The following is a 60,948-nucleotide window of genomic DNA, read 5'->3' on the forward strand; positions in this document are numbered from 1 at the left end:
GGAGAGACTAACGTGTACAATGTTCTGATGATGTGCGGCGATTCCCATCTTCTTCTGACCCATGACCCTAGTACCCATCATCTTCACCATGAAGGCTATCAGAACATCTCGGAGATGGATACCTTCATCCTAAAGAAGGCTACCATCAAGCAGACATCCCATGGTATGCACCGCTGCCTCACCCACCTTTGTAGTTTCCAGGACAAACTTCATCTACCCCTGAGCTACCACCCCCAGAAAATCTCCCTCACAACTGCTCCACCCCCCCCCCTCCCTCTGCATTGCTACCTCCTAGAATAAATGCCACCTGTATGTAACTTTGCCATACTCTCACATAGGAGGATAATTTGAATGTACATATTTTACAGTTGTTATTTTTTTCTTTGTCTTATTAACTTGACTGTAGAATACAAAAGGAAAAAGAGACCTGGAAAGCTGTTAATGTCCAGCAAATCCAGAGGCACAAACTGATACAATACGAAAATATAGCTTTCTTTAGAATATGACAAGTGATACATAAAAAGAAAAGAAAAGGGGAACTGGAAAAACAAAACGAATCTGCACAGCTTGGCACTCTTACGTTGAAGATATTGGTAGTGATCATGTACTTGTTTTTGATATTTGTGTTTAAATTTCATCTTGCAAAAGAATTTAGAGGTTAAAAAAAGTAAATCTGATCATCTGTAAACTTCAAGATATTCATAAACACAACGGCATCATCAGTTTAGCTAGTTTTAGATTTCTGAATACATTTCTAGTCGAAATATGTAAAACTGGCTGCCATGTTTTCTTCTTTTCTATTAATTTTTTGTTTTCAGTTAATATTTCTATACAAAAATTGAAAAAGCTTTCATATTTCTTATATCTCCCTGATATAGAATATGAGTGGGCAACTGAATTTCAAACAGAAAAAAATGATTGTTTAGCACGTAGCATCAAGTGTTACGAAGCTTGTCTGGATGATAAGGTGAAGAAGGAGGAAGCATTCAAGAGGAGTGTCCTTGTGAAGCACGGCAATGCTTGCAGTGAGCTTGGTGTCTTCTTGATGAACAGTGCTGAAAATCCTGCTTCTGTCAAAGGTGAGAAATACAGCCTCGCAGACATACATGGTTTGCAAGTCCAGCGACACCTGTGTATAAAGACCGCTCAATCGAGATAATAAAAGTTGTCTTTATAGGCCAGTGGCCTTTATGTACAGGTTTCCTTTAGAACAGATTTCATTGAGAAACCACATTCAAGGGAAACGAAGAATGTGGTCTTTGTGGACAGGTGCTCTTATTATAGGGATGGTCACTAAAGCAGGTTTCATTGTGTGGGAAACAGTTGTTTCACTACCCGTATTTAGATTCCCTGTGAAGAGTAAAATTATTAATAAGGTAATGTATGAGAGAAGCTTCATTTGTGACCAAATAAGCAAATTTTCTGTGCTCTCATGCAGATTTAATATGTAACAAACATGCCTGGACGATACTGTTTCACTTGGCAGAGAATGGAATGGAATTGTGGAATTATGTGTGAACAAAAGGGATATATTTTTCTATCTCTCTTAAATTCAACTTTATTTCATTCTCCAATGGAAATTTGCTTTGCTCACATTTTACATACAACTATTCATAACATAATATACATCAATACATGGTATAAATAGTAGGTTAAGAAAACATATTTACTTCATAAAGCATTATAACATTTGTATAGAATAGTGTGAAATTAGATTGGTGTGTAAGCAAGCATGCAAATTATGTATACTCCTGTTCAGATTCGAGGAACAGAACGTTTGAGCAGCTGTGGAAGGAGAGTTACCATTGGTTTGAAACCGGTGTGAAGTCCTTTGAGAAGGTTTCTGATACCACCAACATGGCTCTTCTCAATTGTAACAAGGGTCGTCTGATGAGGCTCTTGGCCCAGAGCTATGCTTCTGGGGGTAGTATGGGACCAGATGCAAAGTTCAGTACCAAGGAGAAAAATTATTTTCTAATGGTTTGTCATGTTTCCCTCACACTTTATTCCAATTTCTATAATATGTACTACTCCACCTCTCATGTTAATTGATGAATTTGAGATGATCAATTTGAGGGGTGGGGTTAAGTTAAAAAAACAATTTGGTGGTTTATACATGCACCTGATGATGTAATTTACTAATGCCTCGTTCACACCAACGCCGAATGTCGCGCTTTAAATCGGCGATCAATTCGGCGTCATTTTTTCAAAAAATCTCACGATCTCCTGACTCCTGAGATATGTTATGCTAAGTTCACACCGACGCCGAATTGATGGCGCATTAAATCGGCGAGCAAAGCGGCGGCAAAGCATAACAAAGTTTAATTAAAGCGTAAAGACCGTAATAGAGCGTGAGAAAGCTTTGAGCAATTCGGGACATTCGGCAAGAGCGCCAAAAATTTAAACTCTGTTAAGCTTTCCTACGCTTTGAGCAAAACTTTGATAAGCTTTGTGACGCTTTGATAAGCTTTAATACGCTCTCCCCGCTTTACGCAATTCGTGACAGATCGCCTCAAATTTTTAAACAGTTTTAAAAAAATTGGGGCTCTTGCTGAATGTCCCGAATTGCTCAAAGCTTTCTCCATACCATTGAGTGTTGGGAATTAATCCTTTTAGGTCAGGATTTATTTTTAGGGCTAAATTTACCACATTATTTTCTTCAAATTGGCAACAATAATATTTTTCTTTTGTTTGTACATTGTTTAAATCAAATTTATTAATTATACATACGAGCCTCTTTCTCATAGAGTAAATTTGTGTGTTTGATTACCTTTCTTTGATTGATTTCAATATTGTTAGCATCTACCATTACCCCCGATGGAGAATCAGCGTGCAATATCACTACAATATTGCATGCTGAGCATGATTTCTTACGCTGAGCACAATTATAATAGCGTGCATTTAATATGACGCGTATATTGCGCATAATTTGTTATTGACCATGTGACATCACAATGCTTATCAGTTAGTATTTTGCCTTAAAGTCAACTTGCTTAAGTAAAATGCTAAGATATGATCTGAATAAGGGTCAACTTAGCCAAGTAAAATTCTAATTAAAATACTAACTTAATCCGCTTACTGAATTGAATACGGCCGCAGTATATCATGTAAAATGCTTTGTGGGTATTGTGTTAAAACACCAATCTACACTGTATATTCAAATCTTGCTGTAAGATTATTTAAGACAAAGATGGATTGATAAATTGATCTTTTCAATCCTTTAAATTTCACTGTAGTTAGATTTTGTATACATAATAATAATGATATTGGTTTCTTTCAGGGTATCAGTTATATTGCATTCATGATGCAGGATGAATATTGCACGAGTCGAAATATTGGCAAGCTAAATGTAATATATCTGATATACCACTTAAGGGCAGCCAGTATCACATAAATGTTGTGATAACAATATATACATGTATGTTAAATTATGTTGTTGAAAAGTTGAGGAAAAAATCACAAATTTTGATCGGAAAAGAATGATTCTGAATCTCTCAACACGTTGCCAATTTAAGGTTGTTTTCTTTTTTAAAATTCTTGACATCAAATGCATTATAGTGATGAAAGAATTATGTATATGCAATGTGTGCAGAAATTTTTCCCCTTTCTACTCATGCATCTGGTATATTTTTTAGGGCTCTGAATCGAAGGTTATTGAGCCAAACCACAAAATATGGAATGGTTGTCTCGAAAGAGTTAAAGCCAGTTCAAGATTTACTTTGTTGTATACAGCACTTCACTCGTAGCATCATTGATATCATAGAGATGTACCAGTACATGGTTTAATTTATATTGAATTTAGTATAAAGATTTCTGTCATGTACATCCAACCCTTGCAGGCGGCTGAGTGTTACGAGAGGGGTCTCCAAATCCTGGGCAACAAGAGCGGCCTTGTTGAATTGTGGGATTCCATCACGTGGAACCTGTGCTCGACATATTTCAACATGGCGTGTCAGATGCAGGATCGACCTCCGGTATCCCGCAATCTTGCAGAGGTAATGTGGAGGAGTTGAGCTGCGTTCACATATGGCTTGGTTTATTGCCATGGTTTACCATTGCAATTTTTATGCCTCCGCTACAAAGTAGTGGGAGGCATTATGTTTTCTGGTTGTCCGTACGTACGTCTGAACGTCCTATTCTCTTCATCACTTTATCTCAAGAACCGATTGATGAATTCTTGCCAGACTTAAGCCATGTATGTATCTTGCAGAGCCAATGAACTGATTAGATTTTGGGGGTCATGAGGTCAAAGGTTAAAGGTCACAGGGCTCATTTTGTATTTTAAAAGAGCTTGTGATCGCATTATCATGAGAACCAATAGACAGATTACCATCAAACTCAAGACATGTATATGTATCTTGCAGAGCCAATGAACTGATTAGATTTTAGGGTCATGAGGTCATGGGGCTCATTATGTATGCCTATAAATAGCTTGTGAACGCATTATCATTAAAACCGACAGATGGATTACAATCAAAGTTAAATTTTAAAAATTGCTTCCGCTTTTGTTTGTAAAATTGCTCTATGGCGGTTCCATCTAGTTCCATCTAGTTTTCCAGCGCTGTAGAGTATGTGTAAATTGATCTTTCCGGTAATCATTATTATTTTTTAAGCAAAGAGCTCTGCACATTTTTGTGTCTCAAACATGCAGATAAAGGAGTAGCCTTTGATGCATACAAACGCTCTTTTTGTTTAAGTTTGAAAAAATAAATGTAGCGGATTATAACGTCATATGTGAGCGAGACTTTATTAGTTAGAAAAGGGAGACTGCGGGTTTCATTGGAAGCTACGTTAGAAATGCTCTTAACTTAATTTCTGTGGTTATGAAAGTATATTATATTTTGCTCTAAATGTTCCTTGTAATATATGACTTGGTTAACAGATTGCTGTTATCCATTGGAGTTTAGTACTTCCATCTTTGATAGCTTAATTTTGCGACAACATTTAAAAAAACATGAGAATAAGAAAAGCAAAGAAAAAATGTTGTTAATTCTAAGTACTTACCATTTTTACACTCTTAAAATTCATAACTTCACATCCCACATCCCCCACACTCTAGTGAAGTCCCTGGCTACATGATTTGAGTCTTGTCATATACAAGCAATGATGGTTATAGTAATTGACATTATTTCCTACTTTTTATTTTAGATTGAGAAGGATGTGCTGAAATTCATGAGCAAAGCAATGGCTCTTTGTGACACAAAGGAGACATCATCCAGCAGACAGCCCCTCTATCAGGATAGGGCAGCTACTATCCATCTTCGACTGGCATCCATGAATCTCAACTCAATGAGAAATCAGGTTAGTTGAGATGGTCCTTTCTTCTTTGTTTCTGCTATTTCTTTTGTCTTAAATTCATGTATATTGTAACTTTTTATTTGTGACAGTAATGAATGTTGACAGGACAACGACCTTTGCTACTCCCTTGCATCCACTTCAGCACAGTGTATGCATCTTTTGTCATTATATCATTTGTCTATTTTAGTACAAAGTGGTTCTTAAAATGTTCATATCTGCATAATTTTTATTTTTTAAGACATGTGAAATAAATGAATTTGAATAATTTGAATTCAAAGAGTGCAGCGAGGCTATTATCGCATAGTAATTTTGAATGCGGTATGTATACCTGCCAACCCTTCCAAATAATTACCGTATTTGCCGGCGTAAAGGCCGCACCCCCGCATAGGCCGCACCCCCGATTTTGACATTTAAAAAAAAAAAAAAAAAAAAAAAAAAAAAAAACGTTTTGTTTTTTTGTTGTTGTTGTTTTGCTGCCGAAAACCCACGCGTGGAAGGACCTTCATTTAACATCGAGGTGCAGTTAAAGGCGCTGATTTGTGCTTGTAAACTTGTCACAAATAATAGTAACAATGTCATTTTTAGAAGAATGTGTAAGATCATTAATGTGAATTAAAAACAATAAAGTACCTATGGTACCAGTGGTACACCATTTGTTATAGAAAAAAATTTGAGGAACTATTATTATAAACTACATATTGAGATCTACTAGAAAGATTACTTTCAAACCAAGATGACAGTCAAATTTTAGTGTTGTTGTAGTTTCCGAGTGGTGAGTCAACACACTGATAACTGAGCTGGGAGACATTGCCAGGCATAGCGCCATAAATTGGAAAAAAAAAAAAAAAAAAAAAACTTTTTTTACTCTTTCGCCGCATAGGCCGCACCCCGACTTTTTGATATTTTCTCTTCCAAAAATACTGCGGCCTATACGCCGGCAAATACGGTAAGTAATATTGACTGACCTTCAGGGCAATACAACATATATATGAATTAGGCAGTCAATATTACTATTATTAACCACATCAGACATCTAGAGCAAACAAGAAACTCTTACTATCTTATGCTCTTAAATTATGTTAAACACAGTTAACCTATACTGCACAGGGTTTCCTAGCATGAAAAGTTGCAAAAACATCGTCAAACCAGCACTGTGCATCCAGTGCTTGACAAATTTTTCGATACACTACAAACAGTGTGCCCTATGTGTGATTATTACGTCACAATAGAGTGCGCGCAAAGTGCGCATTTTCTCATACGCGTAATAGATGCGCAATGAAAATTATAATTGGCTCTATAGTATTGCCCACTAGTTTAACACACATTTTGCCATTGACTTTTCAGATCGGGCAATAATATTTGTTAATTGGTTTACTGTATAATATTATTGACGGGCAAATTAAACACAAAATCCCATTGACTTTTCTGAGCGGGGTCAATAATATTTTTTATCGCCTGTAGTTTTATTGGCTTATCCATTAAACCTTGAGGGCAATAACATTTAAAAATTGCCCTGCTCAGATGTCTCATATGGTAAATAATCCGGAATATTCTGATATTCTGGATTTTTAGGACCTACAAATTCGGAATATTCTGATTTTTCAAAATTTCAATTCCCAGAGTCTTCATAATTTCTGCTTTGATTACATTGAAGAAGAATGTGCAAGTTTTGTTAATGTTTCTATGGAACAACATACCTTCACTTTTCAGGGCCAACTATAACACTGTTGAAAGAATAAATGGTGTAAATGCAAACCTTGCTCAAATCTATCATCACTATGCAAGCCTTCAAAATTATATATATTTTCATTTAAGTTACATTCTAAATATGTTTCAACTGAGTTCTTTGCTCACAATCATTATGTACAGATGGTTCTACACAGGACTCCACTTTGTTTTTTAGACAATGATGTTACTCTGTCTCTCTGTATCTCTCTCTCTCTCTCTCTCATTCCTTCAACACGAAGAACACTAAAACTATGGCTAAGCTCCACTACAACAAGGCTATTAAACTCTTCGAGGAAATGGATAGCCCTGGGGAACTACTTAGAAAAGAGCTGGATAGAGTGGCATTGCTACTAGAGCATCAGGTTGAAAGTAAGAGTCTCTTCTTTTAGTCAACAATTTTGTTTAAAAAAATTAAAAGGCATATATATATATATTCCCAACTTTTGAACATTCATGATTACTTTTTGATGCCTCTGCAATGAAGTAGCCGGAAGCATTATGTTTTCAGGTTGTCCGTCTGTACGTCCGTCCAACTGTTGTGAAAAAATCGTAGTTGTTACAAAATAACGAAAACCCCTTCTATTATTACAAATTTCCTAAAGTGTGTGTGTGCCATTTTCAACGGCAAAATGCTCATTCTGTCCTGTAAAGTATCCTACAAGCATCTCACATTGGTAATTTTGGGATGTTCATTGGTTCATCGAACACACCAGTCATGACGAAATCATGCATATTCAACCAATGATCCATAACAAATTCTTCCTGTATGTAGGAACTGTAAGAGGCATCGATCCGTGTTTTTTTTTGTAATACAATTTTTGTCAGTAAAATACAACTTTTTTGATTAAAGAATACGTTTTTTGAACTCCAGAGGTTGGCAGGTCTGACATAGATGTGCGATTTGCGCACATGATATTCAGTTACTAATATCATTAAATGTTAAATGTTACTAATTGAAAATTGCAAATGTTTGCAGCAGCTATGTGTATGTCCCGTTCGCGTGATCACGTTATCTCAAGAACCGATAAATGGATTACCATCATACTCAGGACACGTAATGTATCTTGCAGAGCCAATGAACTGATTAGATTGTGGGATCATGAGGTCAAAGATCACAGGGTTCATTATATATGCAAAAATAACTTGTGATCGCATTATCATTAGAACCAATGGACAGATTACCATCAAACTCAAGAGTCAAGACATGTATGTATCTTGCAGAGCCAATGAACTGATTAGATTTTAGTGCGAGAACAGTGACACACATATGGACATTATGAATTTGTTTAAAGTTTTGGTCACCAAATGCATGAAAATTTCAAATTTGTAAAACAATCATGTGATTTTGATGAATAAAACAATATTGCGATGTGGTGAATAGTAACCCTTTATGTATCAAAAGAAAACTTACAAAACTTGACATGCTGTCCTAGTTGTACTTTTGAAGGAGAGTGCAAATAAACTAAGTTTGCTGCCTCTGTTAAGGGTAGTACATGTATAAGCCAGTTTCAAATTATCACAAATTACCCCAGATTTCTATAGAATTTCTCAACAGTGCATTTTAGAAATACAGCAATTTTTTTTTTTTTTGCCGAAACAAAAACGCTATTGGTGTAGTTTGTGTAATTGGTGACAAACAGTCCCCAAGAGGGTGACATGCATTGATAAAAAATATATTCATTTCACCAGCAGGTTAATATAACACTGGAAAGTGACCGGCCAGGAAAATATAACAATATGGATCCTCGCAATTGATATCACGTGACGAGCTCTGGACCAATCGCATCTCGGTGTCTGTCTAAGCTATCTAATATAGAATAATAAATGAAGAGAAAACTGGCAAGTAAACAAAAGAACAACAGATGGAAAAACACTAAAATAACAGAAATAACAAAAGTTATGTAAAAATTAGATCTTTTATAGCAATATGAAAACATTGGGAAATATTGCATGTGGCAGTATGGCGGATGCAAGAAAAAATATTAAACATATGAACATTGACCAATCTAACGCAGGGAATGAATTTGAAATAATCATTCAAATTACTGGTCAGTGCTATAAATTAGGAAATGCTTGCCTTCATTAAGTGAAATTTAAAGGATTTAAAGGCCAAGTTCACTCCAAAAATAACTTACTTTCAATACAAGCAGAAAATCAGACAAATTAATCAAAGAAAGTTTGAACAAAATCTCAAACCTTTGAGCAACTTTTTCTGATCGATTCCACAACATTTCTTTCACAATGCAATCGCATGACCTTAACTGGTCTTTACCTTTAATACAGGTCTGAATAGCAAGCAAGAAGAGGTTTCACAAGAAATGAAAGGAAAGAAGATCAAGGAAATGTGTGATGGAGGACAAGCGCCGGGACAGGCTTCCAGTTCCTCAGGAGCCATTACTAACCTTGGTCTACAGCCAGACCAGGGTCTATCAGTTGCAGGAGCCACCCATGGAACACATGGGACACTGTCAGGTACATGTATGTCGAAATCAGTGAATATATAAGATAATATACATGTTAGTCAGTTTGGACAATTCCTATACTCACAAATTATTCATTACACATTAAACAAGCACAGGCTGCTTGCTGCTTGAAGTAAAAACAGAAAAAGAAAAGAAATGGCATCTGGCCATTTTTTTCTTTATGTGTTCATCATAAATCTTTTACAGAAATGCATAGGTGAAAGTGTGAGAACAACTGAATGACACAAATAAGGACATTATAAATGTTTGAAAGTTTTGGTCACCAAATGCATGAAAATTTCAAATTTGTAAAATGGTCATGTGATTTTGATGAATACAAAAATATTGTGATGTGGTGAATAGTAGCCCTATATGTTTCGTAAGAAAACTTACGAAACTTGACATGCAGGCCTAGTTTTACTTTTGAAGGAGAGTGCAAATAAACTAAGTTTGCTGCCTCTGTTAAGGGTAGTACATGTATAAAGCCAGTTTCAAATTATCACAAATTACCCCAGATTTCTATAGAATTTCTCAACAGTGCATTTTAGAAATAAAGCAATTTTTTTTTTCTTGCCGAAACAAAAACGCACGCGGGGAAGGACTTTCATTTAATATCGAGGTGCAGTTGAAGGCGCCGATTTGTGCTTGTGAACTTGTCACAAATAAAAGTAACAATGTCATTTTTAGAAGAATGTGTAAGATCATTAATGTAAATTAAAAACAATAGAGTACCTAGGATAAAACCTTGTGGTACGCCGAAGCAAAATTGGAGAAATTATTATTATAAACTACATATTGAGATCTATTAGAAAGATTACTTTCAAACCAAGATGACAGACAAATTTGAGTGTTGTTCTAGTTTCCGAGTGGTGAGTCAACACACCGATTACTGAGCAGGAAGACATTGCCAGGCATAGCGCCATAAATAAAAAACAAAAAAAATATTTTAAAAAATTGTACCTGTGTATAAGACGCACCCTCGACTTTCAATTTTTTTCGGCGGCAAAAAAGTGCTCCTTATACACAGAGATTTACAGTATTTACCAGACGCCCATCTTATTTACCAGTAATTACCGCCCAACCCTGCCTGGGTGTTTAGAGAGCGGTAGGCAATTAATCTCTCACCCCTGATTTCTAATAGAATAGAAATCAAACATCAACTTCCAGGTAAGTTTTGTTTAATTTTCTACTCTACCACAAAATCTCTGTTCAAGATTTTCTGGTGATATTTTGAAGATTTTCCATGCAGGGTGAGCAATGAAACAGAACTTTGTATTGGCAGAACATACCATGAACTGGTCTTGGAGAGCTCAGGACTATTAGTATCTAGGATAATACACCTCTCATAGCCTGTCTTTTTGTTCTATCCTTTCTGAAAAAGGATTTACAACTTATGAAACCCCACGCTATAGCATCAAGAGAAGCGTGGCCAACCTACCAAGCAACAGGACAATGTCGTCATCCCACAACACCAACATGATGCACAGTACGGTGCCATTGTCATCGGTGGAGACCAATGCAGTAGCCACTGCCCTGGCCACCAGTGCAGCCATGCTGACCAAGAGCCCTCATGCGATGGGCAGCAACTCACTCAGCCCGGAGAATGAGGAGGTGAGAAAAGGTTTAGTTGTCTTTCATGCTGATGACATAAGAAATGCAGTCAAAAGCAATATTAAATGGTTTGTATCTGTTTGGCCTAACTATGCACAAAGAGAAAACTAAATATATGACTAAATATATGACTAATTATGACACAGATGAAAACATCGAGATAGAAGGTCGAACGTTAGAGAGAGTGAGCAGTTACAAGTATCTGGGACAAACTTTGAAAATGGAGGACACCACAAAAGAAGAAGTTATGATGAGAGTAAAAGCAGGATGGATGAACTTTGGAAGATACAAAGACATGTTGACCGATAAAAACATACCCATGTCACTAAGAAGAAGAATGTTCAACCAATGCATTCTAACAACTATGACATATGGATCAGAAACATGGTCATTGACAAAGGATCTAGAACAGAAGCTTGTGACTACTCAACGAGCTATGGAGAGAAAGATGTCGCATTTATCTCTGCGAGACAAAATCAACCACAAAGTCATACGCCAGAAAACAAAGGTTAAAGACATCATGGAGAAAGTCAGAGAATCAAAGTGGAGATGGGCTGGGCATGTAGCAAGACTTCAGGACAATAGATGGACAAATCGTTTAACAGAATGGCAACCAAGGGTGGGAAAGAGAAGAAGTGGAAGGCAGAAGAGAAGATGGAGAGATGACCTAACATCATACATGGGAACGGCCGCTTGGACTAGGACAGCTAGAGACGGAAGAGAATGGAAATTTCATGAGGAGGGCTTTGTCCAACGTCTGGATGAACTATAGCCTGATAGATAGATAGATAGATAGATCTGTTTGTATAGGAAGGTTTAATGTGTCTATTCGTTATTGCACCTTGTGAAATCAGTGAAGGTATTTCTTGAAAAGCTAGTCTGTTTCCTTGGGATAGGTATATAGGACCTTGCTCTATTGGGAATGGGAACCGATGGTCATAACGCCTTGCGATCCGTAAATCATTTATATTTGATTTCATGTGTATACTTTTTTTCTGAAATAGTTATAAATTATTGATCTCTTGAGATCCCGAAGGGTATGGATATTTATTCTTTTCACAGAGTTTGTGCCCTTCTGGCTGATGAAATGCATGTATTTGATTTAACCTTCCCTTATGCAATGATACATATTTAAATAAATATTTAAAATCAATGAGTATATATATATATTTTTTTTTTTTTAATTGAGCATAAAAATTACACATTATATTTTAGAAGTATTGGCAATGTCTATCAGACACTTATTATTTATACATTGTCAATTGTTCCAATGTGGAAAATACCTGAACCAGATTTGAATCTTTGCCTTTTCATCTCATTTCGTTTACCAGGGATCAGCCATCTACTTTGACGATGAGAAGTGCGGACGATGGAAAATGGACGGATTCACATGGGAGTACAGTTACCTGGAAGATTGAGAGCTCTGAGATTCGCTGCACCACCTCTTGTTGGAACCCCCTCTAGTCTAATCAAGCCACTGCTGGGACTCAGCGAAACGCTGATACGAAATGACTCAAATTCTTAGAGTTCTGAATGTTTGCAACATCTAAACGGTGTTTCCTGTATCTGTTATCATATACCATTTTGTTCATTAAGATTAAACAAAGGTTCATAAACAAATTTGGGTTATTTCTTTTATATGCAAATAATACAGAGTCAAAATTCAAACTTAAATAAGTCTTCTTCTTCTTCTTCTTCTTCCAGTGTAAGTGCTGCTTCAAGGTGATGAAGATAAACGCACTGATTGTGTGTGTATATGATTATGTGAAGACTTTCACATATCCTGTTATTCCACATTTTAACTTTTTGTTCTTGTTGTGCAGGTGCATATATACATATGTAAGTAAAACATTCCTGGTCTTGTAGACATTACATCTGCATCCAACTCAAGAAGACCTTGAAGGCATCAAGAGAGGGGTATTGGGCTGGGTCCTGTAGGTGGTTGTTCCAGTCCTTGCAGGTTCTTGGGAAGAAGGAAGAAGCATAAAAGTTTAAAAATCCTTTCGATAAGAATATGGTAAAATTCTTGGATGTCATGTTTTCTAGCAATAACCGACTGAGTCATTTTCAATAAGTGTAAAAGCCTTAAATACACAATTCTTCCTATCAAAACATTGTTTAAGTTTCTGGTTCTAAGCGATAGGCTATAAGCTATTTTTAAGAGTTACATACATGTACTACCTTTTGTCTGAATGAAATAGCCTGATAAGCAGCAAAAGCATGAAATACATAGTAACTTAATACATACAGCACCCAAGCCAGGGTCTTGTAGAAAACCTCAAAATCATTATATTTAAAATTAATGTAGGTTTCATTTGTTTTCTTACTCGCTATGGTGTTGCATACATGATTTTAACAATTTACTGAAATAGCTGTTGTATGTAACCTGATCAAACTTTTAGAAAGTTTTCTATAACCCCCCTTCTACAGCATTCCATTTAAAGGACTGGTGGTTGTTGATGTTTTGTTTGAAGTAACTCTATATAAAATGTTTTTCATTGGCTTCAAGCAAAATTATTACAACTAGACATGTAATACTTGTTTGAAACAAGTATAGGTGGGCTGCTCCAACTAAAATTTGAGAGAAAATAAGCGAGATATTGCTTGAAAAGCAATGTCATGTAGATTCATGATGTGAATGAAATTCACCTTCCTGAGGCATAACATGCAAATTAAGAAATTTCTGACATATGGCCTTTAATCAAAATTTTCACTATGATGACGTCATCAAAATGAAAAACAGTGCCAACTGAGATTGTAGAGAATTGTCTAAGCTACAACATATCAAAATTTGGAAGAAAATCTATTAATATTTACAGAGATACAATCAATTTTCCATAAATATACTGACGTCATAATATGCAAATTCGTATTTTGAGTTCCAAGGCCATTATGATGATGTCACGATACACTTAATGGCCAAATGAGACATGGAATCATATTTCCGACTCATACTCTATCTAAATATGAATGAAAAAAATTGAAGGTCACGGTTCATTCCAAAGAGCTATAAGGGATTTTGTATAGGCAAGTTTTTGCCCATATATGCTATGTATTAAAAGAGCTCGCGTGCACAGACATTTATCTTGAATTGACGCTCATCTTGTTATTAATCGTCATAAAGAGATAAACATGGTATCAAATTCCTCGAAAAAATATGAGAAATATCATGCAAGAAAAAAAAATGGCGATTCTATGTTTTGTAATGGTGTTACGCGCAAAAACGCGCGCGCATGTGCGTATGCGCGATTTTTTATAAAATGTTTAAAATGACCTGAAACGTATGCAAAATAAATTTTAGACGATTTTGAGCATTTTAAAATTTTGCACGCGCACTGACGCGCGGACGTACGCGCATGTGCGCGTTTTTTGACCTGAAATTGACCGGACTGATATTGACCTTGATCATGATAAATATGAATGAGAAATAATATTTGGTTATGAAGATATGATCATGAGTTGATTTTCACAAAATGGCGCCTAGATGACGTCATCAGTCAAGGTCAAGGTTGAAAACGTTATTTAGATTTCTCTATATGCCTATACATATGTGTGCCAAATTTCAAAGCATTTGATTGAACCATTTCAAAGTGATCTTGCTCACAAAAAAGTGGTTCGAAATAAGAAAAATAAATAATAAATAAAGGCAATTTTAACAAAATTATAAGGTGGTCTGTATGATATACAGCCCACCTGATGATTGAAATTTCTTGAGACAAAACAGTGAAAACAGTCTTCTTCCAAGGCCTAGGGCATGAGATACACTTGTATCCCATACTCAAGGTATTCAATTTACCCACTGCACTTTGAGGAGTAATAGATATGCAAGATTATATACATGTTTTTGGCATCAAAATGTTGTGATCTATCTTAATTCTCAATGTTGGTCAAATCATTTAAACTAAGTTACTTATAGTGCTATTTATTGAAATGTCCATTACGCAGGCTGAATTAGAATCATCAATATTTATTAAAACGGTACTATAGGCCCCGTTGTTATAACAAAGGTCACTCGACCTACCATTTTTTCTTAATCAGGATTTTGTTTTTTTAAACAATAAATATCCTCATATAACTTTAATTTACTTTAATAAAAGCAGTAGAAGTGAACATTATGGTTGTATTGCTATAGTGTTCTTTTTATTCTGTCAGGCCATAAGCCTCATTTCATATGATTTGGCAGAGTTTCTTGACATGTTTGCCTGATATGACAAAAACAGTTATCTCCAAATAACCAACTATATTTAGATTTGTAAAAACCTGAAAGTTAATGAAATAATATATATTACTGTGATGTCCATGTTATGCTAGTAGAAAGTATATACCAAAAAAGTAGTTATTTTTGCAGTACGCCACTACATGTGTATCTTTGACAGTTGATTTAATCTTCTACAAGTAAAAGAACACATCCTGAACTTCAATCATGTTTTCTCTTAATCTCTTGAATGACCCCCAATCAAAGTGATCCAATGTGGTAAACTTCACTCAAGGCTGTTTTAAGAATTTTCCTTCCTTGTATATTATATCTTTCATTTTAAGTTATCGTGGAGGATGATGTATATTTGTATTTTCACAAATTCATTTTTATACATGTCAAAAAGAGGACTAGGAAGTGAACAATAAATGCATGAAGATAAAACAATCATACTTTCATACTATTTCATCCTTAATAGAATTAATTCATGCAAATTAGTATATCTGCAAGAATGAGTATAAAGAGGAAGGGATATACACTGTTGGTCATAAATTATTCATAATAGATCTAGATAATAGTATACATTCTCAGATTTTATTGAATAATAATTTCTTAGTGTTTGTTTAGCGTGACTGCTAAAACATGTGTGTGCTACTATATGCTAATCAACTACATCCTTAAGTCATAACTGACAGTAATGAGGATTAAAGCCTCGCAAAAGGCCACTAATATATAGCACATCGACAGTTTTGATCCTAGGGGCTCACAGAAATGAGGCTATTGCTTAGCCACTGAACCATGACTGAACGCAGCGGGGGCTAGGGTACGTCGCCGCCCCCACAAATACAAAAAAAGAAAGAAAATGCAATAAATTATCAATAATTCATTGCATTTTGCCTCGAACAGACAGGGCATGCCTTGAACCATAATGCATGGCCCTACAGAGAAATTTCCCCTGTAGCGGACCGGGGGAAAATGCAATGAATTATTTATAATTTATTGCATTTTCTTTGGGTTTTTTTTTTGTTGTATTTGTGGGGGCGGCGACGTACTCTAGCCCCCACTGCGTACAGTCATGATTCAGTGGCTTAGCAATGACCTCGTTACTGTGAGGCCCCAGAATAAAAACTGTATCGATCAGCTATATTAGTGCCCTTTTGTGAGGCATTTATCCTTCTTACTGTCAGTTATGCCTTAAGGGCGTAGGTCCCCTAGTTGATTAGCATAGTAGCACACACATGTTTTAGCAGTCACGCAAAATGAACACTCACAAATTATTATTCAATAACATCTGAGAATGTATACTATTATTTAGATCTATTAGGAATAAATCATTGTCAAAATCATTCCATAAATTGTGGTAAAAATAATTATTCCACATTTATGACCAACAGTGTATTATTATGAATGCTTAATAAAAGAACTTACGTAAAACAGGCCTGTTACAGGAAGCTGTCATTAATTCTTGTCTGCAGACATCTCATTCAAATGAAAGCAAGTTGGTATTTTTTTCAAGATTTGGAAAATGATTCACATCATATTCCTCAAACATGCAGAATGAGAAGCAAAGGAGATCAGATGAGATATAAGTTCCATTTTAAACCTGATGAAGTTTAGTTACATGTACATCCAAACATTGTGTCCTTCCTGTCATTTTGCCAACACAAGTTTACATGGAGAGAATGGTTTATTTTGTAGCACTTTTTTTTTAAACTTCCATACAGGCGAGAGTATTTTTTTTTTTTAATGGAAGGAATGAGAGAAAGAGCAAGAGAGGTAATCGTGAAATAAGTCAGCTATCATCTCCACATATCTTTGTTACCACTTCCATCATATCTGAGACATCTCTTGTACGTACTCTGTATCTTTCACTCTTAGACCTATATACTTTGTCTTTCTACAACTTACATGTACTTCCTCTCTGCCCCTCCCCTTTTTCTTCCTTCTTCTTTCTACACACTTATTCCCAGGGGAAGATGATAGAGATGGCCTTTATAGAGAGGTGGTAGCAATGTCATTGAAAGCACGTTCATGTTCCACCAAATGTATGCTCTTAAAACTCCACACATTTTCGTTATAGGCCTAAAAATTACAACTTTGGTAACAGTTAGCCTTTTAGTTAAGTCTCATTAGATGTAGTTGGTACATGTAGCTTGTAATCTAGGGTTTCATCACCAGCTTAAACAGATAATGTACAGTTCAACACACTATCTTATATCATCCAACAAATGGAATTCAATGCCAATACTTACATCAAGTATCTAGTTAGCTAACTTAGCTTCACCAAAAATCAAATCAACTTCAATTCATATAAAGCCAACTATTTAGCAAATCAACAAAATAAAATATTTGAATAATTGCTGGGGAAGTGTACATGTACGAATTAAAAAACTGTTACAAACCAGACATTTAATAACGATACGACACTTGGTTGAGATCCTGTGAAAATCATCATACATGTATGTTTATTTGAAAATAAATATTGCACTTCAGAGAAGTTTTGTATTAAAGGACAAGTCCATCCTGATATCAAGTTCATTTGATTTTAATAAAAGCTGAAAAAAATGTGTGATAGAGATCAGTGGAATTCTGAAAGTTTGGAGAAAATAAGCGCTGGACTGGATAAATGTACCGGTAAATGAAATATAAAACATTAAAAGTGTATTCTTTGTAAAGTTTATATTGATCGAAAACAGATTGCAACTTTTTATTTCCCATTTCCATTTTGAGTAGCAACATTCCCTTCAGAGAAGTTTTGTATTAAAGGGCAAGTCCATCCTGATATCAAGTTCATTTGATTTTAATAAAAGCTGGAAAAAATGTGTGATAGAGATCAGTGGAATTCTGAAAGTTTGGAGAAAATCAGCTCTGGACTGGATAAATTTACCGGTAAATGAAATATAAAACATTAAAAGTGTATTTTTTGTAAAGTTTATATTGAACGAAAACAGATGGCAACTTTTTATTTCCCATTGAAATTATCCCCCCTCCCTTTGAAATTATCTAAAATATCCATCCTCTTGGTTGCTGATAAAGAAAAACATCCATTTCATCGAGGGGTCTAACAATAATCTAAGTCACAGGCCTGAATCGCACCATTATTGCTTTGGAGGAAAATGGATATTAATGAAATTTCATACAAGTGGATAGGAGCTCACAATGAATATCAGAGTTGCAAATTTGATTAAGAACTACATGTTTTTCAAACTTAATGAATTTAATAATAAATATCCTCCCTCCTTCTTTCCTCAAATTTTCACTGATCTGTTTATCATTTCTGCTTTTATTTAAGCCCAAATGCCAGAGTAAACTTCCCCTTTATAGATACCGTAGGCTATACCCTTATGCCCTGTTGATCTACAATGAATTGACATGAATACATATTTCCCGAGGCCTTGTGCTTAAGCACCGATATATAGGAGCTGTTTGGTCCATCAGAGGTCATGTGATCATGTCGTTCTAGAATCATCCTATGAGTGACAAGCTTTGTCCATTCCTGGCTCATAAACTCATGATGGTCTGTGCTTAACTTCACACTCGAGGTTGAAGTTTGATTGGAATGATCCGTTTCCCCAGTAGAGTCAAGTCTTAAACTGAATTCATTCTGTGGTTGCTTAGTTACAAGAGCTGCCTTGGAAGCGAACAGGACTAGGTGGTAGTCTTCGACTAGTCTAGAGAGGGCCCCAAATGCCAGCTTTTGATTGACACCTTGGCGATGTGCACCATCTCCTTTCATCTTATCTACCCAGTAGAACGCTGATACAGAGTCCATCATGAGCACAGAGATGTCACACTGGCTGGCTAGTAAGGATTCTAAGGAGTGGAGGGTTATAACCAGCTGGTTGCTTGTAGCAATCTTGACCATGTAGAGTTTCTTCAAGCATGCCTTTAAGAAAGTCTCTACTTCCTCTTCAGATGGGGGAGAAAACTTGGCTTCATCGGTCGACTGTTTGGCACTTTCAGTAGTCCTGCAAGAAGCACTGTGCAAATTTAAGTTCACATTTTGTTGCAAGCATGTTTCCTTATTGCTGTCATTGTCTTTTTGATTGGCACACTCAGAATTAAAATGTGTTGTGCTTGCCGTACCTCCATCATGATCTCCAATCCTACCTTTACGCTTTGTCCTTTTATCAATAGCTTCAGCAACTTTCCTCTCCAGAAGAGCAAACAACCTGAGCATTGAGAACTGATGATCAGTGTCTACGAACACAACACTGGTTCCTAGTCCTCCAATATCAATTGCCTTCCACTGCTCTGGAAGAATACACATTGCAGCCAGGTTTAGGAGAAGCTCAGTTTTACCAGAGCCACTGTTGCCGTAGATCTCTACCACATCTCCAGGCCTAGGCTCTAAACCTGGTGGGATTAGTTTGGGGTTCAGTCTAGCAAGAGAGGGTTTCTCACCAAGTCGAGCAAAGAGCTGTGAAAGATTTTGAAAAATAATGAATTATAAACATCTGTTTTGTCATCAAAATACACACTGGCCAAATATGAGGATTTGGGGGCATCCTGTTTTTTTAGACTTTGCGAACGAGCGCAGCGAGTGATCAGAAATGGGCACATTGATTTCTCTAACATGTTATTTATTATTATTATTGTCAATATTCACTATAGCTGAGATACATGTATATGAATATCTTAATTGGGCAACTTGCTGCCCAAATATAATGATATTCAGGCAAATTTGAGGATGTTCGGACATCCCGTTGCCCGAAGATAAGATGATGGGTGGGCTAAAACTTTGGGGATGCCCCCCCCCCTAAAAAAAGATTTATTTGGGCGTAAAATCTGCAATTTATTTGGGCGTATTGAATTTGTGCATTATTTGTCCATCATAATATTTTTTCCACAAGACAGCTCCAGAAAATAAGGAGATCAACAAAAGAAGGCATTATTGTGAAATGGGAAACCACCATTTGCTCCTCAGCTCAGCTCACAAAACTCAGATTCAGAAGCATGTGTCATTTGTTTTTTTTCCGCAGAATTCTCTGGCCCCCTGCGCACTAGCTGTGCGCAAAAGTGTGTAGATGATGTACGGTAGATCTATTATAATTTAGGTCAATAGGGCCTAGACTACTTACATAAATACTACAGATGTAAGAGTGGTTTCCAAAGCTTTGCAAAGTAGACTCTAGCCCAAGAGTCACAAAAGTAAACACTGAATTACAATTAGAGGTCTACTTTCAGCCTTTGAAAATTTGAAAATAAAGTCAAAAGTGCACAGCCACAGCCGCCATTATTATTAATAATTATCCCCTTCCCCTCCCCCATTTGGCCACGCCCCTTCAGAATCAGAGTCATACAATGGCTAGCTGCTACATATACTCGACCTCTACAGTAGGCCTAGAGGTCTATACAGGCCTGATTTTAGAACAAGCTCAATCATAGTCATAGACATAGCCATATTATTAACGAAGCGCGGTAGCGCTCATCCGGCTCGAGTGGACCATCGGCCGAAGAGACGGCCAGCTCGCTAGGCGCTAGCAGCCCATGGTCGTCGGTGGCCGACAGGCAGTCGGGAGGGAGCGGCACTCATCAACATGTCTTTCAAGGTTTGCAGCGGTTTCGAGTTGGTATTATCAATTAAAATTAAGGATACCATGTTTACAAATGCAATTTTCATAGTTATGGTTTCGAAATTGATCTGAATCTCCATGGAATTGACATTTAAGACACATTACCTGCGCTCCAGTTTCTGAAATCGCCGCCATCTGAATTTTTCCAATTTGCCCTCTACGTTGATAATACGGCAGGCTATGTCAACTGAATTACTGCTGTCGTCTGCTATCAGATTTTCATAATTCAGGATTCTCTTACATGGAGAGAGGGTACTAATCAAGGATATCTCACAAGCAAACTCTAAAAGGCTTCACATTTCAAGGCTACCAACCAAAGTCATACGGACTAGATGTCAACCCAGTTGGGGCATGGCCTGGGGCACTCGTATATTCATTTTTTCTGAGGGTAAATAACTATGAAGACCCAGACTTCTTATACCGCGATTCATTGATCTTAAAATAAAATCAGGCCGGTATAGGCGTGGGGAATGAATTTCCCCTTTTCATTTCAGATTTTTTTTTCCTCACGAGAAATCACTCTGGCCCTCTTGAAGTTTTAGTAAGGGGTGGGGAGGGGTTCGTAGACCTGTTTCGTTTTCCCCCTATTATAATTGTTTATTATCGTTTTTTATTTTTATTTCTTGGGGGGGGGGGCATAACCGTTTTGTTCACTTGAGATTCGCCTATGCAGAAAGTGGTGACATTGTGTAAATGCTGTAATTTACTCGCCTTTTTAACCCGTTGACTACTGAATTATCTAATTCCCATAGACTTTACACAGGGACCACCAGGTTCCAGTAAGCAATGGGTTAAATTTGGATGACTATCACACTAATACAAGTTGATTATTAAATCAATTCGATTAGGCTTATGTCTTTCGATGCGCCACTCCAATGAGGTAAAAAAGAAAAGTAAAATTTATTTTAAAAAATGCTGGCTATCCACCACTAGGTCCTAAAGCAACTAGTACAGGGGCGGCACCAGGTTATTTTTGAGGGGGGCGAATGGGCGCGCCCCCCTCCGAAGTTGATTTTTTTTTTTTTTTTTAATTGATGCATTTGGTGCACAATTTTTGCCAAATTAAAAAGAAAACAGTCTTTGGTTTAACTAACAGGAACAAAAACGCAGGGGGTGTCCAAAATTGGGGAAGTTGAAGATTTTTGTGAAATTGATGCATAAATGGCTCGATTTGGTGCATAATTTTTGCCAAATTAAAAAGAAAACAGTCTTAAGTTCAACTAACAGGAACAAGAACGCAGGGGGTGTCTGAGGGGTATGTGCTGCCGGTTTTGTGACCCCGGGCCCCTCAGAAGGTTGACGATTTTGTTGAACAAATTGATGCATAAACGGCTTGATTTGGTGCACACTTTTTGCTAAATTATTATTGATTTTTTTTTATTCATGCATAAATGGTTCGTTTTGGTGCATACTTTTTGTCAAATTAAAAAGAAAACAGTCTTAAGTTCAGCTAACAAGAACAATATTAGCATTGGCAAACCTGTTTGGGAAAAAAAAATTAGCGGCCGGCGGGGGGGGGGGGGGGGTTGTCACCATATTTTTCAGAAGGGTTGTTATAGATGAATTTGTCGTTTCCATTGAACAATCAACCATAAGCCGGTTTAGGAGATACAAGGGATCAATTTAATTTTTTTTCTTTAGTTGGTGAAAGGTTTTCGCTGAACTATCGCTAAATTTTATTAAATGTGAATGTAATAATGAAGCGTCTATATCTGATCGCCTGATTTGGCTTGCTTTTTATCTCTTTTTCTTTATTTTCTCTATCTTTAATTTTATCTTCTCCTCTCCCCCGCCCTCCCTTAATTACGTCATAATTTACATAAATTGTATAATTCTCTTTCTCCTGGCCTTCCTCCTTCTCGTCCCCTTCCTTTTCTTTCCTTCTTCTTCTCTTCCTTTCCTTTTCCTTCTCCTTTTCTTCTTTCTCCTTAAGTTCCTCTTCCCTTTTTTCAAAACGATAGGGGGCGGCCGCCCCCTGCCCCCCTTGTGGCGCCGCCCCTGAACCAGTACTATTATAGCTCTGCCGAAAGATCGAATGACAAGATAACGACAGGACAACAGCATCTAGACAGGCAAGCCTATGTATTTTTCTACATCATGCCTTTGACACAAAACTAATTTGATGTTTTTGGTGGGAGCTGGAACTGAAAATAGGTTTTGGAAGTTTGATGCGACCAGCCCAGTTAAGATACAGCGGCCCGTCAGACCCCCCCCCCCCCTTCCACTCTGCGAGGGGTACTTTTCACGCATCAAAGTCCGGCTCCTATACACACAAAAATCGGCCCGTATTGACTTTCCACACCTGACTTAGAGAGAGGGGGGGGGGGGTTGTTTTCAAAGGGAGGGAATTACATATACCCACGTGTACCCTAAAGGGGCCGGGCCCTCAGATCACAAAAGAACTGGTCCTCGGCCAAAAAAGGCTCGTGTAGAAATTCCCCAAACTCGATCCCAACGGCCAATCAGCCCCTAGCTGGATACTTCTTTAGGATACGTGTATTTTTTTGGCCTAAAGTGAGAGTTGTGTCAGTGGAAACTAAAGTAATTGCACAGGCGTCTTTAGAGAGAGAGAGAGAGAGAGAGAGAGAGAGAGAGAGAGAGAGAGAGAGAGAGAGAGGGAGGGGAGAGAGAGAGGGAGAGAGAGGGAGAGAGAGAGAGAGAGAGAGAGAGAGAGAGAGAGAGAGAGAGAGAGAGAGAGAGAGCGGAGAGGGAGGGTTTGGGGTTGACACCACGTCGACTCAATAATTTGATAAACATTTTACCCTCGCATTTAATTGACGAAAAATGTTATATCAAAAGATTGATTTCCCCCCTTTTCTGTTAGCCGCCTTGCTAAAGCCAGCGCTAGGGTAATAATTGGGGCAGCGCCAGGAGCGTCACAACGTGATGGACATGTGCGCTATATAAGAAGCCACCATTAATATTATCATTATTATTAATCTGGTCAGGAAATTCGAATTCTAGGAACTTTTATGACATTTTTTCACTTACATAAATGGTGTCTTTTGTTTTAAAAAAAATATTTTAAATTGTTTCTTAATTCATACCACGCCCCTGGTGATTCAATTCTCAAATATTCTGGAAAAATAAAATCCCTAAACCCTTCCCCATAATCATGACTGGCCTGTATGCAGTGTCTTCTCAAGTCAATAACCATGGGTTGCTATAACCTTTTACTGACAAGAGAAATAGGCCTCACCTTGGCACAAGACATGGACAAAACAACTACAAATTAGACCTCTCCGATTTATTATTTTATGATGGTAAATACTGTGTTTTTAAAATAAAATTCACCTTTTTGGAAAAAAACAAATAAAAACATTTTGTTTTCTTACTTAAAACTGCGATGTTATATAATTTCAATTGCATTAAAATTGGTATCGAAATGTAGGTCATTTTATTCTCTTTCATATGACAACAAATTCTTGGTGATTCAAGGCTTCCATTAAAAGATCATTTACAATATATTATTTTTCATCAAAAGGGCTGCTTTTTTGGACGCCCCTCCCATTTAGGGGTGACCGCTATAAAAAAAAGTCAGAAATATTGTGCATTGTGATAAAATCTTTCGAATAAACAAGGTATTATTAAGGGTACGCATACGCATATGCTCGTACCCTCTTTTTGAAAGCACCCCCTATCTGCATGAGGACTGCCAACATTACCGAACCCCCTTTCTCGGGCTTTTCCTGCCTTGGAGACCCCCCTAAATCAGGAAAAATTCTCAATGTACCCCCCTAAATTCGGTATAATTTCTCAGGAGTCCAAAGAGATGAGAGAAAAAAAGAAAAACACCCCCTTTTTAAAGAAATCTCCGGGTGAAAAGTCAAATACACCCCTTTTTTTACAATTCTCGGGCCGGACTTTGTCGCACAAAAAGTACCCCTTTACCGGACACTTTGGCAACATGCATGCGGTCATTCCGACCTCCGAGTGGGGGGCCGGGGTATGCTTAGTTTGTGAAGTAGTTGCAACCAAACCCCTCTTTTCTGACTTTGGCCCTCCACCTACTAACATGACAGATAACATAGTTTTCAGAATACGGCCGCAGATTTTTTTCATTCGTTTTCATTAGTTTCATCCTCTCTCTCTTCTCTTTTTCATATTTCTCTTCTTTCTTTTTTTCTTCCCTACTCTCTATCCATCCCTTTCTAATTAATCTCCTTTCCATTTACCCGTCTCTCTACTTTTTCCCCTCTCTTCTCTTCTCTTTGCTTTGTCTCTTCGGTCATATCTCTCTTCTTTCTTTCTGCTTTCTCCATCTATCTATCTCATCTCTCCTTCTCAGTCTTAATCTAATCTCTGTAGTACTTTACTCTCTACTGATTATTTGTCCATTTGATTTTCTCTCTAATTCTCTTTCTCTTCAACAGTCGAACCACTCAATAAAATAAAATATACAATGTAGTACATGTATGTCAATCTTTTCAACACCAAGGTATTTCTTGTTTATAATGACAAATTAGTTTACAATTTTCAATCTTATTGCGGGAATGTTGTAGAAGCTCAACATATACATGAGGGGGGGTTACATTATTTTTTTTCAAAGTTGACCAACAAGAAGCATACAAGACACTTCAAACATAAATACACCAAAAGAATTAGTAGACTAGGACACGTACAGCATTAAAGATAAAGATCAGTTCTGGTCATGCGATTGCATTGTGAAAGAAACGTTGCGGAATTGATCAGAAAAGATTGATCATCTAGCATATAAGTATTGGTGTGTACTGCAAGGTTCTGGAATCATCAAAATCATGAGAAATTTGGCCCAGTTTTGGTAAAGTTACAGGCACTGTACACAGAAGATGTATATGGGACTGCGCAACATGTGCGCGATATCTATCAGGTCCAAATAGATATAATAATTCACCAAATATATCAATTAGTAGGTGGTTTCCCGGCAAAATTTGTATCATCACGTATTAGTCAAAACATATTCTTTCACATGATTGGTAATAAGAGCTTCCATATTTCATATATTTTTTAGAGGTGGGCGTTTCCAAAACTGGTCTTTACCTTTAATAGTAAATAATGAACAACTAGACAAACAGCTTCAGTCGATCATCACTTGAGTAAATACATTTGATATTATATGGCACTTCATGAAAGCACCTGTAGAGGATGAAAAATATTTATTAACACAAAATACATTTGATATTGAAACATCTCATGATGTTCTCCACGTCCTCCTCTATTCAGCACAGCATATATAATCTTCCTAAACCTTATAAAAACCCTAAGACTTTGTTGTAAAAAATAAATAATACTTGGACACTTTGTTCAGTCTATAAGTTAAATCTACATAAGTCAGCACAGTACTACACAAAATATACCTCTTAAAACCATCTTGTAAAAATAAAAATATTACAGATACCGGTAATCTCTTTCCTTTAATGCACCTATAATTAATATATCTTGATAAATTAATAATCATCTGTGTTAAGAAGCTGCAGGTGATTGCAGCAAAAGACTTTTAGTTTCTATGCTCATCATTATTCCTCTACAAGACAAGCTTTGAAAAAAAATCTGCACCAACTTTCTGTTAAAAAGAGTACAGACAATATTTGATGTATTCAATAATAATATTCATAAACAAAATAGGACATAAAATGAATATCAAAACTACACGTATTGAGAATTTGAGTAGCCCATAATAACTCGGGTACACTTATAGCTGCTAAAAAATAATCTGTGGAGCCACTAAGTACAACATTTATTTGTAACCTTTGGAAAATTTATCAGAGAATAAATTTATTAATCACTTCATTCAAAGCCATGATTGAAAGGACCACACATTTTCTTACATCCTAATAGATTTGATGGTCAAATACATTTAAATAATAGAGAATTATTCAAATTTATGGTTATGGTACAGATTTTTACACAAACAACATTGATTGAAATGACCTGTCATTTAAAGCCCCAAAACAGTTTGGAAGATATACCCGGTAGTAATATATTTCCCCAAACAAAATAATTTTACATCACATGTTTTCAAATCATTCTACTCAGAAAAAAATACCCAAACTGCCTTTAATCTTTCCATGTGGGTGTTGGGGAAAATTTGAGACAGCTCAAGCAAAATACAGTAAAAAAGCAAAAGCATGTTGAGTACTGTATGTATGTTAAATCAAAGTCAAGTCGTGAATATGCAGAAAGAATCTAAACAGATGTGTATGTAGCCAAAATTAGTTCATGTAATGGCCCTGGGCCATTCCATGAGAAGAAGGACATGACATCAAAAAAAGAAATGTACCTCTTATGTTAATTCTTTGATTTATCACTAACCTTATGCCATGGATGTTCATAAAACATTAGGGCCTTTCAAATTCAATACAATTTATTTTTCATTTTTGTTGATTTCCTAAGATCTCAAACCATCATCAAAAACGTACATGTGGGACTGTAGATGAAAAAAAAACAATTTATTGCAGATTACACAGGATTCTTGTAATATTTTTTCCTGAAAATTTCGCTAAATGGAAAAAGATGAATATATTTCCATATTCTAAGGGGTCCTGTGATATTTAATCTATTACATAGGGGTGAAAATGGCCTACGGACAAAATGTAACGCGAGTTACCGTAACGTGAGTTACCAACATATTTGCTTCCTGCATTTTACTAGTCCATTGTTTCTTATCTTTAATATTGTGATCTTAGTAAGTCACAACCTACTATCAAATTAAAGTAGGAAAGATTTTGTCAAGATTGTCTAGTATGAGGAGACTTTGCCAAAAGAGGGTCTCATAGAATTGACCATGTCCTTTTTTTGTAACGCGAGTTACCGAAATTCAATAATCCAAGAATCTAAAAAATTTTGTTCTTCAATTTTCTTTTTTGTTTCATTCAATTGTTCTATATCTACCCTGTCCATGTTTGAAAAAAGTATCTTGTAGATCCTAGCAGTTCTAAAGATATAGGCACATTATCGTGTCAATGTACCCATTAGATGTAACGCGAGTTACCATGGAATGGCCCCCCTACAGTAGCATTTTCATATTCTACATTGTAGCAAGGACCTGGCTGTGACCTTGGCAATGGCTATAATGTATAAGTGCATAGCTTGCTTTGAGGTGTATGTTGTAATTGTACAGCACATATTTCAAAAACAATACCAGTAAATGCTCGAACCTAACTTAGACCCTGTATCACTGTACATTGCAAGGTTCTCACAGAAATTTGAGAACCAAATTCCATGGTAGTTTCCATTACTTCCAAGACCCTTAACAGCCTTTTTCTATGACCTTAAATCTCCGTGTATAAGGCACACTTTTTTGGCGCCGAAAAAAATTGAAAGTCGGAGGTGCGCCTTATACACAGGTACAGAAAAAAAAAGTTTTTTTTTTTTTTTTTTTTTTTTTTTTTTTTTTTCCCTCCCCAAAATAGGGGTGCGCCTTATACACAGGTGCGCCTTATACACAGAGATTTACGGTAAGTACATTTTGGTATGGGTTGCGGCATCCAAGCTGCATACGAATACCATGAACGTTGTTAGTTTAAACTCAAAGGCTATGACTTTGTCCACCACTGTGGAAGCCCTGCTATACTTAACCCTAATCTAAAACCCCAAATTAGCCATCCCCCTAAATCTTTAAAGATGCATACTAGCAGGCTCTCATGAGAAATTCAACACCATTCAGGTGTTTTACCCATTAACAAGTGTTGTCAATCACCAGGATTATCCTTCAGTTATTTGACCAACAGGTTTTATGTAATGGTCTGCATTTTCCACCCATCCCCCATGATAAAGACATTATCTTACATTTACCTCACCCGAAGAGTCTCTGACAGAATAAGGGGTATTTCTTGATGGGACTACGAGTTTGCTGTGTGCAAGACTTGTACACTCATAATGTTATTTCCAACAAGTCTGGTGTCAGCAAATTATGACCTTCTGCACATAAAAACTGACGACCATCTCCCTTTAACAAAATAACACCTAGAGCGATTATCATATCACCTTTGTAATTACTCTACATGATGTCAGATGGATTTTAAACTTTCTTGTTCTGCTTCTCTTCTGGACAAAAAAACCCTGGATCGTCGAATGACCCTTGTTAATTAGATTGGAACATCTCCATCTCCATATCTAGAGAAGAAAGGAAAATAGAAATGGTGAACAAAAACAGAATATATATCTCTAAAACATCTAATTATTTTTTTTAATGAGAAAATCCCAACAAATATGCTTGTTTATAGTTACATTCAGCACAATAGCAAAGAGAAATACTGGATAGATGTTCATGATATTATATGGCATCATTTTTTGCAATATATAATACATGGGTGGAAGAATTCTTTGTTTTTAAAAGAAAAGGACACAATCAAAAGTTATTCATTAAGGGCCTCAATCACTTTGGGAATTTCTTTATTTTCAAAATGCACTGTAGAAATCTGGGGTAATTTGTGATTATTTCAAAACTGGCTTATACAAGTACTTCTTGTATACTACCCTTAAATTAACCAAGTAGAAGCAGCGAACTTAGTTTATTTATACTCCCCTTCAAAATTACAACTAGAACAGCATGTCAAGTTTTAATAGTTTTCTGTTGATACATAAAGTGGCTACTATTCACCACTTCACAATGTCTTTTAATTCATCCAAGTCACATGACCATTTTACAAATTTGACATTTTCATGCATCAGGTGACCCAACTTTCAAACATTCACAACGTCCTTATTTTGGGTCATTATTCTCACACTTTCACCTATGCGTTTCTGTGTAAGATTTATGATGAAAATCGTCAGAAGCCATATCTTTTTTTTTGTCTGTTTTTACTTTCAGCAGCCTGTGCTTTTTTCATGTGTAATGAATAATTTGTGAGTATTGGAAATGTCCAAACTGACGAAGAGGCTGTTCACACCGGCAGAGATAGCACGGTCTAGCGTGTGCTAGACCGCGCTATCTCTGCGGTGTGGAAGGTTTCGGTCCGCCCAACAGCGAGCCATGGCGAGCCAAAACGGCGTGCCACTGGAGCACCTCTTGGAGGTGGTCCACGAGAGATAGCGCTATCTAGCGCGCGCTATCTCTGCCAGTGTGAACCCGAGCTACGATAGCACGCCGGAAGTCATCGTTCTACACGCAGGGAATTTTATACTCATTCTATTTTGGTGCGATCTGAATCTGAATCGATACAACTCAACACTCCTAGTTCGTAATAGCGCGCAAAATCTTTGACCGCTCTGACCTCATGACGTCACGCGTCATGGCAACAGGACCTCTCAAAAAAGGGGGTGCTACGATAGACTGGGCTATCTCACTGCGGTGTGGATCCGGCGAATGCCAATGGGCGGACTGTGGGTCGCGCTACGATAGCGCGATCCACGGTCCGCCCACGGTCCCCCCTTGCGGTGTGAACATGCCCTAACATGTACATCATGTTCTGATCGATGCACAGTTGAGGTACAAAGATCGGTAATTATCGATCATTACAAGTATAATCAAAGATAAATTCACTGACTTGAACATTACCTGCCATGAGCGTCTCATGAATGGATGTTCCGTCTGTAGAGTAGCCATCTTCCATCTCTCTACTATCTAAATCACCGGTCGTGTCCCTAGATTCGTTTCCTGGACCCTCGTTGTTCGCTCCTGATGCTGGCACCGGAGCTTGGTTGCTGACAGCATCAGGTATTCGGTTGCTGACAGCATCAGGAACTTGGTTGCTGACAGCATCAGGTACTTGGTTGCTGACAGCATCAGGAACTTGGTTGCTGACAGCATCAGGTACTTGGTTGCTGACAGCATCAGGTACTTGGTTGCTGACAGCATCAGGAACTTGGTTGCTGACAGCATCAGGTACTTGGTTGCTGACAGCATCAGGAACTTGGTTGCTGACATAAGCTTCAGGTACTTGCTCTGAACCCTGGCTCTGAGCTGCAGATCCCAGCTCTGGTATCATGTTAGTGACAGCTCCAGCCTTCTTTTGCTCGCGAACTCGATCTGTATTCAAGAGAAGAATGTGGAATAAGTATGCCCGTCAGCACCGTTAATTACTGAATCTAACAACACTCAGATTCATACTCTATGTATTTCTGCAGAGTGGGGAAGATCAATCGTTGGGCCAATAGCCCTACATGTACATGTATGTCTAATTGCTTTTTATATGAACACATGGGGAAATATTACTCAAACCATTGGATAGAAAACTTGAACTATTTGGGCTCACATAACCCATGTCATCACCAATGTTGGATTACAGAGGCATTGGTGTGAATGTATTATTAATTTTTGTGCTTTTACTTTCAGCAGCCTGTGCTTGTTTCAGGTGTAATGAATAATTTGGGACTATTGGAAATGTCCAAACTGACTAACATGTACATGTACATTATGTTCTGATTGATGCACAGTTGAAGTATAATCAGTAGTTATTGATCATTACAAATACCATTATAGATATGAAATTAATTGACATGAACATACCGGCATGGGTGGTTGTTCCAACTGTCGAGCAGCGATCTTCTATGGCTTTACAATCTACCTTGCTGGTTTTGTCCATAGACTTGTTTCCTGGACCTTCATTGTTGGCGTCTCTTGATGCTTGCAGCGGAACTTTGTTAGTGACGGCTTCAGGTCGTGGCTCTGAACTCGGGCTCTTCATTGATAGACCCTGGCTGTTGACAGCTGCAGGTCCCAACTCTGAAGTTTTCTTTATTGGTAGTTGTCGCAGAGCCTCTTCTTGGGGAGCCTCTTCTTGGGGAGCCTCTTCTTGCTCGCCTACTTGATCTGTATTCAAGAGAAGAATGTTGAATATGTATTCCCACCAGCACTTTTACAATAGCACCAATTGAACGATAACCATAACATTCTTATACAGTAGGCTTGTGGATGCGCCATGTAAGAGAGAGGGTGGATTGAGGGGTCCTGAAAGGACTCTCAGTAATCTTTCTTGAGGGTGTGTTGTCCTGAAAAGGACTGTTGGTGTAGTCTTCAAAAACATTCTTAATTAGAAAGACTTGTACCATTAATTACTGAATCTAACAACACTCAGATGCATACCCAATGTATGACTATTGATTGTGGAGTGGGGAAGATTAATTGTTTCAACAGCTCTACAGGTACATGTATGTCTAAATGCTTTTTATATGAACACATGGGGAAGTATTAATCAGACCATTGGATAGAAAATGTGGGCTATTTGGGCTCACATAACCTGTGTCATTACCAATGTTGGATCAAAGAGGCATTGGTATGCGTGTATTTTTAAAAATGAAAGACAGGCAGAAAACTACCATTAGCAGCTGTACGATTAAAACCTCTCTCTCAAGATCCTACGATCTCAAATTCATGAATTAGCAAACTTAGACAACATCACTGAATATAGACACAGCACAATAAGTTAACAGCAGGTCCATACAGAAAGCATATATTAAACTCCTCTCTTTCCTAAAGACTCTGGTGTCTATCACAGGTATAGGATATAAGTCTTACCATCAACTACGATTCGCCTAAGCACTTCCAAAAAGTCCTTTGCTGATATACCATCTCTGTATCCTCTACGAAGAAGAGTGAACAATGCTGTCTCTGCTTTCTATGAAGTGTAGAACAGACACAGAAAAAGAGAACTTCATGATAAGAAGGTAAAATCATTCAGAGGTATTAAATGTAATCTTGACATCTGCTAATAATGGAAAGATATCCTTGTTCCCATTCGCAGCCGTATATAGCAAGCCTAAAGGGGGGAAAAAATATGTTGTCATTCATCTTTTTAAAGACCATTTGTCAATCATCATAATTATTCATCTTTCAACATCTTAGGGGGGAGCCTTAGAAGCCCCCATGGCTCTTGCTATAGTGGTAAACGGTGTGTGCAACATACAATGTAACTTACATTGTACGTTAATGATCACGATATTACCTTGCTGAAAATTGTGTGCATGTTCTAAAATTTGCAAAAATAACCATACAATATGGATTTAGAATCGCCACAATTTAATTTCTCCCTCTAAGCAAGCTCACATACAGACCAGAAGATTAGATTAGATTTAATCGTAGTTTAAAGAAAATATGTTTCTCATTACAACTCTCCTCCATATTTAACTAAGATAATTAGCCTTTGATATTACTTGAAGAATCCAAACAATTCATCTTTCTGTGACCATCAGGAAATAATTTTTCCTCTCGTTTAAGGCAGGATCATTGCAGATATTAGACATTAAACCACAGAATACAACATTTTGAAATAACATAAGGGGTGCTCAGGAATCGGCATACACATCACATTAAAATCTTCTTCTTGTTCCTAATGATACAATAAAGATGTAGCATGTACCTTCTGAGAGTCTCGAGGTTTCATCCTCATGTAGAATGCGTAGAGGCCACCCATGACCTTGCACATTGCTTTCACATCAATGAGAGACTCATCAAGAAGTGCAGCCTCTACACAGAAGATAACAATTAATTTAAAGGGTGTCGGTTGGGTGGCCCACAAAAGGTTTTGAAAATCAGTTACAACTTTAACTTAATTCTCAGCCAAAATCAGTTCTAAAATTTAAGTCATAAAATTGTCTGAAATGCTTCAAAATATGGCTCAGACTGCACCAGAGAGTATCTAAGAATCCCAGAGCTCCCAGAGACCATACATGTAAGAGTGGCCTGGAACATGGCCGGCTGCAAATGGACTTTTACAGCGCTGTGCCAATCATTTCATACTCCTTTCAAGTTGCAAATTTACATGTTTAAATTTTGGTTTGTGGACTACCCTGTCAATGTCATAGGCATAATGATTCATCATAATGCAATCCAGTCACCACTATAGATCTGAATTCATGTTCTGGCTTAGTGCATGAAAATAAATTTTCCACCTGGAAGAAGGCTAGAGCCTGTGCCACATCAAAAATAGTGTGCACTTTGTGGAACAGAAAAGAATCCCGACTGTACAGTGCGTGTAGAGAAAATGTGTAAATCTAGACTATTGTCCTAAATATTAACATTATTACAAGAAGCTCCACCCCCACCCCCCCCCCCAAAAAAAAGCTTGAATTTCTTTTTTAGGGGGTTGTTTATTTTCTTCTTCCTTTCCCTTTTCCCTTTCTTTCCTTTTCTATGTTCCTCTCAGTATTTCCCTTACCTTTCCTGTTGCGGATAATTGGTATTGTATTGTTGTTTGGGTTTTTAAAAAATAAAATGAGCCATTAATCACATAAAACAGAGGGGCTGACATGTGGACAAGACAGACAGACAAGACAATACACCCTCAAGCCCTCCATCCCCCCCCCCCCCCCCCCCCCCCCCCCCTCCTCCAACCACACAACCACACAGAAGAGCATCCACATTCTTACCGTTGTTCTGCTCCTTGGATTTTTCAGAGCTGATGAGAAAGGCTTTCAAGTGGTCATTGATGAAGATATTCCCAGCTGTAATGAAAAACAAGATGGATAAAGACTAATACCCTTTTCTAACTGCACTTATTTTCATCGGATGCATCCGGACGCATCCGATGAAAGTGCCAGTTAGAAAGCAACAGAGGAGAAAAGGGCGATTAAATAGCCGATGAAAAGAAGAGAAATAGGCGATTAAATTCTCATTCTATCGGTGTGACACCGATGAAATTGCCAGTTAGAAAACGCTCGGGAGAAAAAGGCGATTAAAACAGCGATTAAAATGGTCAAAGGTCGCAGTATGCGGTCGTAACCAGCTGTGTTTGTTGACTTATGGTTGAACATGCTGCATGCTAGCTAGATGGAGCGCGGGCTTAATAATTACGTAATAATTCTTCACTTCCGGCAAGGGCTCGCCACAGCGAGTGAATTTCACCGGCAGTTAGAAACCGACGGGGAAAACTGTGGTTTCACCTTTGTTTACATAAAGAAAATTCAATCGGTATTTTCATCGGTGTGACTCCGATAGAGTGCAGTTAGAAAAGGGTATAAAACATCACTTGTGCAAAGATAGCTGTCCTACTGCCTAAGTAGTCAGTGATTATTAGATTACTAATGCAAGACCCCAAATATTTACCAAATGTCTTGATATAGAGATAGTCAATATTTGTTTAATATCCCTCATATTCATACTTGGTTTTCGAACCCGGGACTTCCAGGTTATGAGACAACTACCCTACCACTGAGATATCCGGCCTCCGTCAGATTCTTTATATGATGGATACAATAACACATAGCGTCCTCACCTCGCACATCTCCATATACTATGGATTTATCATGTAGACCAGCAAGCCAGCTCATGAGATCACAAATGATCTTTACGATATCATCCAAAAGGAAACTCCATCCATCTCCATCGGAAAGCAAGATCTTCTCCAAACAGACGGTGTATTGAGTGAACGTTTTCTTGAACAAAGCTTGCTGTTTGCATGAAAAAATCAAATTGACAAATATATCGCAATACTGGATAACTGGAATATGTTAACACTTTCAACTTGTTATAGAGTAAAGACAACAACCAAAAGTGAAATGCCTTATGAAGACTATAGGTTCTTTGCTGGTCTACCTTGTTGGCTTGCCATAAGAGTGATTATAATGCTCATTTGCTTTCAAATGTCTATATACTCCTTATTAATCATTGCAACTTTTCCTGATGATGCATATTACTTTTGAAGAAAACACCAGGAATAATTCTTTGGGTGTCACAATAATGAGACGTTGATTGAGATTTTCCAGAAAAGCTGACAAATGTGACCTTTAAAGTCAAGTAATTTTTTTTCGACGAAGTGCATTACAGCGCAAGTTTATACCACAAAGGGTTCTTAAGGTCCATGACATTTGACCCATGGCCTGAAGATTCCCATGTCTACTCATTTCATGTCCTGGTACAGGATGAAAAGCACATTTGAGGCTAATTAAAGCTTACATGGTTCTTGATGATTCTGGAGACAATTAACCTCCTGAAAATTGACATTTGGCAAGGCTAACCAACAAGATCATACCTCTTTGGGGGTGTATCCTGTCCTTGTCTTTGTGATTCCTACAGCCTTTGCATGTCTTTCTCCATCCCGAAAGTCGTTTCTCTCAAGGTCACATTTAGGCTGTATTTCCTAAAACATCAAAGTTTTTAAAGGAATATGTACAAACATGTTCATGTATATGTAATGTAAGCATAATCATGGTTACACAAAAAAAATAATGGTGACTTTCACTGAAGATGCCCACTTCTCATTTAGAGCGAGACCAAAGATACAAAATTACTGAATTTGTTAATGTACATGTATAAAGTGACTCACATACATGTACAACTTTACTGTTAAGTTTGTAGATTATTGAACCAAAACATATTTCTATCTACATGTACATGAAGGTTAGACTATTGTAATACATGTAAGTTAGATTATTGTAATACATGAAGTTTCTATAATGTTTTGTCAACAAAAGATATAGAAAACTTGAAACTGTCCAGAATCGAGATGTTAGATTAATCTTTGGCCTTGGATCTCAGACTCATACATTCACTTGTCTGTTGATTAAGCTAGGAACTCCACTGGTCTACAACAACGCATTCTTTTTAAGGTCTGCTTGTATATCTTCAAAATTCTTAATCACATGAAAACTGAATCCCAATGACAACCTCCAAATATAAACATCAGCTTGTAACCTTAGCTCAACAACTGACAAATATAAACTAATTTATTCCCAAATCCAGGCTCTCATCTACTGAAAAATGTTTCACACTGACTGCTTTGAAAATATGGGTCAACATCCCACTTTCCATCAGAGAATTAACCTGCCTTGTCTCTTTCAAAAGATTCCTTAAAACATACTTCTTCCCTCAGTATACTTAATGATTTACTTCATAATTATATTTATTTCATGTTTCTTCCTCACTTTCTACAGTTTTGTATTAAAGCACTATGGTACATTTTGTTTTTAGCACTCCTAAATGATCAATATTGTTATTAATATTAGATTTTAACCCATAATTTATTCTCCAACAATATTATTATTTGTGACTAGGTAGAGATGAATTTTGAAAGAATGATAAAGACTGACCTCCAGCGAGCTTTGATTATTGACATCATTAGTCTCGTCAAGTTCATCTTGAAGCACCTTATCCGTCTGCACACTATCCGGCGAAAGCCATGCCTGATAGTGATGTTCATTTGTGAGTCCTACTCCTAGGGTCATCCGACTCATTCCCAAGTTCATAGCTCTGCCCTGTGGGTCACCGACTGCCAGGAGCTGATCATCAACCTGCCCATCAGAGGCATTCTGATTATAAAAAAGTGAGCGATATATGATACAAATTTCATATTTATTGTAAATTAAGCAGAAACTTTAGCATTCACTAGACGTACCATGCAAGAGGTGACTATAACATAAATCACCCAATTCTATATCACATTTCTCTCATTTAAGTTAACTCTATTAAATTCATTCATTCATTCAAAATAACATTTATCTTCTTCCGTTCAATTTGACAACATATTTGACATTTGTTCAAACAATACAATTTATAGGTAGGAACATTTAAAAACTTGTATTACAAGGAAGAAGGCGCGAATCCCAGTAAGCATAGCTTGGGTACGCCCAAGTTCATAAATACATAATATAATCTATGAAGAATTCAAAAGGAATATACCTATTCATATATTTGTATGTACATGTATATGTAGCTGTAGATGTAGCTGCTGTAGCATAGGATATGTGTCATTTCAATGTTTTCTCCTCACCTCAACAAGATTGTAGCCTTTTTCTCTAAGAAGAGGCTGATACCTCTTCATCTCCTTGAGGTTTATCAGAGAAACATCGGAATCTATTTCTCGCTCAGACGTCTTCGAGTCCCCCAGATTTTTTAGGGAAACATCTGAATCTGTGTCTTGCACAGACGTGCTCAGATTGGCATCCATGTCATACATGTACTACATGTAGTTGGAAACTACCATGTACAGTACATGTACCTGTGAAGAAGAAAAAAAGGTTAAAACTATTTAGAAATGCTACATGTATTAGCTTCAAAGATTTTCATCATCATCATAATCATAATCATCATAATAATAACAATACTTATGGTAACATTTTTGACTTGATCTCCTCAACAGTTACAGTGCCCATACCTCTAGCCCCCGCTAAACAATTTTTACTGGCCAATATGCAGTTTTTGTCCCTCATTTGACACTTAACATGGATTTTGAAGTCAATACGACTTAATAGATTTCCCTTTGTCTTTCCGATGCTGGTAGTCGGCTAGAAGATATTTTAACAAGCAAAGAATCAACCCGATCGAATCAGAGTAAAAATATTTTTTTCATGAATTCATAATTTACACAATAAAAACTGCAAACAGGCCAATCTTCGTCCTTCTACACGTACATGTACATGTACACCTATTGCATGCACTACAAGTCAATGAACATATAGCATTACAACATCACAAATAAAACTATTTCCTGGTGTCTCATACCAGCTCACTTCCTCTAATAAATATCATTTTACATGAAATGAGCAGAGGCGGCGCTCCCCCCCCCCCACACTTTTTGGAGTACCACCAAAAGTGCCCCTTTTGACATAGGAAAAAAGCCCTTTTTACTTTGACAATTGAGTGCCTCTTTTCTTTTAAATAAGTACCCCTTTCCCTTCTAATAAGTGCCCCTTTTCACCTCTGATAAGTGCCCCTATTTTGGCAAGTGCACCTTTTCCTTTAAATAAGTACACCATCCCCTCCTAATAAGTGCCCCTTTTCACGTCTGATAAGTGCCCCTTTTATTTTGACATGTTCTTTTTTTCCTAGTGATAAAGAAAGAGAGCCCCTTCCCCCTCCCATCAATGCCCCCTTTTCCTCTGATAAATGCCTCTATCAAAATCTGATAGGTGCCCCTTTTCCTTTGAAGTGTCCCCTTTTCAATCTCATTAAAAGTGCCCTCTTTCATCTCAAGTGCCCATTCTCAGGTACAATAAGTGCCTCTTTCATTTTGAAATGTGCCTCTTTCCTTTTCTAATAATTAAGTGTAATTTTTTCTTCAGATAATCGTACCTTTTCGTTTTTATAAAAGGCCCTTTCCTCTCTCATAAATGCCCCCTTTTCACCTCTGATAAATGCCCCTTTTAAAATGAATAGGTGTTTCATTTGCATTCTCATAAGAGCCTCTTTTAATCTCTATTGAGTGCCTCTTTTCAGGTGCGAGCAGTGCCCCTTTTCATGATAGCCCTTTTTACTTTGACAACTGCCGTTTTTTGTTTCTAATAGGAGCACTTTCCTTTTAATAAGTGCCCCTGTCCCTCTTCAATATTAAACAGCTCATTCCCTTTCTCATAATTGCCTCATTTTACATCAAATAATTGCCCTTTTTTTTTACTTTGACATATATATGTCCCTTATCCTTTCTAATTAGTATACATTATTTCCTTCTTCTAAGTGCCCCTTTTCCTTGTTTATAAAAGCACCTTCCCCTTTTCACCTATGATAAATGCCCCTATTAAAATCTGATAGGTGCCCCTTTCCTTCAACATATTCATCTTCTTCATTCTCATAAGAGCCTTTTTTTACATGACCTACAGTACATGTACATGCATGTACAGTACATGTATACCCAGATGCTGTGTGTCTGGACAGGTTTTACATCTGGACATTTGATTTAAAACAGCAATTTGAAGGATTTTGCAAGCAATATATCATAAATCCTCAAAGAATTATGTTGGACAATATTATAAATGACAAACATTCATGATGGTATTGCCATTTGATCACTATTTTTCATTAAAACTGAAGGCAGAATAGAAGGCTTTGTGTTTGATGTTCATTGCTCCCATGGCTCTCGAGATGTAGCAATAATACGGCAAAAAACACTGAATTTCAAAGAAAAGTGAGTGTGACCTATCATTTTTAACCTATGTCCTTCCCCAGAATGTAATCAGTTTGTCTCCTTATGGTGATAGTATATGAATTGTTTATAAATTAGATCTTTTTTTTTCCTAATCATCATCATCATGGGTGTGCAGCAAGGGCCGTCTGTGTATGGGGGCGGCCACGGTTTGCAAATTTCAATATTAGTAAGTAATTCCCCATACCACAGAAACTGTCATACTTTCAACAAAGTAGAACCACTGATTACCCCTCCCCCCCCCCCAAAAAAAAAGCATCAAATTAAGAACTTGGATTAGATTTAGAATTATTTTGCCCAATTGTAATAATGTCACCTGATTCCCAGTTTAAATCTTGCCCCCTTTTTGATGACAGGAGGAGGGCGTGCTCCGACACAGAGTGTAATTTGACAAGAGTCAATGTCAAGAGTCAATGTCAACACATATTTTCATTCATAACTACAGTACCGGTATGTTGCACTGGCAAGAGTACACACACAATATGCACCATGTATCGATATCCTACATACATGTACATGCATGCATGTCCATGTTAGAGAGCTTTGTTCTTTGTTCACGAAAACCACAGACAGTTACGACACACGCCAAATTATTATAAACAAATCACAATGTCATCTGACGTCTTCCATATCATTAAATACACACTTTGATCTTCATACAAGAAGTCAAATTATCCACTTACAATTCCACTTGAATGAACACAATGTCAGCAAACAATGCAGTTTTACAAACACTTATGTATCAGTCCAAAATCATAATAGCGCTAGCCTGGCTATAGCTAGATCAGGGAGGTGGGAGGACAGTATCGAATGATGTTGACGTCACGTGATGTGACAAGTTCATGTCAAGTACAGTTAAAGGGTGATGCATATCAATGCATGCGATGGAGGTGTTTCATTCACATAATAATATATTGTGCACTACATGAATTTAAAGTGAGCTAATGTAACCCATTTATTGAAACTTGAATTTCTGTTAGTAGTTTTCTTAATGATTTCTACAAAGAGTACATGTTGCAAAAGATTTTTTTTTTTTTAATGTAAAAAAAAATGAGCCGATATGAAAACAGGTAAAAGTTTTGCAACTCGATTTCTACACTACAATAAAATTTCTTCCAGATGACAAATTATTTCCAAACTTAATGTATGAACCAACGCCTGTACAGTACGTACAGTGGAGTTTACTCCATGGTAGCATGGGGGGGGGGGGGGGTCTTTTCAGCCTTACATGATTAAATTGTGCTAATAAGTCAAACCCATCAGGAGTCAGGACGTTTTTTTCTCTCATTATAAGATGTATTTTTTCGCACTGCGACCTCACAAATCTTCAAAATTTTGCTCCCTTTGCTCACTCGCAAATAAATATTCCGACCATCACACCCAACTGCAAGGTAAGATGCTTAAGCAGTATCTTAATTGGCCCCTGTAAAGAAAGAAACAAATATTGTAACAATACACCCATGACAAAGGGCGTATCCAGGATTTGTTAAGGGGAGGTGTTTTTTGCCAATACATGAGAAAATATTTACGGACGAATCAGCCAGCCGGTAATAAAGCAGGGGGGGGGGGGGTGAGGGGGTAGCACTAATTTTTGGCGGGGGGGGGGGGGGGGGGGGGGGACCATAGATACAACACAGATAAAGGGTGTCTTTAAAATTCTAAAACACCCCTTTTGCCAAGGAGGGGGAGGGGGCGAGTGTTTGAACACCTAACACACCCCTGTTTGCTACGAGGAGGTGTTTGAACACCCAAAACACCCCTCGATAGGCCAATGCCCAAGATAATGTAATCATAATTATGAAAATGTAGGGGTTTAGATGTACATGTACCAATGTCTGAAAATGTATGTTTTTGCTTTTGAGGTTTCTATACAATGTATGTACATGTACATGTTCATGTAGGTGCCCTTTTGGGGGTGCCCCCCCCCTCCCCCCCTCCCTCCCACTGGAAGATGCAATTATAACTAGGCTGGGCATACAAAAATACAGAGTTTCATGGCAATTTACCTCTTAAAACCTTTGGCCTATATGTACATGTATGCCCAGACGCTCTGTGTCTCGCAAGTTTTGTATCTGGACAGTTTTTTTTTTTTAAACAGCAATTTGAAGAAGTTTACTGCAAGTAATATTTCATAAATTTATCTTAGAATTATGTTGGACAATATCATATATTTATAAAATAATAACAATTCATGATGGTTTAATATATTAATTGCTATTTGATCACTATTTTCATTAAAACTAAAGGCAGAGCAGAAGGACATCGAACCCGCCCCCTCACCTCCTAGTTCTAGTATCAAGTTTGATGTTCATTGCTCCAACGACTCTTGAGATACAATATATGGCAATATACACAGCAAAAAACACTGAATTTCAAATAAATTTGTTTGAGACAAAATCAATCACAAAGTCATACGCCAGAAAACAAAGGTTAAAGTTAAAGATATGGAGAAAGTCAGAGAATCAAAGTGGAGATGGGCTGGGCACGTAGCAAGACTTCAGGACAATAGATGGACAAATCGTTTAACAGAATGGCAACCAAGGATGGGAAAGAGAAGAAGAGGAAGGCAGAAGAGAAGATCGACCTAACATCATACATGGGAACGGCCGCTTGGACTAGGACAGCTAGAGACAGAAGAGAATGGAAATGTTATGAGGAGGGCTTTGTCCAACATCTGGATGAACTATAGCCTGTTAGATAGATAGATAGCCTTTAAACCTTTGACCTACCCCAGAATGTAATCAGATTGTCTCCTTATGATAAAAAACATAAGATTAAAAAAAATATATATGTAAACTAAAAAATCTATTTTCTTTCCAATAATCATCAGAAAAAAACTGAGGGCAAACTTTTTGCCAGATTCTGGTGAGAATTAATTGGCAAGTTAATCCCCCTTGGGCGTGCAGCAAGGTTTTACCGTCTGTGTAAGGGGAAGGTTGACAAATGTTAATATTATTAAAGAATTCACCACAGAAACTGTCAAATTTCAACAAAGTCGAACTACTGATTATGTATAGTAGATCTACCCTCCCCCCCCCCCCCCCCCCCAAAAAAAAAAAAAATCAAAAAAAAAATCAAAGAACTAATTAGATCAGATTTTGAATTATTTTCAAAATGTATAACCTCAAAAACTGATTCCCAGTTTAATCTTAACCCCTTTTTTTACGAAGGGGGGGGGGGGTGTGCTCTGTCACAGAGTGTAATATGACAGGAGTCGGTGTGAACAACACAAGTTTTCAACACAAGGCAAATAGTACACACAGCACATGCACTAGCTGGTATATCATGCTTACCAGTACATGTACATGTACATGTACATTTAGATAATAGCATAGAGACCTTTGTTCAAAGTGCGCACGTCAAAATATTGTAATCACAAACCACAATGTCATCTTCCCTATCATAATATACACTTTATAATCTTCATACAAGAAGTCAAATTATCGACTTACATTTCCACATGAATGCACACAATGTCCCAAAGTTAAGACCAGCTATTAATGGTCCTATAGTTCTCGGCAGTTTTATCAAAACAAACAAAATGTCATAATAGCGCTGGCCTGGTTAGAATGTTATTCATTGACGTCATGCATGTTATTTACATGAAGTTCAAGTCAAGTGTGATGCATATCGATGCGCGCGAATGGGAGGTTTCTTTCATTCACATGATTATTGTGCACTACAGTGTACAGGGTGTACAGTACATCAATACAAATGATTGAACCCATTTATTGAAACTTGGATTTTGTTTATAGATCTTATTGATTTCTACAATGAGTTTATATTATTGCAAATAATTTCTTTATTTTTAATGTAAAAAAAATAAGCTGATATGAAAACAGGTAAAAGTTTTGCAACTCGATCTTAAGGGCCTTTCACGAAAATATTTCATCATTTTCTACACTACAATAAAGATATACGGTATTTACAAATTTCTTCCAAATGACAAATTATTTCCAATCTTAACTTATAAACCAACGCCTAATATGTCTACAGTGGCATTTACTCAAGGGTGGCACGGGGGGCTGGGGGTCTTTCAGTCTTACATGATTAAATAGGCCACTTTCGTAATGTAACCAAATTTAATGCATAAGTCTTTGTAAAGTGCCTCTATATAAATATTTTATTCACCTGATAAGAATAATGGAATTTCAATAGACAGAATCTGAACTGCATACATTAGTTGTTGCCAGGTTGGACAAACGTTATGGCTTGACCTACCTAGCAACACTTAATATATGCAATAGCATTATGACTATTGAAATACTATTATTCTTATCAGGTGAATGAAATAATTTGTATTGAGGCACTTCACAAAGACGTATGCATTAAATTTGGTTACATTACGAAACTGGCCTATTGTGCTAATAAGTAAAACCCACCAGGACGTTTTTTTCTCTCATTATAAGATGTATTTTTTCGTACTGTGACCTCACAAATCAAAAACGAAGTTTTGCTTGCTTGGTTCGCTTGCAAATATTTTGACAATCACACCCAACTGCAAAGTAAGATGCTTAAAGGTAAAGACCAGTTTTGGAAACGCCCCCCTCTCAAAAAATGAAATGGAAGCTCTTATTACCATCATGTGAAAGAATATATTTTGACTAATAAGTGATGATACAAATTTTGCCGGAAAACCGCCTAGTATTTGGTAAAATATTATATCTATCCGGACCGGATAGATATATTGCGCACATGTTGCATAGTCCTATATACATCTTTCCGTGTACAGTGCTTGTAACTTTACCAAGACTGGGCCAAATTTCTTATCAGTTTGTTGATTCCAGAGTCTTGCAGTACACACCAATACTTAATGTATATGCTAGATGATCAACCTTTTCTGATCGATTCCACGTTTCTTTCACAATGAAATCGCATGACCAACACTGGTCTTTACCTTTATGTCCCATGTAAAGAGAGAAACAAACATTGAAACAATACACCAATGATCAAGGGCGTATCCAGGATTTTGAAGGGAGGTGTTTCTTTGCCCAATTTGTGAGAAAATATTAAGCAGGAAATCAGCCAGCCAGCCGGTAAATAAAAAGGGGGAACTAATTTTTGGCTGGGGGGGGGGGGGGGGGCCGGCCATAGATAAAACACAGATAAAGGGTGCCTTTAAAATTCTAAAACACCCCCCTTTTACCAAAGGGGAGGTGGTGTTTGAACACCTAAAACACCCCGTTTGCCAAGGAGAGGTGTTTGAACACCCAAAACACCCCTCCCCCCTCGATACACCAATGCCCATAACATAATCATAATTATTAGAATGTAGGGGTATACATGTACCAATGTCTAAAAATTCATGTTTTTGCTTTGAGGTTTTCCTACAATTTATGTACATGTGGGTGCCCCCCCTCCACTTTGGAAGACACTCCACCCCCCCCCCCCCCCCCCCCCTCCTTGGAAATAAGACTTAAGTACTAAATACCATTTGGGGTTTAGAAAAAAAAAGAATGAATGAGAAATTGAGACTGTTTCTCCGATATAGAATTGCTTTAGTTAGTTGGTCATCATTCTCTACTGCTGGAACATGTACAAATTCATTTTCGCTATGACTAGTCTAATTACATGTAATTATGTATAAACAGCATTAGCTATGCCCATATGCTGAGCTGGGCATACAAAAATGTAGAGTTTCATGGCAATTGACCTCTTATAACCTTTGACCTTAATGACCTATATGTATACCCAGATGCTGTGTGTCTGGACAGTTGATTTAAAGGGACTATGTCCCATTTGCAGGCCAAAAAAATGAAAAAGTTAAATTCCAACTGCATTTGAAAGATAATACTAATTTAGAACTTTCCTAAAAAAGGTGGGGCTTGAAAATGCCTTCAAGTGGGGAAATAACGACTATTAGTTGTCAAATCGACTTTAGGGCTGTAGAGCCCAAAAGTAATAGTCTTGATTTTCAGACAATTGTACCGAATGGTCATACGTTTTATGCTGCGCAAAGTTTCAATCAGTTTAATCTTGGCCATCACAAGAAGTGGGTTATTGATGTAGACAAATACTCATGTACCCTTTACAACTCTTTTCATGTATTGTGCAGAGCCTGTGAGCCCAGGAACCTCGGTGCCAATGTCTAGTCAAGCGCCACCCACACCATCTCGTGCTCTAAGGCAGTCAACATCAGCACCTTCCCCAAAGATGGCACCGATGAAATTTCCCACCTTTAGTGGGCATTTGAAGGACTACAATCGGTTCAAGCAGCTATTTCTCCACTGTGCAGGAGGTTTGACTGAGATTGAATGTTTCTATCAGCTCACCGAGGCAATGGTCAACAGCAGAGAACGCAGCATGATTAAAGGATGCATTAGCGTTGAGCGTGCATGGGAAGTGTTAGATGAATACTATGGAGATCACCTTCGCCTTCTATCAAAACTTGAGACATATGGTATATGTGGCCAAATTAAGGAATGGATAGCAGACTTCCTCCAAGGTAGATGCCAGAGAGTTAGAGTCAATGATAAATTATCTGACTGGACAAAAGTAAGGAGCGGAGTGCCGCAGGGTAGTGTTCTCGGCCCAACAATGTTTGTCTTGTGCATCAATGACCTACCAGATGGACTTCAAGGGTCTGTCAAGATCTATGCTGACGACACTAAACTGTATGGCAAAGCATCCACCAAAGATGATCTGTGCTCAATCCAATCTGACCTTGATGCACTAATGGAATGGAGCAATACATGGCAAATGCACTTCAACACACAAAAGTGCAAAGTACTACACATAGGCCCAGGAAACGTCAAACACATCTATGCCCTTGGAGATGATGTCCTTGAAGCTACATCAGAGGAGAAAGACCTCGGCATCCTCATTGATGACGAGCTAAAGTTCCATAACCATGTGGCATATGCTGTCAAGAAAGCCAACGGAGTACTCTCCTGCATCCGTCGCAGCTTTGAGTGCAGAGACAGGTCCACAATTCCAAAGCTGTACAAAGGCCTTGTCAGACCTCTCATAGATTACGGAGATTCCATATGGTACCCTCGCTTCAAGACAGACTCCAAAACCATAGAGAGGGTGCAGAAGAGAGCTACCAAAATGATTTATGACATCCGCAACCGTCCTTACATAGAGAGACTTCGGGCGCTCAACCTTCCCTCCTCGAATATCGCAGACGGCGAGGCGACATGATTCAGGTTTTCAAAATCATCCATGGACTTGAACGCATCCCAGTTGATACCTTCTTTGAACACTCGACTAGCAACACAAGAGGCCACAGTCTAAAGATCGTAAAACAAAGATGCTCAACGAAGATTAGACAGGATGCATTCAGCCAACGTGTCGTCAATGACTGGAACACACTTCCTGAAGAGGTGGTCACTGCTACCACGGTGAATGCCTTTAAAGCCAGACTGGATCGAGTATGGAAGGACAAGCGTTTCTGCTCCCCATATGAGTAGAATACCCGACGCAGAACTGAGCCAGACACTTACCAAGAAGACACCCAACTACGAGAAGGAAGAAAAGGAAATTGAACTGGAAGCCCGACTGCTGAGAACACAGCATTCTTCCAGAATCTCGGGTAAAGGTAAAGGTAAAGGTAAAGACCCCTCCCCCCCCCCCCCAAAAAAAAAGGGGGGGAGAAGAAGAAACTTCAAGTTCAAAGAACTTTGATTTTAATAATACTAGATTCTAGATTTATTTTAGAATTATTTTGCCAAAATGTAATAATAATGACACCTCAAATACTGATTCCCAATTTAACTTTCCCCCTTTTTGATGAAGAGGGGAGGAGGTGTTCTGCCGATCTGTCGCAGAGTGTACACAGGAGTCAGTGTCAACCACTCCAGCAAAGCATTAGAGAGTCAATGCTAATGGCTTTATTGGGTATTGACCTCTAGCGTAGCACAAAGTAATACGAGGCAGCAATTGCACTCATGAATAGTCAATACACTTATTGCACACTTATGCACACAACAAATACGATGTGGTTGATCGGCAAATTTGACAGTAGACTTACAATTTCAATTTTTAATTATTCTTTCTAACATCGGCAAGTTGAACAAATTATATTTTTCTGTTATTTAGGTGTCATAAATTGTCACTAAAGTACCGATTTTGATTGAAATCGGTTGAGTTTTGTACAGTGGTGTTTGAAATGTTGAGAATCAATAGCACAGCTTTTAATACACAGCCAGGATAGTATTAGTAATATGCAGCTATGCCTATGTGTGAGACGGCCGTACCGCTAAATTTTTACTCGTGCATTCAATGCACGTGCGCTGCACAGATCAGACTTACCGCAAGTACACACAACATTAACAATGGCAATGCACATGAATGGTATCATGCTTTCACACATAGATAATAGCTACATTGTTGTTCAATGCAAAGTGCGCACGTCACAATCACAATGTTATCTATAATCTGCCATATCATAAACATACACTTAAATCTTGATACAAGAAGTCAACTTATCCACTTACATTTCAACATGAATGCACACAATGTCCGGGAGATTACTAGGCAAGACCTAACACTGATTATTTGATTAATTTTAGTTTACAAACACTTGTCAGTCCGAAATCACAACAGCGCTGCCCTGGCCGGCTAGTTGGCTATAGATAGAGGTTGACGTCATTATGTTAAGTTCAAGTCGATCGAGTGTGCGATGCATATCGATGCGCGCCGATGAATTCAAGTGAGCTATTAATGTAACCCATATAATTGAAACTTTGATTTTATATAAATGTAATTCTACAATGAATAAACTAATGTTGCAAATGATTTCTTTCAAATGAGCTGATATGAAAACAGGTAAAAGTTTTTGCAACTAATTATAGGCCCTAAATTTCGTGAAATATTTCATCGATTTCTACAAGTTAATTAGATTTTTATTAGAATAAATTAAAGATTATGTATATTTCTTCCAATTAAATGACAAATTATTTCCAAACTTTTTTTTGGTGAGAATCAGATATTTAAAGTGAAGAAGAATTTTTTTTTTTAAATATAAAAATAAAAAAAGGCGGACAAAATAAACAGTAATACATGAAGGCACCACCCCATAATAATAACACTTTCTTTGCATGAATACAATTAAGTCGAGAGGTTGCAAAAATAAACAAATACAAAGAGGGGGAGGGGTATTAACAAAGAAAGGAAATAAAACTAAACATCAAAACGCGCCATTTCTTTCCACAAACTCCAAATACTTTTTCAAAATTAGAATTTGGAATCATCGGCATTTCTGGCCAATCACTGTGAGGAGATTTTGCCATTGAATTGGGACATGCAACTTTGTCACAATCACAAAATAAGTGAACCATTGTTTCCTCTTTTTGGTCACATAAAGCACAATTGGGTGATTTCTTCCAATTATTTCCAAATTTAGCTGTTAACCATGCCTGCCACGGTATACACAGTGGCGTATACCGGTATTCGAATCCGGGATGGAACATGGGGGGCCGGGGGGCGCCGGTTTTTGATGGTTTGTTTGACTGCTAACTAAAAGAAAGCATGTTTATGAAGACAGTATGGGACCGACGGCTGTAATTAAGTCCTCTCTGATGGACTGATCCGAACTGCGTCCTTGATGTTAGCGTGCAGGAGAGAAGAAAGGGAAATGTAGAAGACATAACGGGAAATTAAAAGAGACAGAGAGAGCATACTCTATTATCTCTCTTTTCCCGTATTTTGGGGACACAGATACACACATGTTTCTGTGTCACCAAACTTTCCCACTCAAGGAGCAAGGGGTATAATCCCCTCCAGTCCTCAAGTTACAGTCATCTGCCCCTCAAATTTTGACCATCTAGAGTACAGCGTTTTTTAACCGAGGTGCCGCGAGAGTATTTCAGTTATGTTTATAGTGGCGTAATGAGCAAAAAAGAATCGGGAGGCATGCAGAACTAAAAAAAAAAAAAAAGAAGAAAATCACGTAATTTCAGCAACATTTTTAAATCACTGGTATCAAATTAAGAGAAAAAAAACACGTTTGAATTTTATCGCCCCGAATTAAAATTATTTGATAATCACTTTGGATATTTTTTGTGAGGAAACAACATTTCATACAGAGCAAACTCAGCAAACAAGGTCCATGAAATCAGGCGCAGATCCAAGTCCCCCTCCCCCCCCCCCCCCCCCCCCCCCACCCCTGGTTAAAGAAAACAAAATTAAAGAATTTTCTCACAAATTAGCGAATTAGGCATTAAAAAAAAAAAACTCTTATAGTGGGGGGGGGGGTGAGATCGTGTTCCTAATAAAAAGAAAGTTTTCCAGGACTAGCTGACTAATGTCGCCCCATCTCTTTTACTGACAACGTACGATGGATCCGCCCTTAATTAGATCTTTCTGTTGGGCAGATAGAATTTAGCTTAATACTCAAATCAAGCGACATCGAAAGAAAGCAGGAAAAAATGGGCGTAATCATCCAAACCCTCTTCCAGGTACGAAAAGCTATACTACACATAAGTGCCCCCTTCATCTCTGATAAGTGCTCTTTTCATTTGTAATGAGTGCCCCTTATCAACTCTAATAAATGACTCTTTTCTCTTCTTATAAGTGCCCTTTTTCCTTCTTATATAATAATATTCCTTTCCATACAAAACGCTGTATCATAGTCAATAGCATTTGAAAATCGCTGTCACTGCCCTGCTGCGATATCTCAGTCACACTAACGAAACCGACCCCAGCCAGACTACAGACCGAACAAAAAATAGCCAAACATCGGTCGGCGTGGAGTCGGCGTGGAGTCGGCGTGGAGTCGGCGTGGAGTCGGCGTGGAGTCGGTATGGAGTCGTTGTGGAGTCGGTGTGGAGTCGGTAAGTCTGGGTTTAGCGGTGTGACTGAAGTATGTTATGGGCTATGCCATAATTGCCCTATGTATAGAACATAGATGTAACTGTACCACGGAATAGATTTGAATTAACTAATCACATTATCACATGCGTCATTTTTATCAGCAATTATGGCAAAATTAGTGGGAAACAATAAATAATGAAGATTCATATTTCAGATCCATCCATAATTATATCGAGACTTATGAACCTGTCTGGATTTTGTAGAAAAGATCAATGATGGGAAAATGCAAATTAAACTTTTACAAATTCACTATTAATAAACATGAAAATGGCCTTTGTTATATTTGTCATGAAACTAAAACAAGGCTGAAAAATTAGGAGTTTACATTTATAAAAGCCATAGACCACTCATTGGCGAGTTATAAGAAACTTTGCCAAGAGTAATCGTAAAGAGCAAATTGTATTTTGTTGGTGTTTTTTGTTAGTTGTTTAAAGTCCTATTATAAACGCCAATGTGATGTATTTATATTATCTTACGTTCGCCTACTCTCTCTCCCGGAGAGAAAGGAAAGGAAAAGTATAGTTTATCACTGCACAATATTAACCTTCATTTAATACTCGCACCCTGGTAACGGTCGACGCCTAAATTGGTACCCACAGCATCGATTGAACGGAAACTGTGAAACTCACTGAATCAATATTCAAGCCAGAGAAAAAGAAACAGCGCCACCTAATCATCAATAATGAATAACTTCCCTCTTTTATATACAGTACGTCCCAGAAAAAACGAAACCGAGAATAATCGATGTTTTATCATAATTTAATCACAATTATAAGTGATAAATGACACATATTTGTAAAGCTTAAAACATCCTCTTTCTTTTTTATGCAACTCTTATAATGCATATTTCACGCATGAGTGATTAAAATGAATTTGAAGAGAGGAAACCAAAAAGTCATTTGGCGGACGGTATCTGAATTTCAAAAAGAAAATCACATAAGTTGAGTTTCTGCCCTCTCATAATTATGAGACCTCAATCAGGAAAAATGAGCTAGGAATAAAAAAAAGTTTCCGTTTCCATTGCATTTCCATAATCTTATCAAACGAAATCGTTTTCACTGGCTGCCTGCCGTAGCAACAAACGGAATTAACAAAAGACGTTTCGTTGACAATCAGCTATGCATGAAGTCTTTCGCGGGGGGTCAAGGGGCGGAGCTTCCGAAGCTCAAGGGGTATGGGCATCAGTGGCGGATCCAGGAATTTCTTACGGGGGGGGGCACAAAATGGCATGGGGTGAATTTTGTAAAACGATGAAGCGACAGAGCAAGGCTTTAGCGGCGAGGGAGCGGAGCGACTAAGCGGGGCGGGTTTGGGAGGGGGTCCTGACCCCTCCCAGAGTAGGAAGCATTTGCAATTTTACAACCACATTAGACGCATTTTCAGGCACTTCCTGGAGTAATATGACGTAAAATTGCTTTCTCCTACCCCCTCCAAGAGTAGGGATCTTTTGCAATTTGAGAACCACATTTGGCGCATTAATGTCCACCGGCACTTCCTGGAAAAAACGAGGCCTTCTGATTGGTTAGAAGTTAGAGAAAAGTGATCTGTCACGTCGTGAGATGTTGTGCTTCGTTGCTGCACAATGCACAAAGACGGTGGTCCGGTACTTCACCAGTAGTACTTGCACAAATTATCTCGAGTGTATAAACTGTGTTGTTATCAGGGGCGTCGCTAGACCTTTTTCAGTTGTGGGGGGGGGGGGGGGGGTGTAGAGGCCACCGATTAACGAGAATACTAGCCACCAATAATATTACCAACAAGTATATTAATGCCAATGTCCCAATGTCTACAAATTTAACCCTATAAACCCGGGGCCAGGAACTAAGTTAATTTTCAATTTTCCCCTCCCGCGCGGAGCGCGGAACCTTTGACACTTCATTACATTATTCGAGAAAGAAGACGATCCGTTGTACCGTTCTCGACTCTTAATTTTTCTTTCGCCCCTCCCGCGCGAAGCGCGGAAGCTTTGACACTTTATTAAATTATTAGAGAAAAAAGATGATCTGATGTACCGTTCTCGACTCTTCTTCCTGTTTCTCCCCTCCCGCGCGAAGCGCAGAAGCTTTGACGTTTCATCTAATTATTAGAGAAAGAAGACGATTCATTATACCTTTCTCGACTCTTAAAAGGCCCATGGAATCGAAATACAAGTGTATTCCTGTTGGTGTGCAGTCCTGCATACATCTCATATTTTGATATGTAAACTTCTGAATTTGTTTCATAGATATTTTTTTTATATTTTTTTAAATATTTGTTTTTCAAACTTTCTAAGCTCCACCCCAAGAAACTCCAGATCTCATTCCCCTTGTGACATCATATGTCAGTCATTAATGAGCTAACTTGAGAAAGTGGTATGTATCTTTGCTGAAGTCGACCACCTGTTACAATACGTAATACAATAGCAACATACACGTTGCTATGTCAGACATGCTGTAGCATCACCAGGAAGACAAAGGCAATGATGATATACTGCACATTATGTATGTAAGCATGCAATTTTATTATGAACGTGTGCTAAGCTGAGGGAAATTACATACCATTGTCTATTCTAGAATATTAGTTTAGTCTGACCCCTGGCCCCCAAAAAAACATTATGGGAAGGGGCTTTCCTAAAAAGGGGGAGGAGGGAAATCCCGTCGTAAAACAACAATAGTATATGACTGTAATCATTTTGCATCGTTAGATAAGCTTCTTAGTGCTCTATATAGACTCTAACATTCTAAATCTATTTGTTTCACTCGGCCGCTAGGCTCTGTCGTAATTTTACTATATGCATTGTTTCAAATCACGGTACAAACCTTGTCTATCATAATTATAATTGGCGCCTGAAATATGGGGGGGGGGGGGCGGAAGACGCTTCTCTCTCATGAAGGAGACGGGGCAAAATCAATTTCACCGCCCCTATCTCTCACAAGACTAAAAAGGCTGATGTATCAGGCCACAAGTCTAGCCTATGCTCGAAAAATTATGTTGTTTGCCTGAGTGTTTGAAAGTATACTGTGTATCTTGATTTCATTTTCTAAAATTCATGTGAGCAATTTTTCCCTCGCGAAATAAGGTTGATTAAATTCCCTCCCCCCCCCCCCTCCATCCCCACTCAGTGTTATTTAGGGTACGCATTATGCGTGTTCCCAGCGACCCCCCCCCCCCCCCCCCCCCCCTTTCAGCAAAAGTCCGGTGTGTAAAGTAATACGGGTAGACCTTTTTCTTTTATCACGAGATGGAGAGTTTGGGAACACGCATGTTATCCCTCCGTTCACGGATTGGGGGTGGGGGGGGGGGGCGGGCGGGCCCATTCAATGCTACAAATCCAAATTCTCCCACGCCCGTATCACAGTTCGGCAATATATCGTGCTAACAGCGGAAACAAACGATTCCTTCTCCGGTCTGTTGATGAGCCATGGATGAGACTGATTGAATGAATGCTTTGGAAGCTTCAGGAATTAATAATTATCGTGCATGAAAGCTGAACATGAAAAATGTGTTTGTTCCCTGTGAGGTGCGGCCTCCACGGCGGTTGCCCCACCAAAGCTGTAAAGGTTTCAGTTCGCCAGCATCACAATACCATTCTCGTACTGTCTGTAACCAATTACTGTTTGCATATATGCCTTTGCGGCTCGATACGAATTATTTCATTCACCTGTTTACGATTAATGTACCCCAATCAGGCGCGTACACAGGGGGGGGGGGGGGGTTAACCCCCCCCCCCTTTGGATTTTTTTTTTTTTTTAATTATTAAAAAAAAAAAAATTCAATGGCTGACCTAAAAAGGTGACCTTACCCCCCTCCCCCCAACGGAGCCAAATGTCAAATTTTCAAATTTCGAGACCAAAAAAAAAAAAGGAAAGTGTCCTCTTACCGCCCCACCCCCCCCCCCCCCCCCCCGCTTATTCAGCGGCTGGCTGAGTCGTTGCGAAATTTTCGGCCCGATTTATAAATGTTAAACCCCCCCCCCCCTTTAAAAAAATCCTGCGTACGCGCCTGACCCCAATAGTCATAATTCAAATACATCACTTAATTGTTGCTCGGTATATAAGGACAAACAGGCTTTCCTTACCTAAAAACATAATGATATTGCTATTAAAAATTCTGACTGCAGGCATTGCAATACAGTTATTCATTAATACGTTTCGAGGTAATTAGAAATTTGGTTACATTACGAAAATGGTCTATTACTACTAGCTTGAATGTGTTGCCCTCTCCTTTGAAGTCGAGTCCTGTCTGTCCCGTATTTCAGATTCAAAATTTGGTCATCCTGCATGTCTAGACAATTGGGTTAAAAAACTAGTTATAGCATAATTCAACCTCCCCTATATAGTTTTGAGCCTCCGTAGTACAATGTTTGCATTGACATTGAAATAATAGAGTTTCTATGTACAGAAAAAAAAATATCAAAGGGCATTTCTATGTACAGGAAAATATCAATATCAAATCAAATGGAATTATAACAATGTGACCTCCCTTCCTCCTCGAGAAGTTTCGAGAAGTCCGGACGAGAAACAAGGAATTAATTTTACTTGGCCTATAAGGAGATTTCCTTCGTTTTGTTTTATCCCACCCTTAATATTGTTCTCTCTTTCTTTCTTATTTATCTTCGCCATTTTTTCTTCTTTCTCCCAGCAATTTCTTACTTTGCAATTCTACCTTCTATCGTGGTATCAATTGTTTCCCTCCCCACCGTGACAAGAAAGCTCTAATACGACAGAATAATACGAATGAAATTTGTTTACAAAATAGTGTGTATTTAAAGGTACTATGTCCCTTTGCAGCCAACCTCAAATTCTGTAGAACTTTGCAGGAATTATGAATATGTCATGTATGTCCTATCTGTGAAATTTAAACGTTAGCAGTGTCCTCATATTCAAATTATGCAAGGAAACCCGTTTACTTGCTAGACTTCACTGTTAGACACTATTGAGTGACTGACTGGCTTTTTCTTCTTTGGTTATAACATACATGAAAAGAGTTGTAAAGGGTACATGAGCATTTGTCTACATCAATATCCCACTTCTTGTGATGGCCAAGATTAAACTGATTGAATCTTTGCGCAGCATAAAACGTATGACCATTCGGTACAATTGTCTGAAAATCAAGACTATTACTTTTGGGCTCTATAGCCCTAAAGTCTATTTGACAACTTATAGTCGTTATTTTCCCACTTGTAGACATTTTCAAGCCCCACCTTTTTTAAGGAAGTTCTAAATTAGTATTATCTTTCAAATGCAGTTTGAATTTAACTTTAAAAAAAAAAATTGGCCTGCAAATGGGACATAGTACCTTTAAATCACAACGAAAGAATAGTGAAGAAGAAGGAAACACACATACACTTAGGAGAAAGGAAGGGGAGATGAAACAGAGAACAGAACGAAAGAAAATGAACTTGGAGCCACATAATCATTATCACATTAAAATTTTCATTTTAAATACAAATCTACCGATTTTGGAAATGCTTGCCTTGCATGCATACATTTGTGTTTAAATACACGTGATACAAAGACAGTGTTTTATATTAAGAGCAGATAAAAGGCCTAAATCTAACAGATGAGGTAATCATTCAATTTATCATTATGGTTTTCAGAATTGGATATAATTATCTTCAGTATCGTATATTACATCAGTCATCTTGTGGAGGCACGATGGCTCATTGGTAGAGCAGTGGATCTGGGGATCTGGTAACGGGAGGGTCCGGGTTCGAAACCAAGTTGATGCACTAGTGCCCTTTGGTATAGCATTAATCCTCAAGTCCTTCGGGGAGGATTTAAAGCCGTCGGTCCCCTAGTTGCTAACTTACATACACGTGCTTTCTTAGTAAAAAAAAATAAACAAACTTTTATGCAAGGTTACGTGGTAGTCATTAATAGCGACTTTCAGATTTGCGTGGACTGATACGTGCATTCAAGGCAGTAAATTAAAAGGACGTCGATCGTAGCAATCCACGTTGTTGTTCGGCAAATCTAAAAGTCCCTAATGATGATGCATGCACGGACCTGCTTGTGCTTCAGACTTTCGCAAACAATAATCAATCGTGTAAAGACACATTTCGAAAATGCATGTGAAGCGTTTGTATGTAAGCTCATAAAGTTATATTTTGTGCTTACCTCTTGTCATTATAACGTGTTTCTAATAATGTATGATTGATAATGTTCGTTTCAGGACTTCATTGATCAATGACCTTCCTCTCCTCCCTTTCTTTCTATCTCTTTTCTCTCCTCCCTTTCTCTCTCCTCCATTCCTCTCACTTTCTCTCCTCTCTTTCTTTCCTCCCTCTATATCTCTCCCTCTCCTATCTTTCTCTCTTCCCTTTCTCTCTCTCCTCCCTCTCTATATCTCTCCTCCCCTCTCCATCTCTCCTCCCTCAGTCTCTCTCTCTCTCTCTCTCTCGATCTCTCCTCCATTCCTCTCACTCTCTCTCCTCTCTTTCTCTCCTCCTTCTCTCTCTCTCCCTCTCCTATCTTTCTCTCTTCCCTTTCTCTCTCTCCTCCCTCTCCATATCTCTCCTCCCCTCTCCATCTCTCCTCCCTCAGTCTCTCTCTATCTCTCTCTTTCTCCTCCCTCTCTCTCTTCCTTTCCTCCCTTTCTCTCTCTCTATCTCTTTATTCTCTCCTCCCTTTCTCTATCTCTCTCTCTTCTCTTCTCTCCTCCCTCTCTCTATCTTTTTTGTTATCTTCCTTCGTCCCACTCTCTCCTTCTTTCCCTTTCTACTTCCCCATCTTCTAAGACAATATTACAAAGCTGTAGAGAAAATAAAGGGCACACATACATTTAAAAAAAAAATCAAATACTCAAAGCATTGGTTTATTCAATCAATTCAAATTAATTGCAATAATGATTAAAATGCTTGAACAATCGATTTTGCATTTTCCCCGAATAAAGTCAACATTTACACGTATAAACGTAATTACATTAAAGGTATTACAAAGTTTTGGGAAATCCTGAAAAATGGGTGGATAGTGATTTTTTACAATTTTGATATATTTGGATGCCCCTGTGTATGTATTAAAAACACCAGAAATTTTAGCCCCTAAAACACTTCTGCTTTCGAGAAAAATTGAATATAAAGATTTACCGGTGCTCCCGGTAAATTGTGATAAATTTCAAATAGCTTCTACGGCCGTATAATGGTAGCTGCGACCATGAAAATCTCAGAGTATGTAGTTGTGGTATATAATTTCCGAACGAGAATAGCTAATCGTTCGATTTTAGTCAATAAACATTGTTTTATATGTGTGTGTGTATTGGGTTTTTACAGACGTGTATCAATCAGATATGATTATTTACGTCTGGGACCGACCTTTTAACGTCACCATCCGAAAGACGTGACTCAGTTTCGAACCTGCGTCCTCGGCTGAATCAGTTTGTAACTTCCACTTTTTAGCTGGATTACAGGCGCACGCCTAGTTGACCTTGAGAGGGAGCTATTCAACATAAAATGTTTATTACTTACAATTTCATAACTTTAGAGTCGATTTTGACCGCGACAACGATCACTGAATATTGTAGGATCGTATATGCTTCCAATATGTTCATTTGAACCAAATTCATGACCCCATACCAAAACTTTGTATTACCTTTAATGTTACTTTACATCAATAAAACCTGCTAGCTCTCACAAATTCATGCACGTACGTCAGATGCACATGATAAAAATATCTACATATCCAAAAATTAATAAAATGACACAATCAAAGAAGTAATGTTTGCTGGCATCTTCACAAATATCGTCACATCTTGTGAAAAAGTATTCAAAGAACAATGCCAAGTTCTTGGCGATTTTTCTTATTCAATTTCAAATTCTTATTTATTCATTTTGCTGACCAATGGTTAAAATTGTCAATAATATATATATATTTTTTAAAGTGCAATTCTTGTATTTATAAGTACTTTATTATTTGTAAGTACATCAATTTTTCAAAGAGTAAGAAGCTTTTACTTTAACAGTGTTTGGTTAACTGTAGTAAGAAATCAAAGAACAACCAAAGCTACATGTAGCTTATTAAGGAAAGTAAACATAATACAGAAAATGACAAGAAGTTTCTTCAGACAGAATAGTATGAATGAATAATGAAAATATCAAACATAATCATTTGTTGAAGGGAGACAAGCAGAACGCTTATTTAAAGGTAAAGACCAGTATTGGAAACGCCCCAATTTCAAAAAATGAAATGGAAGCTCTCACTACCAATCATGTGAAAGAATATGTTTTGACTAATACATGATAAAAAATTTGCCGGGAAACCGCCTACTAATTCATATATTTAGTAAATTTGTTTCTCTCATGGTCTGTGAGAGATATAGGGTAGTCCCATATACATCTTTCTGTGTATAGTGCTTGTAACTTTATGAAGAATGGGCCAAATTTCTTATCATGTTGATGATTCCAGAACCTTGCAGTACATCTATGATCAACCTTTTCTGATCGATTTCACAACGTTTCTTTCACAATGCAATCGCATGACCATAACTGGTCTTTAGCATTAAATGAAGGGAACTCACGCACACACACACAGAGAACAAGAAAGGGGAGAAAATAGAACAGAGAATGGATTTGGTGTCACACATCACATTAACAATGTTATGGAAAGTCTCATTTTAATATGTAACTGAAATGTTTGCCTTGTATGCATAATTATGTTGAAGATAAAACATGATACATCGTAAGCCATGGTAAAAGATAATGGCCATATAAAAAGACAAAATGATTACATTATTGTATCAGGGGTATACGGTAAGAGGTACCTAGAATTTCACTCATGACAGTATCATCCTAACCATTTTTTTCTCAGTGTGAACAGGGTGATGATGGGCTGACACCTTGGTGTGAACAGATCCAGTCCATTGCAAACTGATGATAAATCTCCCTCCAGCCAGGTAATTTTTTTTTAAAGTGGTACATTGTATAGGTAATGGTAAAAGATAATGGCCAAATAAAAGGACCAGATTAAAATTATTATTGATATTAATATTATTATTATCATCATTTCATTATTATATCAGGGGTGCGGTAAGAGGTACCAAGAATTTCACTCATGACAGTAACATCCTAACTATTTTTTTCTCAGTGTGAACAGGGTGATGATGGGCTGACACCTTGGTGTGAACAGATCCAGTCCATTGCAAACTGACGATAAATCTCCCTCCAGCCAGGTAATTTTTTTTAAAAGTGGTACATTGTATAGGCCATGGTAAAAGATAATAGCCACAAAAAAAAGACCATATAAAAATAATTATTGATCCTAACCATTTTTTCTCAGTGTGAACAGGTCCATACAGTACAAGTCCATAGCAAACGGGTGATGCATATCTCTCATGCCAGCAAATAAAATAAATATCGCCCGAGTGTGGATAAGTGCTTTAAACTTCCGGTTCAAGTGTTCTACAAACTCGTTAAAAGGTCCTTCGCAACAATCAGTGTACAGTACGTCTATCTCTAATACACAATTAACAACTAAATTCTCATACCCTTACCAAGGCCTACCGTATGTGAAACATTGATTTGTCCTGATTTACATTTCGTGAGAATGTGACATATTAAGGCTTACATCTAAAAGTATTCAACAAAGGCCCTTATTCGACCAGTCCACCTTTTAATTCGTGAGTTATGAAAAACACAAAAACATTTAAAAGGTGTTTGAATAGTTTTGTCGTTAACTGTACATGCAAACGCTCTGCATACATCCTACAAAAATACATTGTACATGTAAATATTCATTCATGTACTGTACATAATTATAATGCATCCACGTACCTTATGTATAATGCAGCCATGTAAAATATTAAGGCACATGCACATCAATAAAGGGTTAAAGGTAAAGACCAGTATTGGAAACGCCCCAATTTAAAAAAATGAAATGGAAGCTCTCATTACCAATCATGTGAAAGAATATGTTTTGGTCATGATGATAAAAAATTTGCCGGGAAACCGCCTACTAATTCATATATTTGGTAAATTTGTTTCTCTCATGGTCTGTGAGAGATATATGGTAGTCCCATCTACATCTTTCTGTGTATAGTGCTTGTAACATTACGAAGAATGGGCCAAATTTCTTATTATTTTGATGATTCCAGAACCTTGCAGATGCTAGATGCTAGATGATCAACCTTTTCTGATCGATTCCACAACGTTTCTTTCACAATGCAATCGCATGACCATAACTGGTCTTTACCTTTAAAAAAAAAAGTTTAGCCATACCGGTAATAGAGAACTTGAGTCGGTGCCATTTTTATACTCTTGCCTTCCCCACAATGGAAAAAGCAGTAAACTACGATACTATGTATGAATCAATACACTGCACAATTTTGAGGCACTGCTTGGACTGTATGTATTTAAACCTATGGGATAGATGCGACTTGATAGTATTAGAACTTTCAGGGCTATGGCCCCCAGGAAATTAAACCAATTACAGTCTGCATCAAGCCCATAGATTTAACCCGAGTATCTAAATGCAGTGTATATTACGTGTATTTTTCCTCAAAATGTGGAAATGAAAATT

General features: G+C 37.7%; 3 protein-coding genes and 1 long non-coding RNA gene across 4 annotated transcripts; 1 reads left to right on the plus strand and 3 right to left on the minus strand.

Moving 5' to 3' along the window:
* Positions 1–856: 856 nt before the first annotated feature.
* Positions 857–13,790, plus strand: LOC115919847. The gene is made up of 7 exons (XM_030974286.1): positions 857–1,079; positions 3,840–3,995; positions 5,149–5,301; positions 7,266–7,395; positions 9,310–9,498; positions 10,870–11,099; positions 12,431–13,790. The coding sequence occupies exons 2-7, from the start codon at positions 3,945–3,947 to the stop codon at positions 12,515–12,517; spliced, it is 840 nt and encodes a 279-aa protein (XP_030830146.1). The 5' UTR covers positions 857–1,079; positions 3,840–3,944; the 3' UTR covers positions 12,518–13,790.
* A 3,952-nt stretch (positions 13,791–17,742) lies between these two features.
* LOC583075 (DNA repair protein XRCC2) lies at positions 17,743–21,025 on the minus strand. The gene is made up of 2 exons (XM_783002.4): positions 20,976–21,025; positions 17,743–19,714 (listed from the first exon to the last, which is right to left on the minus strand). The coding sequence occupies exons 1-2, from the start codon at positions 21,003–21,005 to the stop codon at positions 18,629–18,631; spliced, it is 1,116 nt and encodes a 371-aa protein (XP_788095.2). The 5' UTR covers positions 21,006–21,025; the 3' UTR covers positions 17,743–18,628.
* A 7,359-nt stretch (positions 21,026–28,384) lies between these two features.
* Positions 28,385–48,173, minus strand: LOC100888600. The gene is made up of 11 exons (XM_030974304.1): positions 48,082–48,173; positions 37,496–37,723; positions 36,816–37,034; positions 35,759–35,866; positions 35,003–35,177; positions 34,158–34,232; positions 33,149–33,255; positions 32,308–32,407; positions 31,300–31,602; positions 30,349–30,819; positions 28,385–28,964 (listed from the first exon to the last, which is right to left on the minus strand). The coding sequence occupies exons 2-11, from the start codon at positions 37,679–37,681 to the stop codon at positions 28,933–28,935; spliced, it is 1,776 nt and encodes a 591-aa protein (XP_030830164.1). The 5' UTR covers positions 37,682–37,723; positions 48,082–48,173; the 3' UTR covers positions 28,385–28,932.
* A 10,829-nt stretch (positions 48,174–59,002) lies between these two features.
* On the minus strand, positions 59,003–60,335 carry LOC105443157. Its single transcript, XR_972650.2, has 2 exons — positions 59,471–60,335; positions 59,003–59,194 (listed from the first exon to the last, which is right to left on the minus strand). It is a non-coding gene; the product is annotated as an uncharacterized LOC105443157 (long non-coding RNA).
* Between the last annotated feature and the right edge of the window lie 613 nt (positions 60,336–60,948).

This window comes from Strongylocentrotus purpuratus, unplaced genomic scaffold, assembly GCF_000002235.5.
Source record: "Strongylocentrotus purpuratus isolate Spur 01 unplaced genomic scaffold, Spur_5.0 spur5_contig_866, whole genome shotgun sequence".
Classification (NCBI taxonomy): domain Eukaryota; kingdom Metazoa; phylum Echinodermata; class Echinoidea; order Camarodonta; family Strongylocentrotidae; genus Strongylocentrotus; species Strongylocentrotus purpuratus.

Bases quoted from the DNA above. Each gene is read 5' to 3' on its own strand.
- LOC115919847 (XM_030974286.1), top strand. From the start codon at position 3,945: ATGGCGTGTCAGATGCAGGATCGACCTCCGGTATCCCGCAATCTTGCA. The intron at 7,396-9,309 runs GTAAGAGTCTCT...CCTTTAATACAG, and splicing joins ACTAGAGCATCAGGTTGAAA to GTCTGAATAGCAAGCAAGAA. The intron at 11,100-12,430 runs GTGAGAAAAGGT...TTCGTTTACCAG, and splicing joins TCAGCCCGGAGAATGAGGAG to GGATCAGCCATCTACTTTGA.
- LOC583075 (XM_783002.4), bottom strand. From the start codon at position 21,005: ATGGCGGCGATTTCAGAAACTGGAGCGCAG. The intron at 19,715-20,975 runs GTAATGTGTCTT...AATCTTTCACAG, and splicing joins TTTCAGAAACTGGAGCGCAG to CTCTTTGCTCGACTTGGTGA.
- LOC100888600 (XM_030974304.1), bottom strand. From the start codon at position 37,681: ATGTATGACATGGATGCCAATCTGAGCACGTCTGTGCAAGACACAGAT. The intron at 37,035-37,495 runs GTGAGGAGAAAA...TTTTATAATCAG, and splicing joins AAGGCTACAATCTTGTTGAG to AATGCCTCTGATGGGCAGGT. The intron at 30,820-31,299 runs GTATGTTCATGT...TCTTGAATACAG, and splicing joins TGGAACAACCACCCATGCCG to ATCGAGTTCGCGAGCAAAAG.